At 39.8% G+C, this 69,618-nt stretch overlaps 2 protein-coding genes across 2 annotated transcripts; one reads left to right on the top strand and one right to left on the bottom strand.

Annotated features, from left to right (window-relative positions):
* Positions 1-13,541: 13,541 nt before the first annotated feature.
* On the top strand, positions 13,542-42,865 carry LOC109626171 (neuropeptide Y receptor type 1-like). Its single transcript, XM_020081879.2, has 5 exons — positions 13,542-13,837; positions 32,853-33,465; positions 33,577-33,818; positions 36,735-36,881; positions 37,055-42,865. The coding sequence occupies exons 2-5, from the start codon at positions 33,157-33,159 to the stop codon at positions 37,497-37,499; spliced, it is 1,143 nt and encodes a 380-aa protein (XP_019937438.1). The 5' UTR covers positions 13,542-13,837; positions 32,853-33,156; the 3' UTR covers positions 37,500-42,865.
* A 13,621-nt stretch (positions 42,866-56,486) lies between these two features.
* On the bottom strand, positions 56,487-64,395 carry actr1b (actin related protein 1B). The gene is made up of 11 exons (XM_020082041.2): positions 64,188-64,395; positions 63,031-63,095; positions 62,506-62,581; positions 61,785-61,910; positions 61,543-61,667; positions 60,606-60,822; positions 60,421-60,513; positions 60,143-60,317; positions 59,137-59,198; positions 58,967-59,007; positions 56,487-58,763 (listed from the first exon to the last, which is right to left on the bottom strand). The coding sequence occupies exons 1-11, from the start codon at positions 64,233-64,235 to the stop codon at positions 58,661-58,663; spliced, it is 1,131 nt and encodes a 376-aa protein (XP_019937600.1). The 5' UTR covers positions 64,236-64,395; the 3' UTR covers positions 56,487-58,660.
* Positions 64,396-69,618: the final 5,223 nt, after the last annotated feature.

Here is a 69,618-nt window from a genome sequence, read left to right as displayed (position 1 = left end):
ATGACGAGTGGTGAAAACGACACAGGGGATGACATGGTACAAAAAGCACAACGACGAACCGTCAAACACCAAGGCAAGCACAAAGACTTAAATACACACTGAACTAATGACAATCTAGAGACAGGTGAAACTGATGAGGGCAGGAAGTCCAGGGGGGGCACACTGCTGCCTTTGACCATAACAGACCACACATTATCTTATCTGGACTTCCCCTCAATAAAATAAATAATATTCATTCAACATGCTATTAAACTTGAAATGTTGTCAAACACTTGATCAAATTTTGGAGAGCTCAAGAACAATTTAACAAAGAGAGGCCCAAGCAAGCTGATCTGCAGTAAAAATGTGGGTTAATTGGAATGTTAAAATTAACCCCTTGAAACAAAGATGCCATTCAATCTAGAGAATGAATGTCATTCAAGTCAAATTAACATCTATTGAACTGAACAATTCCGATCACATGATGGGCTAAGGGTGAATCTAAGCACACAAGAAAGGAAGCTTTCAAATCAGCCTCCTCCTATTGTTGCTTAGCCCCTATTGACAATGCAGTAAGAAGAAGGTTTCAACCAGTGCAGGGAGACAGTAATACAATTACATACCTAAAATCAAATAAAAAGACATAATCAACCACATCCACAAACAAATTCAACACATTAATACATTGTATGTAAAGTATTACACTAAACTTGTGTGATCGGATGCAGCTCCGCTGCTGACTTGAGTCACTGTGACCCTGAACAGCGACAGCTGAGAACAAGCACTCAATTGCATGTGGACTGGCAGACTGAATGATCTGTGATCTGTCAGTGGCATCTGGCCTTCTAAGGTAAAGACTTGCCCTGATGAGAACTTTGTAGATTTTCAACCTGCTTTGTACGGTTACATAATTGGTAGTAAGATGAGCAATGTTTTCACCTTGTTGCCTGGACAGAGATATGAACAACAACCCTATTAAAGTGGTCCAGTTAGCTTCTAATAAGTAACATCGGAATAGCTCAAGTGTATTTAGAGCATACGTGTGCTGTTGGTTTTTAATCAATGCTGAAGTACCTTATCTGTTCTGTTTGTTGTCCTCAGGTTTGACATGGAGACAACTTTTGTTGTCAAGACTTTTCACAATAGTGTTGTCTGCATGTGAGGGCTTTTTAGCTTCCTTAGTTGTTTCCTATAGGGATCCTCTAGTAAAAACTGATGATAGCTCACTACTGCAAGACATTTCCTCTCCTGTTCCCTGCACTTGGGAACAATGCATGTAGAAAAAGAGGCATATAGGAGCTTTGTGCATCCTGGGATTTGTTGTGTTGCTACCTTTTAGGGGGAAAGGGAATATCACAGTCCCTTTTCTCTGTTCTCTTCAGTCATGTCGCACTACTGTAGATATTTTTCACATTTCTCATACATAGATATTGTCAATGTTAAGTTGAGGTTACACTAAAATTTAATGTAATAGACCTAGTAATAAAAACATGATTGTGTGTGTGTGTGTGTGTGTGTGTGTGTGTGTGTGTGTGTGTGTGTGTGTGTTCCAGAGAATGTGGGCCACGTTGCAGGGTTGAGGCTGGCTGGTTCTGGAGGACAGGTGAAGTCAGGACAGCACCTTTTGTCGTGGCAGATGGTGCCTTGCAGATGTGCTGATATTTTCAAAACAGGAGGTTGTGTGAAAGGGCAGAACCGGCACTGAGCTTCTTTAAAACCCTGTTGTTTCCCCTGGCTCAGTGCAGGTATTTGACAGAGAGCAGCTGTTGTTACTTTTAGTTTTGTCTTAGAGGATCTCTAATAAAAGCACAGCAACAAAAGACAAGAACTGAGCATCATGATTATGATTTCATCCCATATGCGCTTTTTGCCCTGTTTGCTGAGGATCATTTAAATATTTAAATATTTACATCTGTGGCAGAAGACGTTTCCGACGGGCTCTCACCACAGCAACCAGAGATGAACCAATCAGTTTTCGGCATGATTTCATTAGCTTCAACATGCATTCACAAAACCGAAACCTTTAATACCAGCACTTTCTGCTGTGTCTGGCTTTGCAGCTCAGCTTAATGTCTCTACGGTCTCAGTCTTCTATACGCTTTGCTCATGCAGTCTCATGTGTCTCTCCGCGTCACTGAGACACGCGGTGAGACAAGGACAAGCTGGCCGGACCGTCTTTCCCTTCACTGTGTGAAAAGTAATTGCAAATTAATGGAAAAACATAGAAGAAAATATATACACTTTAGAACTGACTTCAAAGCATCACTGAGCCTCACCGAGCTGAAAGCATGGCTGTAGGATTGGCTCTGTTTTAACATTCTTAAGTTCATGTCCAAATTCACTTTTGTTAGGTTAACTGCAGAAAAGGCTGAGAGAGAGACTGCTCTCTGCAGAGGAAACTGGTCTGTTTAATATTTAGCCTTTTTTATTTGCCATGGCCCTGTGTATCTAACATGCAGCAGATTGTGCATGTTCTGCACCTTCCTCAGATCAGAATTCTTTTTTTTTGACTTCCTTAATTTTGCTCTGGGTGGAATATAAATGGCAGGGAGAGCAGCCAGTTCACAGAAAAGCAGGTGGTCAAAGTGAATGTAATAATCAAATGACCCGCATGCACTACACATGGGTCTGAATGAGTCTGGAGTCAAGATCAGGGGTTAGGCTACAATTTATACAGAGATGGACATGAGATGGACTGATTCTCTGAGTCTACATGGTGGCCACAATGTGCCAGTGCAGCTCTCAATACAATTCATGGGCAAATAAAGCCAGAGGACAAAGTATGCTCACACAGAACAACAGGATTTGAATGGTCCTGGTTCAGGGGTGTTGTACCAGGCCACCAATGAGCTGCAATCTCTCTGTACTTGTACTCACAGCACCTCCAAGAAACCAAACAAGATACTTTTGCAGTATTCATGAAACATCTTTTATCAATTACACTGCCGGCCATAGTGTGTTTTTGATGACTCGTTAAATTCATCCACAACACATTCAGTCTCAATGGACTTCAGCAACTGATGTGCTCTCATTGAAAAACATTAAGTGGCAAAAAAACAGACTCATCTGCCAGCAGTCTTCGTGTGTGCAGCCTAAAAGGATTCAATTGAATGAAGCCACCAATCTAACAACATAAAAGCAGCTTGTTGCTTCAGTCACATGTATCAATCATTTGTCAAGACATCTTAGGTACCACACAGGAAGTGAGGTGGGGGTGTGGGGTGGTTAAAAAGCACAGGAACGAAAACAAATAAGAAGAAGAAGAGAAAGGCACTGCAGCTAATATTAGACACTTTAACCAGAGAGGCCTAGACTCCTGTTTCCCCAGTAGTGGTTCTCAGGAGAAAGGTTTTCTCCCACAGTGAGACCTTTGACCATTTCCACAACCTAATACTATAATATCAATATTATTATTTTGTCCTAATCAGTAGTCCAGAACCCAGAAATATTACATTTATTGTCATATAGCAGTGGTTCCTAAACTATGGGTGTTCCACAAAATGATTTTACATACAAATGGTATCTAGTGAGTTTATGCCTCTCTACTGATGATGGTAAATATATAACAATTCAGTCAGACAACTCACAATCAAACGTTTATTGTAATAGTAGAACATGTCAGTCTAAGCTCTGAGTTAATCGCCACAATTCACAAGCATCACTCCGACAAATGTATTCCATAATAGTTAGAAACCAGTTTACATTTACAAAATCTGTGCATAGATACAAAGCAGAAAACCACGTCAAACCAATGATTGTAAGAAAAGATGGACAACATGACATCATCCAAAACGTCTCGATTTCCCCTGGTGGCTGGCTGGAAGAAATCGAGACATTTCATTTATTTCTTCACAGTAATTGTGTAACGCTCAGCATTCAAAGTTCCAACAGTGTGTTTTGACAAAAAAATGTCTGATACCTTTTACAGTTGTTAGGGTATTAGATCTTTCTTGTCTGTTTGTGGGTGTTTGTGTGCATATTCTGCAGCTCGGTGTGACCGACCTACATGTGTAAGTCATCTACTCTCACCTCCACTGATTTCTCTTGTTGTGTCTGAAATGTCATGTGTTGTTTTTCTCTTTTAAGGAAGTTGATTGATGGGTCTGAAATCTATAGCCCTGATAATCTGGAGGTCCATATGTTTAGGTTTTCAGAGAAAAGCTGAATATGGGCATTAGGTCATTAGGTCAAGGCTCTAACCATCGCTCTAAATCTTGGACTGGTGCCCCCCTCTCTGTTTCTAGACAGAGGATGTGGGCTAGTGGAAAAACCAGATGTGTTTTCTTTAGGTTTACGACAACAACTCTCCTATATAAACAGGGAGTTGAAACTGTTAGGGAGAAGAGATTCACATCGGCTCCGAATCTCTCTCCAGGCAGACTGCAGTGCTTGTATTGATGCTGAACTTCTTGTAATAAACCTTTCATACAAGCAAGATGGTGTCAGCAGAGATTCCTTCATCATCTTCACATCATCGCCACTCAATATACAACACCCTCACCTCCACTGCAATTTAAAAGCCCCAACCTCCTCTCCTGTCTTCGTCACAGAGTTGATCCCTCAGTGGTAAATCAAGAGTTTGGCCGTTTGGACTTTGCCTGTGCTTTAGACCTTCCAAACTTATTTTATTTTACTTTATATTTTTAATCTTATATGCTTATATTTCTACCTTTTACTTGGAGCAATTGTAACAAACACAATTTCCCCCTGCGATCAATAAAGTATTTCTGATTCTGATGAATCAATGAATCAATAAATATATAAATCAATGAAAAAATAAATGTGTTTAGTTTGTGATAAAAAATGATGTTGTTGTGTCTATATATTAGGTAGGAAGGGGTTAACTCAGTCTAAAGCAGCATTGGTTGTAGCAGTGTGATCATCAGGTCTATTACATGTTGCCTTCACCAAAGTTGCCTAGTCTGCTTATCATACGCACCTTTGGACATCTTATAGGACATATAAGTCCATTGAAAAGAAATTTTAGTCCCTTATACACAGGCTGGCAAAACACCAGGGGTCACAGATTGTCTTACCAGGCAGGGTGTGTAACACCACATTTTCCCTTCATTATGAAATAACACCTGCATTATGCAATAATCACATTTTGTAATAAACAGCATGAACACAATATGTAATAAATGAATCCGCATTTTTGAATAAATTATTACATAACGTAGTGGTTATTACAAAATGCATGAGTTGCACTTTTTTCATAGATTTGTTTTATAACATTGTAACAATTATTTTATGCATTCTAGCATGAATCACAGTGACTCAAAATTCCTTTTAAAAACATACTATTTATTCAGAAAATTAGTATTACCTTTCATTGGTTTGTAAGTCATTGTATTCATTGTATTCACTCACACACACACACAGCCTTGATAAGTAACCTTCTTCTAAGATGCAATCTTTAGTGCGACCGATTGTATGCTCCTGACGAAATTCCCAGGGTCAGATCACAGAACATTTCATTATTGTACAGAAAAGAACCCGAGGAAGCTCATACACTCTCCAAACACAATATACAATTCTTCTGTTCTGTCCTATAATTGTGCCTATCTCCACCTGTTTACCTCTTACCAGTCTCATTTTTCTTCTTTTTCCTCCTCAATCTCTCTCTCTACAAAGTCCTTCTGTGAGAATTTGGAACTAATTATCGCACTAAATTGCTCTTAGTCGGTCACAAGCAACATGCAATGTTACAATCATCTCTTGTTCTATGTAACTGTGAACTAGTTTGTGACATAGATACTTCATCTAATTCATGAGGCTGCTTCGAGTGGGCTGAAAAGGTTTGACTTGCTTGTAAGTGGATCTCTGCATTGGAGGAGGAATTACGTAAGATAAACAAAACACAAGACTAAGGAGAGGATAAGAGAGGAGAGGAGAGGAGACAGGTAGAATAGCAAAGAGGAAATAAGGAGAGGTGACAAAGGGGGAGAAGGGAGCAAACATGAGGAGAGGTGAGCAGATAATGAAAAGGTAAAACAGACTAAATGACAGGAGGCAAAAAGAGGAGAGAAGGATGGAAGGGAATAATTATACGATGAGAGAACAAGGAACCAGTTGAGAGAAAATCAGACAAAGAAGAGGAAAGGAACCAAGTGGAGTTAAGACAAGGACAAGAGTAAAGAGGCGACGTAATGAGAGGAGAGCTGGAAATGAGAGGAGAGGAAAAAAGGGGAGAACGAAACGTAAAAAGAAACAGAGATAAAAGACAGGAGGGAAGGCAAGAAAGATAACACAATAAGAGAAGAGAGAAATTTGCAGAATAGAAACAAAAAAAAGGGGGAACAAGCAGAAAGTAGACTGACCAGAACCTGAAGTACACTGACACACAGGTGTGTCTGTTACCAGGTCACAGTGACCAGGTCACCCCCTGTGCTTTTCTGTCAGGACTAATGTTAAAGGAAAGCTCGACCCTCAGTGTCACATAACCGCTTCACACCATTTACGCATTAGGCTTCCGAAGGCTGTGAAATACCTGAGTGATCAGGATCCTTCTCATGAGCCGACAACATGATGGACGCAGTATGATATAATCACCAGAGTTGTACACAATCAAATGGAAAGTGCTCTCTAATAAATAGGAATAAGAGGGGGACAAAAGTGCAAAATGTGCTTATTGAATACAGAAGTTGATGGACCTACTTGTTGGCACATACATATTGTAACTTTTCCTTGTTGAAAAACTGAGCGATGGGAACCCACAAGCATCGGATTCCGCTTGTGTATTGACCACTACAGGTCCAGAATACAAGGGTTCCTAACTTTAATATCTGATTGATTTAATAGGCTTTTATTACGGTTTCTGTCTGTTTTATTTTAATAAAATATCAGTTAGACCTATGCATCATGGCATAGATTTTGTGGGGCTAACAAAGGCTAAACAAAGCGTTTGCTCACTCAGGAACTCGCAACACAAAACAAATGTTGGTTAACAAATTACCTATACTGCTAGAATTTTCAGTGTGAAAAAATGACTGTATTTACAGTGAGGAAGAGAGCAATAGGTGATGGATTTAGCAATGAAATTCATGTAAGAGCCAGACTTTGATCTACATTGAATAAACCACAACTACATGTGCGTTTACTTATGTTTTAGGTGAAAAAAATGATAACACTCTCTCACCCGACTAAGTCCTTGTGTGCCATGTGCCATCCCCGGAGAAGAGAAGAAGAAGAAGAAGAAGAAAGTTAGATGTTTTCAACATAAGACAGACGAGCAAACTCCAAAGAAGAGAGCAGGCAAAGAGTTCATCAGTGATCCCTCCAACAGATGATTTCCAGGCTATTCCTCATGATGCTAAAGATCCAGCAACGTAAGAAACACATTAAATCTCCTGAGTTGGAATGCCAAGCTCTGATAACTGAAAATATGTTGATAAAAGAAAAAATGAATAGATCTGGAATTAATGAGATGAGTCTGCAAAACAATGATGCAAAGGAAATCTGTACGAGCAACAATATATCTGAGTGCAAGCACACAGTTCGAGCAGAAGCAGAGCAAAGTGCAACCAGGGGCTATTTTAGTGCAAGGGCAAGGTTTTGATGAAAAGTAATACACAATCTAAACATAAATTCAACAAGTCATGCACTCAAACTGAAAGACCACGCTCTTGAATAAAGATAGGAAAAAAACCTCCATAGTTTTGGCAGATGGAGGTTTCAATGTCAGAGAGTCCTTACATTCTTACCAAGCTGAAATAATAATTCCAGCATTCACTCGTGGCAAGAAACAGATAGATCCTGTTGACTTGGAGAACACTAGATGCTTAGCATCTCTTAGTATACATATTGAAAGAGTCATTGCATTTAATACACTGTTTTGCAAAGCACTGTCCCTATAGGTTTCACTGACATTGACAGAGAAAATTATGTGGCATACCTCGACAAAACTGTATAAGTATGTTGTGCTCTTACAAATGTCTCTGCTACTGTTGTACCCTTTGAGTGATCCCACGACATATGTGGGGCAATGTATCTGACAACAGAGATTTCCATTTCTTTCTCAAAAAATGTCACATCTGGTGTCACACGTTACACAAAAGGTGTACTTTCCCTTTTAGTCCAAAGGATAAAATCACAATATGGTTTGTCGGTTACAAATAATTTTACTTGGTAGTAGTATGCATGGCCCTTCTTCAGTCAGATGGTTCGTTCCTCATCTTTTTCAAGGCAAAGGTTTGCAACAGAGTCTGCCTCCTCATTTACAGAGAGGTCCTTGGCACACAATGGACACTTTATTTCTATGACATCTGAACCACAGCAGCTGCAGGACACATATCCATAAGGTGAGGCCCCGATAAATGGGTGTGAGGGTGAAATCCTGAATCCAGAGTGAGTGTGAGAGGCGATGCTGCATTTCATAGTATCCTCATGCTTGCAACCCCATCTGGAAAACAATAAAATGAGTTAAGATATCTTTTAGACAGCACTAATGCCAAACAGCAATGTATTAACATAAACATTAACCTCACAGAACACAGGCTTTTATGTGACAGACATTGTTATAGAACAGAGTGGAGGTTTAGTGGAATTTGAAATTAGTACACAGTTAAAACATGTGTGTGAAAATACCTGGTAGCCTCAGTGGTGAAACTATAAGACTTTGGGTAGCTTTTTTTTTTTTTTTATCAGGGACACTGAGGGCTTTTTGATGTCTGTCTTTGTGGCTGCTCTGAAGGTAGATGCTGTTATCCTGCCACTTCTCTGATCAAACCATATTTTGGACTTGGACTGTGCTTGAGTCTCCTCCTCTACAATATCCCTCTGAACATATGATGTTACACATTAAGTCAGCAAATGCACCTCTAATGTTTGCACTGACAACGCACACATACAGTACATGTTTCATTTTAAATATGAGTATTATCAGCTCTTGGCTTTATTTCAAACAACAATAATCCTAAATAATGATTTACCTGTCCTTTGGTCACAGTTATGTGATCAACCAGTGTTGCTGCTCGGTCTTGTATCTCTGCAAGGCTGACATCTCTTGCCTGCTTGTCATAAAGATTTGTGAGGGGTTCTGGTAGATCTAGCTTTTTAGACAGCTTTTGGCACATAGGATGATGCATACTCTGTGACAACAGAGAGGCCCACTGCTTTATGATCTGTACCTCTTGTTTACAGCTTTTGGAGAGATTGGTGTAGAGTTGGGCTTGCTCAGTAGGGGGTCAGTGGCGGGAATGGCAGAGTGGCCTTTGGAAGATCTCTCTGTTTTGCATCGCTGTGTGTTGTTAAAAATGATGTCCTTGCCTTGCTGATATTCCACTCTTTTCAAAGACTGCTCACTTGGTATGATCCACTTGCACTTTTAGATGCCATCCCAATCTTTTCCTCTCTTCCGTGATTTTGCTGCCATACCCTGAACAACACAGTTGACACATGGGAGCAGCTCTCTCCAAGTCCAGCTGTGCGATTGCAGTGTGGTCCTAACACAACCCCATCATTCCTGACCACCGCCCATTGCTTTGGGAATGATTCACCTGGAATACAAATTTCTTGTCCTGCCATCATGGAAGTGTAAACAAAATGAGTCACATGACGCCCAGAGCTTTATTGGGAAGAAAACCACCTCAAGGTGCGCTACATGTGTTGATGTGAAAATTTTAAATAATGTATTTGTATTAGCCAACTTATAAAGACAGGAGTGTAACATGTAGCATCTCGGAAAAGGTATTTCATAAATAATATTGATTTGGTGGTTGAATGGGTCAAATACAGTACTTAAACCCAGGAGACTGAGGTTATATGCTTGTATGAATTCAAAAGTTAATGTGGATTATTAATTTAATATATATTTTAAGTCATAATTTAGTTATATATAGGCAATTAAAAGGTTCAGAAGAAAATGATGGACTGGACAGCGTTAACCAAACGTCAAAAAGCTTTTTTGCCAAAACCTATCCCATGTGACTCGTTGAAGTGGTCCAATAGATACTAAAGCCTGGGTGGAAACAGACACTTTGAACATATACCCACGGTATTGTTAGCTGTGGATACCCCAGTACCATGAGATATATTATAGATACATATTTACACACTTTATTGCAGACACAAAAGGTCCATATCTATATAAAATAAAATACAACCAAACAACATATAAATTCAATCATAGCAGCCCACAAACCCAACATTATTGGTCTCAAAACACACACAGGCATTTGTTTCAGTGTTTCCGAAAAAACAGGAATACCTTGTGTCATTCTGTTGAGGCTCAGTTGAGGCCATTTTGTTGACATCTGTCCATTCAGTTAATCAAAATAAATTTGCTCATAAAATTACTCAAGAGCCTATGGAAAGTAGGGACATGACAGGCCACAAAGATCTGACTTGCACTGGTTCTCCTTGGGAGCTTAAGATATTCTAAATGCATCATTGAATGCCACCTGAAGCTTTTCCTTTTAGCTCTAACTGCACCACAAGACACAAGTGAGTCCAGGACGCTCTAAAAGGGGATATTTTAACATCATCTTGACTCATGGGAAATGTTTCTACCAGCATGTTAGCTTGTGCATACAGTTTACAACCCTGATGGTGAACATCGTTATCAGCATCACATAAATTATCCCTGATTATGTGGCCCAGATATTTGACTTTGTCCACCACGGTGTGAGCTTGTTCCAACGTAAAACAATTTGGAAAATGAAACTTTCTATCCTCTTTGATTTGAGCAACCATAACCACCATCTTCTTAGGGTTAAACTTAAAATCAAACTCCAAACCATAATCTGAGCAGACTCAGCACTATAAGGAGACAGAATGACTAAATCTTCAGCATATAAAAGACGGTTGACAAGCCTGTCCCCCACCACACATACAGTCTTACACTCCTTTTTAGAAGGATACAGATTGAAAAGAACAGGTGACAGTAATCCACCCTGTCGGATCCCATTGGTCACTAGGAAGGGTGCAGATATACAATTACCCCATATACAGTAACTTGGTTTGATGTGAATACCAAAAGTGCAAGATCCTTATCAGGTATGGGGAACTCTTTGCTCTTGTAATTTTACAAACAGCTTATTGTGATTAATTCAGTCAAATGCTTTAGATGCTTCCAAAAAAACACCTATCCTTTAGTGCATATACTGTGTATACACAAATCTGGGGCAGGTTGGTTTTTAAAACCCAATTGATTGTCAGTGGTTATTATATATTCTCGAAGTCAAGCCAATAGAAGTTTTTCTAGTACTTTGGAAAGTATGCAAGCCAGAGGAATTGGTCTGTAATTTTCCATGCTTAAGGCTTTCCAGTTTTGTTTTTAACAATTGGCACTAATACGACAGAGAGCATAGAGTGAGGCAATATGCCATACATTAGCAGACCAGTAAAACAAACAGTAAGTAACATGGAAATCCTGTGGCTACATATCAGATGATCTGCTGTCAAGGCCATATATATGCACTGCTCAAAAATTAAAAACACTTCATGGTCACAGTATAGTACTAAGTCAGTTAAATTCCAGGAATATCAATCTGTGCATTGCATTTAGGAATCACAAGTGATTGTGAATCAATGGCGCCTGCTTTGGTGCAAATGAAAGTGACAACAGGTGTAATGGAGAGAAAAAAGCAAGACAACCCCCAAAAAGGGAATTGTGTTCAGGTGGTGGCCACAGACAGCTGCTCTCTCCTTCCATGGAGGAGATACCAGGAGCCGGGCTGGACAGGGCCGTTGAAAGGAACCAACCCAGCAGCAGGACTGCTATCTGCTCCTTTGTGTGAGCAGGAACAGGAGCAGCACTGCCAGAGTCTTACAAAATGACCTCCAGCAGACTACTGGTTTGCATGTTTCTGACCAAACTGTCAGCAACAGACTCCATGAGGGTGGCAGTATGGTTTTGAATCCAGCTTTCTATTATGGAGGACGAAAAATGACTTAAGTATAAATAAATAAATGTATAAATAAATGCATAAATAAATAAACGAATCAATAAATAAGGAGATAAATAAATAAATACAGAAATAAATACAGAAATACACAAATAAATGTCTTGCATTTATTTTTTACATTTATTTATTTATGTATTTCTGTTTGTATGCTAATGAGAAAGGCGGTCCTAACCTCTGTCTCATGCAGGATTGGTCACAGGAGTGTGATGATCCAGTTCTACTTCTTGTGCCTGTCAATGCTGACCGTTGTGCAGTATGCAGTGTTGTGCCAGTTCACAAGTTCAAAGTTCCGTTCATGCGGATGAAAATGAACTATAGCTCACATTCATAGTTCATTTTTTATTGGGATGATTTAGAAACAAACTTCATGTGTTGAGTTAATAATCGATGGTGTTGGATCATGTCTGCGTGTTGCTCTGGTCTTTTTATATATATTTTATATATATTTTCCAGGTTACAGAACAGTGAACATATGACAACAAATCAACCCTACCCACCCACCCCTCACAAGGCCAAAGAAAAACGTCAAAAAATAAAATAAAATAAAATAATAATAGAATAAAGTATACGTAAATGCACACTCACATATATAGAATCACTTATACCATGAAAGAGAGACAGACTGATAAACTGACAAACAAATTTGTATGTTGCATAGATATGTGAATGCACCTTTACCCACGTACACACTCATATTTGTACTACATAATCCACATAAACTATCAACAGAATATAAAGCTCATACAGACTGCTCCGGTCATTTTAACAGTCTTGACTGTGAGCATCTCGTCTCATGTACTGAGCACAACATGTTGACCGGTCATTTTTCATTATGTTTAAATGCAGCCTCATAAACTCTGGAGTGTTTCAAACAAACACTGAGTTACGTCATGTCCTGATCAGGTCCTGATAACTAGTGATGAGTGTTTATTAGTTAAAGTGAGAGCAGGTCAGAGTGGAGGAAACAGTGGGGCCCCGAGGCCTGTGTTTGTGTGCATTGCTGGGACCACACACACACACACAAACACACACACACACACATACATTTTCTCTCGCTCCTGGTATTTCACATGATGGCCTGATACGATGAAGATTTAAAAAATGAACGTGAGCGTGAGTCACGTTCACTGAGTTTGCTAACTACACTACAGGGAAGATTTGCTGGGAATAGATTGCTTCTGTCTGGATCGCTCAGTTGACCAGTCCTGCTTAAGACTGAGGTTAGGACCGCCTTTAATTATTTACATATGGACAGAGAAATACAGAAATAAATAAATGTGGAAATAAATTTAAGACATTTATTCATTTATTTCTGTATTTCTTTCCTTATGTATTTATTTATGTAACTATACTTAAGTCATTTCTCATCCTCCATACTCAATGGGTTGATGATTGTGGTGTCCATTAACCATCATTTTGTTCTAAACAAATTACACAATGTACATCAGTTAAGATTTTTCACTTGAATAATTCATTCATCAAGATCTGATGTGTGATTGATGTGTTTCCTTAATGGTTTTGAGCAGTATAGCCACTAACAAATTGACATGAATTGTATTCTGGGGAGGCTCCACACACTCTCCATACCCACCTCACCCTCCAGGGGCTGCTCAGGCTCATACATTCAATATTACTCAAATCCTGGTTCTAGCCACGCAACTGGCATCACCGAACGTGGAGCTTGTGTAGTCTGCAGGGCCGATCCCACGGGAACAAGCCCCTTTGTGTAACACAGGCTGAAGCCAGCTTTGAAACAGAAGCTGCTCCGCTGCCTCTGACTCCGGAGCGGAGTTGACTGCGCAGCTGCTTCGCTCACAGCCCCGGCGCTGCACCGTGGCACTGCTTTTGCGCGCAAAACACACACGCATCTCTGTACAGAGCACTAAGCACCATCAGCAGACTCAGCCGCCGTCTGCGGAGGCAGACACAACACCGACGACGGCACCGGACAGGTGAGTGAAGCTCTGTCTTTGCCAACGCTTGATTCTGCTCCTGTTTTCCGAACCGAGTCAGTCAGCTGGTTTTGCAGATGTTCCCACAGAGGCGACAGGGACCAGATGTTACAGCAGTTTACTGAGGCTCAGACACGGGGAAGGCAGAGGCAGAGGCTGGTGAAGATACTCGGAGCGTGTTTGGATCACAGCACTTAAAACAGCAGAGATAACTGCTCCACGACCATTTCACCTGCGCCCCAGACATCTACTGATGCGGAGTGCGGAGGATTCATCTGGGTGTCAGATGTTTATTGGTCGTGTTGGGATTAATAGATTGAAAATCTAAAGGCAGCATGAGAGCATGGGGTTCGCTGAATTCGTTGTTTGCGCCACAGAATATTTTTCATCTGTGTTTCATTCATGTTTAGCATCACGGACAAAATCAGAAATATGGAGAGAGATCCCTTGATTGAAAAGAGAAAAGTAAAAGTATTAGCCTGTTGATTTGCAAAGTTTTCTTTACTTAATCTCAAATGTTGTGACAGTAAAGTGCTTAATGTATAAAATATTCAAAGGATATGATGAGAATTTCAGAGGAAATTATAGGATTGAAATAGAGTAATTAGATGATGACTCAATTTTTCATCAACAGAAAAAAAAGGATTTTCCAAGCAAACATCTTTTATTTCTTAGTGAATGAGTAAATGTGATGATTTGTTGCCTTCTCTTTTTCATATCACTCTCCACAGAATAGCTTTGAGTTTTGAAATGTTGGTTGGATAAAACAAATACGGTTTCACACCTTTTCCCCCAATTTTTGATGATTCAATTATTAATCAATTAATAAGTGATGAACAGATTGATCAAAACTAGCACCACCCAAATAACTGTCACTGTACTTTACTTTAAATATGATAATTTAAGAAATGCTTCATCTACAAATAAACAATTAGACATATTAACATTGGAACCTTTATTCATATACTTATACATTTAGATTCAGTGTTTTCAAATGTGTTTGGGGTGATTGGATTATAAACAGACACAACTTGACGACAAGACAGTAAAGTGTAAATGCATCTGATATGCACTGAGGACAGATTTTGATCTGATAGATCAAACCACCTCCAGAGGTCCTCGTGGACACATTGTGACCACACAAATGAGTAAATGCAAATATGTTGTCAATCCACAAGGACAACATGAGCTGAAACAAGAATACGCAGCTGTTCCAAACCAGTGATGGAGCAGCAGCATCTAGCAGCCATTAACCCAGTAAACACATGAAGCAGTCCTCTCCTCAGTCCTGTTATTCAAGACACCTGTGGATGGAGTGAACACGGACCATGCAAATTCTGGTTATGGCACACAGGTTAAAATCAGATTGGCATCCAGTATGTATATGAAATGCATTTTAATGCTAGGTGTAAATGGCCACAATTACATTTGCATTTAGGTGCTACTGAACTGTAAGTATATTCATGTGGAAAATGTGGGAAAAACCTTTTTTTTCTTCAACACAGAAGAGTTTATAAATGTGCTGAAATGGATTAATGCTAGAAGATACCTGGTTACTACCTGGTCACTGCTTACTATTTCTTTAGGAGAAAAATCTGACATGTAGAGCTGAAACATAATCCCAAATTATTTTTTGATAATCAATTCATTGTTGGAGTTCAGATTTACAAGCAAGTCAGCCCCAGCTTCTCATGTGCGATGATTTACTTTCCTAATCTCAACTGAAAGAGAACTGCACAACCTGAGGTGGTGGCTTGATGATCAGGGGAAAGATGAGCTTCATGAAACTGCGATGGTAATTTTTGGAATATATGAATCAAGAGTTATTTATTTCAACAGATTTAACAATGAATCAAGAAACGGATATGCAGATTAATCAATAGTCAAGGTCATTTTTAGTGATGGTCATTATCATTCCAGGAGAGTGGCAGTTAAACTTTTTGTACATGAAAGATCTGGAGCTCATTAAACTCACAGTTCTGCATTAAGAGCTCCAGTTTTTGGATTAAGTTGTTTTCGAGGAATCGGATGCAAATCATTTCCTTTCATTAGTTATTTTAATACTATACAATCATTAATTAACTGATTCCGACCGGTCACTCTTTTGCAGGTTGGCACTACAGGTTATCATCATTAATCATTATTGAAGCAACATTATACAACAGTTCTACCACTTTCATTTTGCTGGTACACTGACTTGCAATAGTGGGAATAGTGGCCTAACATCCCTGAACACCTGTTCTTACTGAACAGCCTTTTCTAGACATGAAATCCAGAAAATGTCTTGACAACTGGGCCTGTACTATCCACAGAGTTTGCCTTTGACATATGAAAAGCAAAGCAGGAGATGATCTTGTTCAGATGTGTTCACAACAGCAGGAACATTCAGGTGAGGGGTGGTGGCGTCTGAGTAGAGCATATGGGAGGCAGGCCATGGTAGATAAATTCACATGTTTACAGCAGATTGACACCAGGAAGCCAAAAGCTCTTCGAATGTTGCTGTCTTTGAAGTTGATGTCTTTGTCTGCTACACGTTGGGCCCCTCTTTTTCATCCTGAGATATTTGTATTCCTTTTTGGGGGGTTTTCAGTTTTTTTCCTTCTCATGTTAGAATCTTCATCCAAGCACCAACTCACTTGTGGTCCTGCTCTATTCTCCCATGGCCTTACTCAGACATTCTGTAGAGTTATAACTAAGGGGCTTGCGAGAGAAACTCTGGAAAGAGAATATTCGGCATTCAGTGCATTAATGAAGGAAAATAAAGTAACTTTGGTGATAGCAGCTTAAAATGTATGTAATACTGAACTGTTGATCATTTAAAAATAAATTAATCTCCCATTTTCAGCAGGGATAGTTCACAGTCGAATTAAAAATTCACTCATTATCGACTCACCACTATGCCGATGGAGGGGTGGGTAAGTTTCAGGGGTAAACATTCAAATTCAACTCCAAACGGCGTCATTTCCTCCATGTTTTTAGCCTAAATGTCCTCTGATATCCTCCTCTGAGCTGCATTTATGTTTGCATGCACACACTGTACACACTGCACACAACCTCTCACAAAGGGTGCAGCATCGCTAGCTCGTTAGTGGTGAGTAGATAATGAGGGAATCTTCGTTTTTTGGGTGAACTATCCCTTTAAGACTTCTCAACATTTGGGTGTGTGACTTATCCCAACATCACTTATGTAGAGTCTGAGGCCAACAGAGTTAAATACCACTTGTGGCTGCAGACAGCGCTGCAGAGGTTATATACTTTAGTTTTAATTTCCTTTTTTCCCCTTATTTATTTGTCTTAGACAGAATAAAACAATACTAGTTATTTTTGTTAACATTTCAATTCAAACAACTGTGGTAAAAATTTACAATTTGTTTGAGGCACATGTAATTTCCCCATAGATATCCACAGCTAACAGTGCAAATCACATTCCCCATCTGCTCTTAAGGGGCGGCTGTGGATCAAAATATGTGCGGTCGTCCACTAACCAGAGAGTTGACGGTTTGATCCCAGTCTCCCCCGTGTCCTTGAGAAAGTGCTGCACATAGATGCACTAAACAAATGTGTGTGATTGGGTCACTGGCAAAAAAGTTCTTTAAATTGTTATCAAGACTAAAAGCGTTATGATTCATAGCTTCCATGAAAACTGTAGGATTTCTGGCCTCAGGCTCAACAGCAAATATGAACACCATCTTTATTCACAACTTATAGTTACTTACAAATGATAAAAGATTTACTCACTGAGAGTCAATAAGGGATTGAGATGCGTTAAGTGGATTTGAGTTCAGATTCAGGAAAATGCTAACAAACTTCTACTCTATGCAATGTCTGCATTTCATTTCATTTCATCAATTGTATTTAATTTAGGAGTAAAGACATTAGTTTTTGCTTCCACAGATAATATGTTTCATCCGCTTTACTGTTCTGTGAGACTATTTCCTTTTTTTCTTTTAAGAGATGTGGCAAGGACATACAGTATTTGGGATTTGCCTTCGGTGGTAAAATACATTTTCAGATCTTTCATTAAAAGTACTGCATGACAATTAAAGTGTTGCATTCAAAATGTTACACATTAAAACATTAAAAGTTATCAGCAAAATATTCATTAAACTCCTGGAAAAAAATGAAAAATAGATGTTTCCAGCTTAAATCCTCTGTCCTTGTGTTAACTGTTCATTTATCTCTTGTTATAAAACCAATATCATAGTATTTCTACATCTTAATCTCTCTCGAGTGGCTTAATTATTCTGCACCCAATGATAATGCTTTCTGGAAATGTTAACTCCCTCTCCATGACTAGTTATACAGTTAGTGAGCAGCGTGCAGGGGCCTACACTGTCCGATTCATCGCTTAAATCCTCGGGTGTAGACGCAGGTGCTGACGAGAGGTTCTCGACAACAGAAAGCTGTCATCATGACCTTCCATGTTGAGCTGCTAATTACTGTCAAATTTATCATGGGGGCGTGTTACAGCTGTCCGCCCTGTTGTTCTGTGTGTTTATGTAGGCTGTGTGGCCCCCCCCCCCCCCGGTGCAAGATTGGCTCCCAATAAACAATTTTCTTAAAACAGTACAATAATTTACATGCAACTCATTAACTTATCATATGAAATAGACACATGTATGACTGTGTGTGTGTGTGTTTGTGTGTTTATTTTTATTTTTAATGTGGTTCCATGAAGCTTTTGGCAGGCTGAAATGGACCTTATGTGTGTGTTACGACCCAAGCTCGTTGAGGGAACGGGAAGCACATACACCAGAGTGGAATTGGCAGTTAAATTAAAGTTATTTATTTATTGAGTTCTTACAAGATGATTTCAATCAAAAAGACCTTCCTTGACCAGTAACAAAGACTTGAGAGTGACAAATAAAGACAAATAAAGATAACAAAAGGACGACTCTAACCTGGAGCTAAGGATGCTATGTAACAAAAGCACAGATAAATAAACTCCTCAGCTAGTAAACTTTAACTCAGTTAACAAAATACAAAACAACCAACACTCACTAGAGGATATGCAAAACATACAAAGTTGTGCAATCTAACGCAATACGTTGGCATATGTGGAACTGCCCTTAGTTGGTTCAAGTCCTATGTCTCAGATAGACAAATCTCCATTTCCATCGGAAATAACACCTCATCCCTGGCCCCACTGATGTGAACAAGGTTCTATTCTTGGTCCCATCTTATTCTCGCTGTACATGCTCCCATTAGGAAAACGTCATCAGCCACTTTAATCATATCATTCCTATGCTGATGACACCCAAATATACTTGTCCTTCAAGCCAGACAACGTTAGCCGTGTGAGTGTCCTAGCAGAGTGCCTATCTGCCATTAAGGAATGGATGTCACTTAACTTTCTTCAGTAAAACTCAAATAAAACTGAAATAATTATCTTAGGTCCAGATGAGCTAGCAGGTAGACCCCTATCATTTCTCGGTCCCCTGGCAGCCAATATTAAAACAACAGCTAAAAATCTAGGCGTCACATTCGATCGCCATCTAAACTTCAAAACACATGTTAATCAAATCATTAAATCTTGCTACTTCCATCTACGAAACATTTCTCAAATCAAATCGGTTCTATCCCTCACTGATTTAGAAAAGGTAATACAATACTTTTGTTTTAAGGTCTTGACCTTTAAATGTAAAGTGCCTTGAGATAATGTAAATTATGAATTGGCGCTATATAAATAAAATTGAATTGAATTGAATTGAAGTTTTCTCCCGCCTGGATTACTGCAACATGCCTTAGCCAAAACCTGGTATCTCATTTACAGCTTGTCCAGAACACTGCTGCTCGTATTTTAACAAATACAAACCTTAGGGCTCATATCACGCCAATTCTTGCATCCCTTCATTGGTTACCAGGTAAATTCAGGCTTGATTTTAAGATACTTTTAATAACTTTTAAAGCCCAACATGGGCTGGCCCCAACCTACATTTCGCAGCTCTTGACTCCTTATAATCCGTCTTAACCTGAGATCGGCCAGCCTGTCCCTTGGTCAAGGTTGGCCACTCAAGGTGACCGGGCATCTTCTGTCAGGGCCCCGGGGCTCTGGAACTCCCTGCCAGTTGAGATAAGGCTCTCAAACTCAATACCGATCTTTTAATCACTGCTCAAAACCTTTTTTTACAGGAAAGCATTTCTAACATGCAACCGGAAATTACTTTCGCTACAATAATCAGATTCTAGAGGTCCCTCTCCCCTCCCCTGACCCCACCACCCCATCTCTCTCTCTCTATTCTACTCCCTCATTGCCACCCACCTCCTCTTTCCCCTCCACAGTCGCCAAAGGGCTTGCTCATTGTGGGAACTGTTGGGTTTAATATGACAGCTTCTGACTCTGCCACCTATGAGAGTAGGTATTTATGTTAATTTAGTTTAAAAACAAACAAACAAATAAATAAATAGAATAAAAAAGGCACAGAGGTGATGACGTCTGATCTACTGCCATACGAGCCAGTAGCCAGTCAGATTTACCTTTAGCCTCTCTCAACATTATTGTGATTAATAGGCTGAAACACTCGATGACACCAACGTACAATTTAAGTTATTATTTTCATTACAACTGCCATGGATTTTAATATTTTACTTCTGAAGCACTTTGTACTTTGTTTAGATAAGTGCTAACTTATTATTATTATTATAATCAAACCCATCTCTAACATCCAATTTCCTATTATAACAAACTTCGGAACTAGTCAAAAACATGACATGACACAAAGTATCTCTAAGGCGTGTTGCTAATCAAGCGTGCTGTGATTGAACATTCAGTGGAGGTATAGTTCAGACACTCTCTGGTGATTGGTAAGGCAGCCTGGGGATCTGCCTGGGAGGGAGGGAGGGAGGGGGAAGAGACGAAGGCAGTTGCTGCTGAGTAAAGGCTTCCACCTGTGGGAGCCAATCCTGCACCGGGGGGGCTGCACAGCCTATTTACATAAACACACAGAACTACAGGGCAGACAGCTGTGACAGGGCGTAACGCACCTTCAGTGCAAACGTCAATCAATATTCACAGCAACTTCCACCATGGCTTTGCATTTTTAGTATGATGATTTAAAACTCTGACATCTCTTTCATTGTCTTTAGAGTTTGAATGTAACCACAAAGCAAAATCCTCTCAGAGTGTACAATCATTCATAATCCAGTGTCCACTAGATAATATTACTCAATATTTGTCAGTAGCCAATTTTAGCTGATTTACACATTAGTTAATTAAAAAAAAATACTACTAATAATGATAATATATGATAAAAGATCAATGCAGTTTTATAATAGTTTTTCCTATGCAGCAAGAAAAATGTCTAACTACAAATTGTCAAATAAATGTGATTTGCAATATTTCTCTCTGAACTGGCGTGGAGTGCAAGTGAGCAGTTGCAGGGAAAGAAATTACACAAATAGAGTTGTAGCTCAAATTTGCAATTTTTTTTGTTTAGGGGCCAAAATATTTTTGTCAAAGCCGAATTTACCGGGATTTGTCCAATGTTTGAACACCACTTCTGCAGTGAGTTTAACGAGTTCTAATAATTAATGTCACAGTGTATTTTCCTGGCAGCTCCTGTGAACAGGTCAATAGCAGACGGCCTGTGTCTGAGCTTTAGGACGTGTGTGTGTGTGTGTGTGTCCGTGTATGTTGTCTATGTATTGCTCATATTGTGAGGACCTTAATTCACATTATGGGGATTTTAAATTCACTTGACAATTTTGAGATACTGAGACATTTTACTTCTTTTCTTTTGGACTGGTGGAAAGACAATTATGAAAAACACATGTACTTTCTTTATTTTATATCTTTTGTTTTGCCTCAATAGATTTCAATCACAATACAAACCTGTAAAGAAAGTTTCTCTCTGTCTCATACAATGAGCTAGAAATTATTCCTGTCTATATTCTGACTGTTTTTTACAGGGGGGTTTGGTCATCACCTATTAGCCTGATTTATAGAATATTTCATTCAATGGCTGTTTACAGTATTTTCTGATTTATGAGTGAGAAAAGGAGATGTCCAAAGTCTTCTAAGTAGAAATATTAGATTTTTAAGTATAATGTCTAATGTTGAGATTTTTCATTTGGAGCTTTATGCTAATTAACTGATATTTAAAGTATTGGTTGGTAATCCTGGGAAAGCTAGCTAATTAGGCTACAGTGAAAATGTACCATTGATACATCCCAGCCTTTCTGGCTATCTTCTCTGCTTCAGCAGTTTGAGAAGTAACCCTTTCTGGCTTGTGAAGACTCAAGTCATGTGCGGTGAGAGCAAAGAGCCGGAGGCATAAAGGTTTGTCCGTGACAAACAGCTCCGCCAGCGAATTATTTCATCCAGTCATTTTTATTAAAGGCCCTCTGAGGGCCACAGGATTTTTTTTTTCAGATTACTCATTGAGTGGTAACTGTCAGAACATTGAGGATTTCAACAAATACGATTAAAAAGTGTTTCAGAAACAAATAACCAACCCTACCTGTAATTACTTTATATCTAATATTTGATGTGATAGTAATAACCACTCTGTGAAAGAAGATACACCTCAGATAAACTATAACAGTATTTCCATCTCTTGGAGTAAAATACTTCTTTTCAGCCATTCATAGATCCCTGCACACATTTGCAGATTTGTCTGTACAAATCTCAATACACTTAGAGATTTAATTGCACATTTACACATTTTTACACATTCACAAATTATAAGGCAGATTCTGAACGCACATTTGCAGATTCCTGTATAAATTCATAAATTCACAGCAGGCATTTTGTGGATTATTCAAACCCTAACCCCACAAAAGTGGCCATATAAAAAGAGCAGTCTATATTAGACATACATTTATCAGTTTATACAGGATATATACTGGTCATGCCTTTTATTAGGGCTATTAATATTTTGACAGCTCCTGGAATAAAAGCATACTTCCCTCTGTTTGTTTTTCATGAGGCTCAAAGTTGTCAGAGAGGCTATCATGAGTGGTTGTTGTTAATTTCATCTGCCTTTTAAAAGCCTTGCCAACTTTGTTTGACTGCACTAGAGTTTGTCTGTGGAGATTTTCAGTCATCCAGGTAATGGTATGTCCAAGAGCTCAAAACTTTTGTAGACACTTACTTAATACTGAACCCGAACTAGCACTTGTTGTGTGTTGGAAAACCAAATCAGGGACCTGAAAGACATTAGAAGGCTTCATAGCCCCCACAGAGTTGGTGATAATTCTCTACAAAAACACATTTCACATTAAACATCGTCATTTGATCTATTTTAATATAAAAGTATTGGTTTGTACTGCTTAAAAATATAATGTAAAATCTGTGATTCACTGAATTTAAACATGTAGTGCTAGTGAACATGCTGTCCTCATTTTTGTGGTCACAGAATATTGACTGGATCTGTTGCAGATGGAGAATATGAGATTATGAATGTAGCGTTAAAGGTTCAGTGTGTAGAATTTTGTGATATCTAGTGTTAAAGATGCATGTTGCAGCTGAACACCCCTCACCTCACTCTCTCCTTCCAAACATGAAAAAGAAAGTGTGGTAGCCTTTAATTGTCAGAAAAACTCAAAACGTGTTTAGTTTGTCCAGTATGGAAAAACATGGCGCCCTCCGTAGAGAGGACCCCCTTGATGTAAATATAAAGTATTTAAATATAAAGGGCTTTTTCTGGGGTAAAGAAAACTATAATTCATACAATTTAGATGAAACAAACTAGTGAAAACATCATGAGGATTATTCTACATTAAATTTCTGTCAATAGATCCCTTTCACCTAAATCTTACACACTGGAGCTTTAAGATGAATTTGCACTTGGAAAAAGGGGGCAGCCGCTCCTACTTGTGAACAGATGAACTTAATGTTTGTATCCACTGCATTGATGTGTTCTGAGAAGGGCTGAACGTCCTGTGTTTTGATTTTGCCCCAGGTGTTGTCAACATATCTGTACCAATGGCTGGGAGCAGTTCCTGAGAAGGAGCTCAGGGCTCTTCTTTCCACTTCTTCCATGTAGAGGTTAGCCACAATGGGAGACACTGGTCAGCCCATGACACCTCCGTGTTTTTGCCTGTAGAAACCTTTGTTGTACTGAAAGTAGGTGGTAGTCAGGCAATGTTCAAGCAGAGAGAATATGTGGTCTAAAGTAAGGTTGGTGCTGCAAAAACTGTACTATCTTTGCCACCCCATTGCTTCTGATGTGGAGATGCATGTTACAAGCAAACTAACTTCATGGTTTCACTGTCATCCATTCTAATTGCTCTGGTTCTGCTGGCAAGACCTTGAGAGTTTTTCATATGGTGTGGGATGTTTCCCAACAGGGTGGTTGAGATGGTGGCCAGGTGTCTGGCTAACTTTTAAGTTGCAGAATAAACGCTGCTGATCATTAGCTTGAGTGGGGCTCCTTCTTTGTGTAACTTGGGAAGTCCATAGATGCAGGGGATGGATTCACCGGATTAAAGGTGGTAGTAAAGCTGCCTTTACCCTGGCTTTGTGTTATATCCAAACTGAAACTGTAATCGGACATCCATTTTAGAGGAAAGGACTGAAGAATGACTTGAACACTCATGTATATGAGTAAGCCTCTTTCTGCATTTGTTTTGTGCTTTAGAAATGCTTTATTCTAAATTAGATTTTGAGTAAAAAACTAATTTAATATTGATGTTCAGGTAAATGGTGTTGAATTAACTGGTACATCAAGCTCTTGCTCATCTGAAATTGCTACACTGAATGCAACAGTGTCCTGTAATGATAGGCTTTATATAGACTTATCTCGTGATAACAAGCTATTTATCCAGTTACCCAGGGAAAACAAAGATTTGTTATCTCACGATAATAACTTAATTATCTCATTATCATGAGATAACAACTAAAAGTTAATCTGGGAAAACAAAAATGTATAATCCCATTTTAAGAACATTGTTAGTGTGTGACCAAAGAGTAAGAGAACAGCAATGCAGTACATTAATGACAATATAACTTGGCAATGTTTGATCAACCTACATGTATATATTTTATTGAATTAGTTATTATTGTTCTTCCTCAGATGACAAAAGAAACTTTTCATGGTTGTGTATTTTACAGAGTTATGTTTGTTTTCAACTCCAGTTGCTGAAGTGTCAAGACTTCCATGGCTGATTTTCAAAATAATAGCATTGTTCCTTTCAGGCTCAACAACACATTTCACCAAAAAAGAAACTGTTTGTAACTTTATGCAAACATTTTTTTAAAAAGTGGCAAAAATATTTGCTTTTACTCTTCTCTCATTAAGCTGATGCTTTGAGCGCATGGTGATCATTATTGAGAGTCCAACATATTTCTGTCAACTCCTCTTATCTATATTTGTCTGGACAGTAAGAGCGTATGATTTAGTGAGATAATCAGTCATCAATTAAAAGAACTATAAAAGTGAGGGGCACATGTTTCCTAACCAGATTCTGTGAGCCTTTATATTCTAACATTTTTAAAGATTAACAAGTTACAATAACATTCACTGAATGTATTCGTAACAAAACCAACGTGTATGCTTGTTTTGCATAATTGATTTATTGGTCCACTAGTGATGGTCAACAACCAAAATAGCCTTTCACTGGGTTTGTGTCAAGGATTTGCCAATTTGATGCAGGCTGACAAGTGGGAGGTTATACATTTAATTATGCCTAAAGGGAAGGACATGAAAATTTGTATTTTGCTCACCGTGTCATTGGCAGAGCAAATCCAAGGAAAGCAGCAGGCCCAGACAACATCCTGGGGCATACACTCAGGGTTTGCTGTTCAGAGCTCACTGATGTATTTGCTGACAAAACAATCTGTCCCTTGCTCAAGCTTACTTGCCCACCTGCTTCAAGTCCACCACCATTGTGCCCACCCCTAACAAAAGCATTGTGACCTGCTGTAATGACTACCAGCCCGATGCACTCACTTCAATCGCAATGAAGTGTTGCAATGTTGCTGCAGTTTGGGTAACGTCACTGATCTCCTGATGATGTTGTCATTAAAGCCATCCAACTGTCACACACCTAGAGGGCACCACCTCTGTCAGATTGCTGTTTATTGACTACAGCACAGCATTCAAAACTGTCATTCCAAACTCTATACAAAGTTCCTTACCCTCTCTCTGTAACTGGGTGTTGAATTTCCTATCAGACAGACACTAGTCAGTCAGAGTCAGAGACTGCAAATCCAGCACAAGAATTGTGTGTGCAGGGACCCCACAAGAGTTTTTGTTGAGCCCCCTACTCTTTACCTATGACTATATAGCCTCCTGGAACAACAGCAACAGCCTCAAGTTTGTGGGTTGATGGCGGCTGTGGCTGCGGGGTAGAGTGTGCGCCAGAAGGTCAGGAGTTCAACAGTCAAGTTGTACAGTCAACATCTGTCCTTACCAGCTCCATCATAAAGTGTGGTATGGAAACAGCACTGTCCAGGACAAGAAGGCCCTCAAGGGTGTAAACAGAATTACACAGCTAAAAAGGGCACAAAACACTTTCAGGGACAGCACACATCCCCAACACAGCCTCTTCCTAATCCTGCCATCAGGCTTGTGAATACACACTGCTCCTCACCACCAGTATGACAATAGAACTTCAGACAAGACAAACACACACAATAATGCACAATGCACTCTATGACCTGTTGCAATAATGTTCACTGCTGTTGCTGCTCTTTGCACAAAATACACGTATATCCACACAAGTATATGTATGTATGTATGTATCTGCAGATACAGCTTTGTATAGCTAAGTAAGAGTTTCCTTGTATGGTTGAATCCCTGTTTTTATTGTGCATATGACAATAAAGGATTTTGTATCTCGATTTTTATCAGAGTTATAAACTCTTCACACACACAGAAATTCTTGAGAAAATCGTGCAAGAATGAAACATAGAAAAACATCTATTGTGTGGTGAGATCTGCATCAGGTAGTAATCTGCAGTCGGTATCAAAACTGAATACACAGTCACTGAGGCATAGTGTTTCTTAGAGAGAATGATGCCAGTGTATGCCTGTCTGCTAACAATATGTTCTGCTCAGACTTACTCTCGCTTGTCTCTATTAGATTCTAATCATGTGTTTGTGGTATGAGTGGCCTATGGCTGGTGCATCATTGGCACAAAAGAAATCAAGCATGTATTTTGCTATGGCCAAGGATTTGCTTGGGGCTAAACCCTTTATATACAGTCTATGGGCTAAACGGACTCATTCCTGCTCAGCATCTGATTCCAGGTGTGGTCCTTACTTGGGTTTACATGGTCTCCTTCCACATTTCCACACACTCCAGCTGAACTGGAAAGGTTTAAGGTTAATGTGTCCGTCTTCCTGTGTTTTATTTCTGTTGTAGTTGTTCCGTCGGTTTTCCTTCCACCTTTTTGCATAGTGCATGCTGGACACTAAAAGTTGCAAAGTTGCACTGATCAATTTTTAGCCAGCTACTGAAATATTGTATTTTCAGTGGAACATCTTTGTGTATGTTTGCAGTGGATACATCCTATCAACTTTGGTGATCCTCTGACTCTTAATGTTGGATCACTTTTAGGTTAAACTTACAAGTAAAATAAGTACACACCTTGGATGGTGAATCAGATATACCATACATGTATTTGTTATGTAACAGGGAGAAACCTCTAGCAGAACCAGGCTCAATGTGGGCGGTCATCTGCCTTGACTGGTTGGGGTGAGCAGAGAAAAATGGGGAGGAGAGGAGAGATGGGTGGAAAAGAGGGGAGAGAAGAGAGAGAGAAAGTGGGGAGGGGGAGAGAGAGAGGCGAGAGAGACCGGGAACACTTGAGCAGCATCAGGTATCAGATCTGACTAGTTCAAATGTAAACAATAACAGTGTAAAGAGTTATTGATATTATTGATAACAGCAACAATTTATATAATAATTAATAGTTAATTAATTAACTAACTAGTTTTTCAGCATCCTTCTGAGACTGGATGTTTCTAATGTTCTTAATATATCGCAGGTGGAAGAAAGCTGTCCTAGAGACTTGTTTTATATGTTGGTCAAATGACATGTCCTGGTCAAACATAACTCCAAGGTTCCTCACAGTGGAGCTGGAGGCCAAGCTGACACCATCCAAGGTAACTATCTGGTCAGACAGTGATTCTCTGAGATGTTTAGGGCCGATTACAACAACCTCAGTTTTGTCTGAATTTTTAGAAGTAAGAAGTTTTGGCTCATCCAGGCCTTGATGTTCTTGAAACATTCCTGAAGTTGAACTAAGTGATTAGATTCATCAGGCTTCATAGATATGTACAGCTGGGTGTCCTCTGTGTAACAAGGGAAGTGTACATGGTGCTTTCTGATGATGTTGCCTTAGGGGAGCATATTTCAATTTCAATTCAATTCAATTTTATTTGTATAGCGCCAAATCATAATATACATTATCTCAAGGCACTTTACATAGAAGGTCAGGACTTTAAAATCAAAATATAAAGAAACCCAACAGTTCCCACAATGAGCAGCACTTTGGCGACTGTGGAGGAAAAACTCCCTCATTAACAGAGAGAAACCTCTAGAACCAGACTCAATGTGGGCGGTTATCTGCCTCGACCGGTTTGGGTGAGCAAAGAAAACGGGGGAAGGAGATGAGAGAGGGGTCGGAAAAGAGGTGAAGAGTGTCAGTCCAAGGACAGAACCTAGTGGAACCCCATGACTAACTTGCATGTGCATCCAGTGTATGTAAATCCGGGGGATAGTGGGGTGAGCCAAGAGAAGGGTAACGCTTAACTCAAAATGTCAGAGTACCTGGATGCAACCTGTGATCACACATGAAACATAAGTGAGTTCATTCTTGCAGCATGTTCTTATTTGGCTCACTAATCACAGACTGAAAGTTACTGTCACAAATGTTATATGTATGAACGGCTTTTTAATATTTGGCAGCATCTGTCTACTTATTTATCTACTTATTGCCACTCTCTTCATGAGGAAGGGAAAGACTCATGCAAGAGTAAAAGATAGGGGGAAAGGTGCCAAGGCCAAGCATGAGTACTAACACACTGCTCTATGCAACAACAGAGTAAATAAATGGAGCCTCACATCCTCTCTCATGCTGTCTCTCCCTGGTCTTTGGGGCCTATTAGGAACATTGCTCATAAATAAACATTTGTGTTATGAATATGAAACGACTACAGTTGCATCAGATCTGTGTGTTGATAACTCTCCCTCTCTTTTACATGTAATCAGCCACTTTAATTGACAATTTACCTAAAGCTGCGCCTTAATGCTCTGTAAATTAACCATGGAGATGAGGACCACAGACAATATCAAAGTATTAAAGAGGATTCATTTATACTTCTCCTCTTATCCTCCTCTCTTTCTAACACCCTACATTTGTCCTCCTTTATATATTTGAATATAGTTTTTGTTATTATAGGATTATAACAGGGAGCAAAGGGCACATAATGGACTGTTAGCCCCCTGGCAGGACTGGGCAGAGGTTACCTGGCTTTAGTCCGTGATGTCTGGATGAACGGCTGAGCAGATTCCCCTACATCAGCACTGCTGGCATTAACACACTCCCTTGTTGGGCTCTGGAAGATCTATTAAAGATTCTGGAGGGCTTAAGCTGATGTTGGGATAAATCTATTACCTCACTGTGATGTCTCTGTGTGTGAGCTGCTAACATGACACATGTTGGTGGCACATGATGTAGCATTGGAAGGATCCATCATTAATCATCACACCCTCCTCCCTTCATAATCAGAGGGATTGTGGTCTTCGTTTATCACGGCGTCATGGCAACTTACTCGGAGCGAGGCGCTGAGATGATGATGATTAGAAACTGATCTGATTCATGAGACTTTAAGGAGATGAACACAGGGTTCCACATGAAAGGTGTGTTCTCAGAGGGAAAAGAGAGATTCCTTTTCTCCCTAAAAAATAATAAAAATCCCTGTACATCCCACATCCATTTGCATGCTAATTATGTTTATCTCTTAGCCGTTGGTGGAACTGAGCACAGATTAGCACCTTGCCTTTAGAAATGTAACAATCTCCCTGATTCTATCAATTTCATATGAGTATCAAAGCAGCATTATTTTATCTTTTGACAAATTCCAGACTTGTCAGGGAGCAAGAGATTGGAGTGAGAGGCTTTGGCATTTGTAATAATACCAGATGTAAATCTTGCAGCTGCATATGAAATGTAGCCGTGAGATCAAGATCAGCTCGATACAAGTGCTTCTTTTTGTGGGATTATCATTACAGTCTGATTTTTAAAAACCAGATCAGGCTGCCGGCAGACCATATTTAGATAAGACTGTGACTGGGGAAACTTTGAAGTAGCATCAGATGAGGTGGGGATTGTTGTAAGTAGAGAGGGTGAGGCTTTGACGAGTATCTTGTTTGATCTCCAGCAGCCTGTCTTCTGCTGTGTGGGATTGCATAAGGCAGAAAAAAAGAGATGTGTGTGTGTGTGTGTGTGTGTCTAGTATTGCTGCTGTTCTGCTTGTTAAAGAAATTAGGTTGTGTATACTCTCACGGTTTTTGCATGGTATCCAAACTGCTGTCACCAGTGATTGATGGAGATGTAAAAGGACTATGAAATTAGTATATTACACCTGTTCCAATTGAAATCCATATTTTAAAAGACGTTCTTCCATCTTGCTCTCAGGACTGAATCTTTCAACAATTTTCAGCAAATCTCGACACAGTACTTGTCAAAATGTGGTTCATTAATTCATGAAAAGGTGCAGCTCTGTTCTCATTCTGTGTTTCAGGCAAATAACTGTCTGTCTTGTGTGTTGGAAGGTGACAGTCATATTCAATCAGGGAAAGAAGTGTGAATGGGCCATCTGCATCAATGTGACAAGCACACGAGCAGAGATTTCCCTGCTCTTTGTGCCATGTCGTCCTTGACTTTGCCCTTTTTTTTTTGCCAGAGTCGCTGTCTCACCCGTCGAAGCTCTACATTCATTGTGTGAAAGTATTCCCCTGAGAGCTGCTAAGACACTTTAAATCCTAACCGACATATAACCTCAAGGATCATTTCACCCATGGACTGGTCCCTCTCTGCTATGCTGTACTTCATGGGTCCACGACAAATATCTAAAATCAGTATTAAAACTACATAACCAACTGAAGCCCTCTGATAATAGAAATTATTAGGCCTCTGCCAAAGCTTCATTCCCAGCATTAAAATGTAACTTCAGTGATGCCTCTGTGACTGCGCACTTACTCTATTTTTTCAGCATAAATTAAACCATGATGAAGTTTAATCCAAATGGGATTAAATAGCAATACGTTCTGAATGCCAGCTTCACAGTCAGAAAACACTGAAGTTATTTATATCTCTGCAGCCAGAACACTCACACTAACCAGAAACATTTTTTTTGCAGCACCCTCATCTTACTCTCTTCATTGCTTAAAAATGCAGAAGGTGATGACAACAATTTACCACAACAATCATTTTGACTTACACACATGCCGAAAGACAAAACATGCAATACCTTCAAATCTCACACAGATTCCACTTGAGCAAGTCAATTGTCAGAGTTGGTATTTCGCCACATGTTGGAGCTGTTCTCATAGTGATACATGGAGGGTGGTCTGTTGTTAGTCTTTCAAATACACAGCAGCACAAGTGTCAAACATTGTGTTTTTCTGCTCTAATTGAAAATGTTGACCTACAAACCTATTATAATATAATAGAAATGTGAATTTTAAAGTCGAAGGAGTTAGTTTGGTTACAGATGGCATTAGAAATAGTCATGGAACACAGGGAAAGACATGAAACACTTACTGACGCATGACGAGGGCAGGAAGTCTAATGGGGAAAACACACCAGGAGCAGGGAGTACAAAATAAAACAGGAAACAGAGGAACACTGAGATGAACACAGGAGGGCACACAGGAGAAACACAGGGTGGAATGCAGAGGAACGCAGAAGGGAACATGAGAGGAACACAGAGAGCAACATAGCGAGGGTCAAAGAGGGGAACACAGGGGAGGGACACAGAGAGGGACGCAGAGAGTAATACACAGAAAGGAGCAGAGTGGGACACCAGCGAGGGACACAGAGGGGAATACAGGACAAACTTAAAACATGAATTCAAAACGTAATAACAAAAAACACTGTTTAAACATGAAGTGAAAACACTGACACCTTCCAGGATGCGTTATTATTAAGTTCAGTACCCTTGAAGTGAAGGCTAAGATGGATATTGATAGAACTGAGTGTAACTAACACTTCCTGAGGATAGAATAAACAGGCGTTGTTGAGATAGTGCACTCTTAGGAATGGGACAGATGGACAGACAACCAAAAAACATAATCTATCTTGCCCCTGGCTGTCGTCAGTGCCGAGGCATAAACACTTCAAATGATGTCAGACTGTTTCTGCTGCCAAAGCAGGGAGGATGGAAGAGACCTAATTAATGTGCAATTAGCTCAGTCTGACTGAAAAGTTTGTTTATAATTGTGGGAAACATTAAACAGTGTGATCATTTTTCTAATAAAACACATTAGAGGCTATGGCTGTTTCTGGAACAGTACACATTCCACTGTTCACTCAAAATATCTGCTGTTGTGTCCCTGTCATGATCAGATGACGCTGGCTTACAGTGATCTGATTGGTCAGTAGTAGTGTCAGTTACCAAGGTGAGTCAGCCCAAAGCTAAACCTAAAGTTACTGATGCTCACAGATCCTGCTTTGTGTACAGGCCCCTGAACGTTGGATCTCTACATCACCCTTACCAGCCACACCTGTATACAAAATTGTCTCTTCACAAGTGCTCTGGAGCACTTTAAGTCACAAGAAAGCTAAAGAGAGACTCTGCATATGTCTGTAATATCATGAACCTACCTCTGCGTAATTGTTTTTATATGAGAAATGCTCTGCATGATTGCATGATTGTATTCTTAATGTCTGTGTGAGTTTCGTTTTAGGCATATATATGAATATATATATATATATATATCAATATTCCACCTAAGCGAAGGTGGAATATTGAGAGGTCTGCTACTTGACAAGAGCCACCTCAGTTGTCCAATGAGAGATACTCACCTCTTTCGTTATTCTCATGTTTTCTGTGTTTTACAGAGAAATCTTGATGCTGAGCTGTTCCACTGAGATGCTGACAGTGGAGTAAAAAGGGGACAGCATCTATATTTGAATCACTCCTTTCCTCAGTCACAATCTCCCAACTCCAGCAACAGAACACTGAATACAATAGATCACCTGCAGTGTCCCCCCTGTCCTCTGCCTCCATCATCCTGTCTGGCTCTAAACTGTGTTTGAACAGACATAAGAGCAGCCTCTGCATTTCTTCTCCAGTTGAACCCTGACCACCGACACACTGTACCCCTCTCACATCACCCCCTCCCTTCCCTCTCCTCTCTCCGCCATGTTCAATGACAGCAGCCTCCCTGGGGTCTGGGAGGCCTCGGATTGGGCAGACACCTCTCAGTGCCAACCCTCGGTGGGCGGGGCAACTTTTTTGATCGTGGCGTACAGCGCTGTCATAGCAATCGGATTGTTAGGTAACGCAGGCCTGGTGTTTATAATTGCTCGGCAACAGGAGTTGCGCAACGTTACCAATATCCTGATCGCCAACCTGTCATGCTCCGACATCCTGATGTGTGTGGTGTGTCTGCCTGTTACCGTCATATACACATTGATGGACCGCTGGGTACTGGGAGAGGCCCTGTGTAAGGTCAGTGTACCACACACATACATATACACATCGTTAATATAGTGATTAAGCATTTTCATATTTTAAAAACTTGCAAATCTGGTAAAATCGTGTCTGCTTTTATCTGTCTAGGTGACTCCCTTTGTTCAGTGCATGTCAGTGACAGTTTCTATCTTCTCCTTGGTGCTGATTGCTCTGGAGCGTCACCAGCTGATACTCCATCCCACCGGCTGGTCCCCCGCCGCTGGCCACTCCTACCTGGCTGTGGGGCTTACATGGCTGGTTGCCTGCTTCATCTCTCTGCCCTTCCTCTCCTTCAACATTCTCACTAATAACCCCTTCCAGAACATCAGCCTGCCTGCCAATCCCTTCAGGTGAGATGGAATATTTGGTGTACAGGTGTGAGCATTGTGATTCTACATATTACAGTGTCCTCAAGCTCGAAACACAAACATACGGTGCTACATTAATGGGGCAAAGTATATCCATGACTTTTTCATCAAGGTCAACTTTGAGCCTTGCAGATTTGCATCAATGACAGTGCTGACCATAACTTTTGTTGCACCATCCACTTTTACTTATTGACTGACTTCACTGGCTTGTTTCAAAGCTTATTAGTCCAGTAAGGTCTAAAATGAAATGGTGAACAATCCTGAGATCCAAATGGGAGGAAAGAGTAAACAGGTCAACACAGAGAAGATAGAAAGAACCTCGGAGAGCTGTTGTGATAGTAGCACAAGTTCGTCAGCTGCATTGCTTTGCCAACTATTTTCTTTTAGTACCATCGCCAAGCCCCTTCAAGAAAATATTTAATATCAACAAATTTCACAGTGATACTTTCTGTTGTGACTGCGCTTTATAAGATGAATTATTGAGGTCAGTCAACGGAAAGACGGCGAACCTCCAGGGGGGCCGACCAGCAGGACTAATGCACTAATTTCCTAATTTTATTCTTTTTGCACAATGACGCATTTATGACAGTTAGGGAGCACAGTGCAACTTTAGTGCTTGTTTTGCATCAAATTCCATTTCTGCCTGCTCAGATTGCCACTATAAGCAAATGAAAGGCCTTTTGTGGAGCTATAGTTTCTTGGAGCCACATGCATACAGACTTGAGATCTTAAACAATACAAGAAGTTGTACTGAATCTCAAAATATATACATCCCTTATTTTCTCAAAAGGGTGGCCATGGGTGTGTTAGTAGCCAAATGATGAGGATGAATACCATATAACCGTAATATTCACAGTTTGATTCCAGCCAAGAACTCGTGTTGTTTGTCCTGTCCCTAATTCTAAAAAAAAACACTCAAACTGAAAGGCATTGTTAATTTTAATGGATCTGATGATAAAAATTTAGCTTTTAAACAGACTTAAATATATAAGGTAAATGATGTCTGCACACCCATAAAACATTAAACTGGAAATGTTGCATTGTTCTGCAAAGTGAAATGTTACAGCTATTGAAAATAAATAATAATAAAGGCAGTGACATAATATTCCATAAGCATCAACTGGGCAACCATAATGCTAAATAAGAAAAGCAACAGCATTAATGAAAAGAAAGTGAAATCAGGAGTGGCATACAAAGCTATAAAATCCTTTTCATACTCTGAAAAATACACTGACATAAGTGTATGTCCATGGTATTTACATGTTTAATGCTGCTAAAGCTTCTGAGCACTCGGATAAAGAGAATTAAATCGTCGTCGCACCGCTGAGTATTTTTCACATCACAGCAACCGATAGGAAATGAGTCTGTGACTGCAGAGTTGTTTGTCAGGCAGTGGGAACCTTGACTTGAGATTCGGCTGCTCAACAATATCTGATTACAGCAGATTCTTTAATCCCGCTAAAGCCATTTTTAGACATGGGGTACGAAGCACGACTGTCTTCACCTTAAAATATTCAGACATATTCCATATATAAAGCTTCCGTTTGGCTTCATTTCAGATGCGTCTGTGTAATCATTGATCAATGTAAAAACTCATTCTGCCATTTATACCTTAAATATGTCATACCATGACTACACCATGAACTCAATTTAGAATTGATTCTTGATTTTAAACTTTATCTAAAAATTGAACATGGGCACTAGTTTTAGTCTTGCTGTTAACAAACTGGTCTCATGTGAATCACTATATGCCACTATCGTCTGTAACAGTCCTCATTTGCTCAGCAGATCATGGTTGACTGAAAGTGTTCATATTGTTTGCTGGCTTGTTTTCTAGTGCTAGAGCATAGGTCAACAATAGGTGGACCACAGTCTGGATCTGGGACCTGTTCTATACGGACCCAGACCTATTATTTCTATTTTTGCTTTCCGTCTTTACAGTAGTAAATCCTGGCAGCATATGGAAGAGCTTACTTCTGTCACGGAACAAGAGAAAGTGGGGTGGGGAAAGTGGGGGGAAAAGAGTAAAAGGAGGTGTTAAAGCTGTTTAGTTGTTAATAATTGATGATATTGCTTATATGTGAAATGTAGTTAAGAAAGCACTTTATTTATTTATAAGCATATATATTCAAAAGCTCTTAAATGCAAAACTTATTTTGCTTGAAACAAGAAAAGAACATTAGTATTTTTATATTATTATTATTATTTTATTATTAGAGTACCCTCCAGTTCAATGGGAAAATTTGTAATAAACATTGTTGAAATACTATGGATTGTACTTCTGTTATTATAGGGTCAGTTTTGACTGCATACAGATGTTAATACATCTACTAGGCTATTTCAAAATGGCACTGAATGATAACACATGTTAGACATTATGATTTTTAGGACCTTTGCTTAAGGAAATTCTCTCTAACTGGACCTCTGTGCTAGAGTTTGCTGCATTAGTGCAGGGTGTTAGCTTATAAATTCACATAATAGTCAATACTTTAGTTTTGTCTTGGAAAGCAAATTATTTTGTCCTTTTTTAAAGTTATTAAATCTGTCTGACTAAGGCAGCAGGATATACAGCACTAGACAGTGTAGATAATGTTCAGATAGCACAGATTACAGTTGGAAAAGTTACTGTAGATAAGAATAAGGACATTAAGATGGCATGGAGGAAATTTATTACAATGTAGGTGTGTGCAATCTGACAAGCTCATAAACATTGTATTAAAGGCTGTAGCTTTTGACTTGTTAATACATTTAAATTCAAATAAATCAACTTTTGTAATATGGATGAGAAATATTTTTTCAGAACGAGTGACCAAAGAAGTTATCAATAAGAGGTTGTAAGAGCTTATTCTCTTTTTATTGTCTTGACTCTTTCCATATGCAAATTCCTCCGTGTCTAAGGGACCATCTGATCTGTATGGAGCTCTGGCCGTCAGATAAGCATCGTCTTGCCTACACAACCTCGCTGCTGCTCTTCCAATACTGCCTGCCACTTCTGCTGGTGCTCCTCTGCTACCTCAGGATCTTCCTACGCCTGAAACGACGCAGGTCAAGCAGCTTTACTTTCTCTCATAGTGTGAGAGCATCTTTGTGTCATTCTATCAAGATAACATTTTTTGGGTGCTATGTTTATGTATTACATTGTCATAATTCTGCCTTAGGTGAGATATGATATTTCACAGTGGATTGTATGAAAATAGGCATCATGCTGTTTTGTGCAGGGACATGCTGGAGCGCAGTAGGAGGACACGGGGAGCCCAGAGGATAAACGTTATGCTCTTAGCCATCGTCATAGCCTTCGCTTTGTGCTGGCTGCCTCTGAATGTCTTCAACACAGTGTTTGACTGGCACCACCAGGCCCTACCCGACTGCCAGCATGATGCTGTTTTCTCTGCTTGCCACCTAACAGCGATGACCTCCACTTGCATTAACCCTGTGGTGTACGGCTTCCTCAACAGCAACTTCCAGAGGGAGCTGAAGTCAACACTGCAGCGCTGCCAGTGTGGCAGCCAGGCAGCAGAAAGCTACGAGAGCTTCCCTCTCTCCACTGTGGGCAGTGAGGGCTTGACGAAAGCTACCTCCCTCAACAGGATGGGATCAGAGTCTTCCCCGAGACCTGAGATCAGCTCAGCAATTCCAGCCAAAACAATACCAGCTAACACCTAATAATAATGAGAACTGTCAAGCTCTGAGTAGCTGGGAAGAAAATGGCTTGAGAGTAACTGAAACCTGAACAGTGGATAACAATCATTTCCCAAGCAGCTTTCTGAGATCTATCAAATACAACTTCACTTCATATTCATAACTTTCCTGAGAGAGCTGCACAGCTTATTTACTCAGGCTGACTGTTTGTAGACAGGAAAGGACAAAGTCATTAGTTGACGGAGCTTTATATTCCAGACTATGAGACAGAAATGTTGTGAATGGATTCAAAGAAATGGAGAATGTTGAGAAAACAGCAGAGTTGTTACAATTGACCACTTGCTATGTCTGCTCACTTAGTTAATGTTGCAGTGGCAGCTGGTAACAAAATTTAACGGGGGGATGAAGTGTTGGGGGGGGGCAAACAAACTGAAACCAGACTCAATAAAAACAACACAACACACAATATGCCAATGTTGTAGCCGTCATCCAGCTGCTGAGCAATGCTAAGCCTGCTGCAAAAATCTAGCCTCCTTGTGTCTAAGTGACTGTGGGAACTTTCATGTTTCTCATAGCAAGAGCTGGAGAAGCCCCGGGTGGAAGCTCGTCCTCGATCACTTGACAGCTGCTGAATCTGTTAATCGAGTCGGTCCGGCCCGAGCTCCCTTTTTTTCTTTGAGCGAACACCTTGTGAAAGGGTGTGTTTATAAAGAAATTATTGAATTTGCAGCAGTTCCACCTGAAGCCGTATCTTTGCCAGTCAAGTTGCAGCGGAAGTAACTCGGTGGCGGTGGATGTACCTGAGATGGTGTCGAGTCGATCACATTTGATTAAAAAAACTCAAATCAATACCTACTGGCTGTAAATAAAAGCGGGAGAGTCTTTGAGTGTCACAACAAACCAGATAGAATTGTTGGTTCATTTATTTATCTCTTTTTAATTTTCATCAATGGAGGTGGGGTCAGCTCAAACTGTGGTCCAGCTGGTGCAGACTAGGCACAAGGAAACAAGATGGTTAATTGACTTTCAGTGCATTTGCCTCTAATGGTTTGTCTTAAAGAGGGAAAATGGAACCCACCGAGACAAGTTCAGGTGTATAGCAGCATTTTCCTCCTTTAGTAAAAATCAGTTATGTAAAAAAAAAAAAAACAGGCAAGACCCAGTGTTTTTAAAACAAAGAGGTTTACTTTCCTAATCCACCAGAATGCTCCAGGTCCACAGTTATCTGCGTCCGCTCTCTTCTCAGTCCATGCAGGGATCAGTGTCAGGAAGACAAAGAAACAAGAGGCAGAGGTGTCTCTGCTCTATCTCTGCCAACAGCCCAGTTTGCTTTGATTGCAGATTGGGAAATACTTGACATCGTTGCTAGAGAGGAGTCTTGAGCTCTGCCTTCCCCTGTGGCAATGTCCTGACGCATGTACTGAACACTGAACCTGATTCAACTCAAACAAAAGAATGAAACCAGGCAAATTTAAATGTGGCACTGCAAACAAGTCAGATTAAATAGTGCACATGCGGATCATTCTCACTGACGGTCCCATAACTAGCAGCCATTGTTGCCATGAATTGTGGTATGGTAGATGTAAGGTCCAATGGCTTGTGAGTAGTGATGTCTCATGACCACCCAGCCAGTTTGTATATTTCTCACAGTTGCCATCTCCTTTGTACTTTCCCTGTTCTTGTGGTCACTATAGTATACTTTGCTTGCTCTGTTAATATGATTTTCCTGATATTACATAGCTGTCACTGTCTGTGGGATCCGACATTCTTATACAAACCAGCTACATCTGACACTATTCAATTCAATTTTATTTGTATAGCACCAAATCATAATATACATTATCTCAAGGCACATAGACGTTTTCTAGGTGAGGACTGCATGATTTCTTTTCCACTGTGACATCTGCACACCAACCTTCGTTAATGTAGAAGCAGATTCTGACTCCCTTCATTTTTTTCCTGATAGCGCCGTTACGCGGTCCGCTCAGGGGAGTTGGAAGCCCAGCAGATGCAGTGTGCTGTCTCAACTTATTGTTCTTCTTTCTATTTGACTCTACCTGTTTATCTATATTGGCTACCTGTTTGTATGAATTTTAGAGCGATATAAATATTAGACAAATGAAATGTATTTACATTATGTACTACAGTACAACAGTTGTGTATACAAAGGACTGATGATCCATACTAGGTCATCACAATAGATGGTGTATGTAAAAGTTTGACTTGTTTAATTACTTATTGCTCAGTAACAAAGGAAATTGGCAAATGACAAAATCAAGAATCCAATAAGATCATAATGTTGTTATAAGTATTCATATTTATATGAATTCATGTGAAATTGTCTTGAAATAAATCTCCAATATAATTCATCACTAGTAACATTATGAAAATTACAATATAGCTAAACATCGTCGCTGTCTCTGCCATGATGTGCTTTGCGTGCAGTAAGGGATTTGGGCTCTGGTTGGCCATGTCATGTGACATGACATCACTATTCCCGATCTATGGGAACATACCGCTATAATATTGTAGAGTTGCAACCCTCGCAAATGCAAGGTTGCCATCATTTGAGAATGAAATGCATAGCTGTTCTGGAGGCAGTGGTTCCATGATGTCAGCCAGAAGTAGAAGAATCAATTTTGTAGGCTGAAATGGCAGATTGTGGGAGATTACAGATTCGAGCTGTTTATGTTATTCTAAACTCTGGTGTAAGGGCTTACACAGTATTTGTGATCTGTAACCACACATAATAATGTAGCTAGCCAATGAAATGTTAACTTAACCTTGGAGCTAATACTAAGTAGGTGAGTAGGTATGCTAACATTTTCACTGTAAACATAAGCAGATATAAAGAGAATAATTCATCATATACCTTTTTGCTCCTCCTTTTGAAAAGGGGATGATAATGTACAACCTTCCAAACTCTTCACATACAGACCTGATATAAGTCGTGGTATAACAGTCGTGCATTGTTTCAAACAGAAACTAAACTTTTTTTGGACATTTGGACATTTCGTTGTTTGTGAGTTGGGATTATCAAAAGGTCAATTGTATAAAAATATAGAAAAGGTGGATGAAAGAGGTGAGACAGAAATAAAGAAGAAAACTCACTTAAAGGTCCAGTGTGTAATATTTAGGTAAAAGGGATCCATTGGCAGATATTTAATGTAAAATAATCCTCATGATGTTTTCACTAGTTCATTTCATCTAAATTGTATTAATTGTAATTTTCTTTACCCTAAAAAAGACCCTTTATATTTAAATACTTTATATTTACATGGAGGGGACCCTCTCTATGGAGGCCACCATGTTTTTTACATTAGTCCAGACTGGACAAACTAAACACCTTTTGAGTTTTTATGACAACTGAAGCTACCACAGGTTCTTGTTCATGTTTGGAAGGGGAGGGTGAGGTGAGGGGTGTTCAGCTTCAACATGCAATTTCAACAGTAGATATCACAAAATTCTACACACTGAACCTTTAATGAACTCAAACCTGACAAGTTGAAAGAATCTGAAGAATGTTTTAAACTGTGGAATTCAAAACAACTTGCTGAGATACATGTGTTTTATATGTAACTTTCAGATTTTATCCCTATGATTGTAAACAATGTTGATAAGCATGTCATAGTGAGTGCAGTGGTTTTAATCAGTAGTTGACTTAAATACAGTTGAAGTGAACACTGTATTATATAACTCAAGTGTTCTTTCTAAAGAGAGTTTAGACTTGAATTGACTCTCTCCTGTTTTCAGTGGCTGAGTTATGAAAATGATAAAGTGTACGAGTGATGTAGCTATTACTGATGCCAGTCAGCCTTAATTGTTTTCTGAATGAGATGTATATTTGTAGAAATGTTTAAAAAATCCACTTAGGAGGTTCATATTTATTATATTTGCAATTTCTGTTAAAGGCTGAATGTACGAGCATAAATATACACTAAGAGAGGCAGTTATGCAACTTTATCTATTCAATGCACAATATTCACATTAATATCTATTTATATTTACAGCATCTGTTCAATGCACAATATTTAGCTTCTCAGTTCAACAATATGCTACTGCAGCACAATGTGTTTAAATAGGCTTTGCCTTAATACAGCTATAAGTACGACTATTTCCTTGTGTAAAAGTAGTCCTGTATACTCAAATAAAAACCAGTACTATACAGGATGAAGCTGTGCATCTTCTGCTCCTATATTATAATATTTCAAAATAAAATGCATTTTTTAAACAAATGATTGGATTCAATCAACAGAAAGGCTGGTCTGCCTTTATTTTAAAACATATACAGAAAGCGTTGCAACCCTTATGTTTGTGACATGAATTCATCAGATAAACATTAAAACTCGGTTTAAAGATCATTTTCTCTGTTTATTCTGCTGTGAAATACAAAGTTTATCTGTCTGTCACAAACATATGTATTTTCAACACTTCCTGAACCCGTTTCAAAGTAAAACCACTCCAAAGTTTCACTTTCTGAATCCATTCATTTGTTCTAACAGGGCTTTGATTTTTTTCACAAGACCAGAAGATGTAAGTCTTCATACCGTAGAGTCCTGACATTTAGTTTAGTCCATTACATGACTAGTATTAAGGGAAATGCAGTAGATGAACCAGCAGCTTCCACTGCCTGTGTGAACAACAGACAACTGACACACAGCTGATCTGCAGCAAATGAGTCAGTGAGTCCAGAAAGTTTGGGGATCAACAGTGAAGACAGTGAGATTGCAGAGATTGACTAGAAGATCGCAATCGATGGGTGGGTGACCACTGGTCTAAATGAACATTGGTGCAAAAGTTTAAAGGATTTCCTTCAGGTGTTCACAGGGCAATGCCTATTTCGTGAGGTCACAGTGGCCGTAAATCTTTGAATCCAAGTGAATGTTTGTACCAATTGAATTGGAATACATTCTCTGAAGCTGATTTTAATCGTGTTCGAGAAAAATAGAAACATATTTTGTGAGGTTATTTTGTGAGGCATAAATACAGAGAAACCTGCATGTGACAACATTCGGGACACTCGTGTCTCTAAAGGGGCCTGATTCTCTTTTATAGATTCATTAATTATTCCCTGGGGAAACAACGACAATGTTGAGAAACACCATCTCGTAATCTGAAAGTCAAAAAAATCCTGGATTTGCCTGATCCGGATCTGAATCGGTTCACAGGTTCTTCCAGCATCGGTCCACCAAGTTTCATGGAAATCCGTTTTGTTGTTTTTGTGTAATTTTTTTTTTTTTTTTTTACAAATAAACAGTACCAAGCATATGTCTGACAATCATATCACTTATTCTAAATGTTTTGATAAAATCTACTGAGCCTACAGACAAATACTACCCTCATTTATATAAAGTTTTATTTATCAATCCAGGGAAAATTATTAAGGGTGAAATTTGTTTCCCAGTCTTTACAGGCAAACAACCATGATTATACAGTAAGACTCACATCCATTCTGTAAACACTAAAGAAAACAGAATCAGAATCAGATCAGAATCAGAATTCTTTTATTTGCCAGGTATGTTTGCACATACAGGAAATTGCCTTGGTGTAATTGGTGCACTACTTATGTACATAAAACAACAATGTAGAAAAACAACAATATATAAGAAATTGTATAAAATAAAATAGAATAAAATAAAATAAAATAAAGTAAAGTATATACATATATGCAGTAACAGAGTAGAATAGTCAGGTTTACAATCAGACGTAAAACACATTTTAGAAACATGTTTTAACAGAATCATCAGTAGATCTGCTACAGTAAGTAAATCGGACTTATCTATCAACCCTTGAGCAAAACTCCTTTGAAAATCTTATAATCAGCCTCATCCATCCAAGCTTGAAATCATATAAACCAATACATCTAGTTATCATATATCGTCCGCCTGCCCCTTACACTGAATTTCTATCTGAATTCTCTGAATTTCTATCAGAGCTAGTTCTTAGGACAGATAATCAATTATAGTAGGTGACTTCAACATTCATATAGATATTTCCAACGACAGCCCTAGTTCAGCTTTCAACTCAATAATAGACTCAATTGGTTACACTCAATAAACCCACCCACTGTCTGAAACACACTCTTGATCTTGTTCTGACATGGGCTTAGACATTGAAAATGTAATAATATTTCCCCAAAACCCTCTTCTGTCTGACCATTTTTTAATTACATTTGAATTTAGAATTATTGGCTACACTGATTCTGGACAGAAATTCTATTATAGTCTGTGTTTATCTGATAAAACTGTGAATAAATTTAAAGAACTGCTTCCTTCTACACTTACCTCTCAGCCATGTGTCAGTACAATACAGGAACGTTATCAAAACTTTATCCCCACACTAGTTGATAACTTAGTTAATAGTACAGCAACCTCCTCCCCATGAATAGCACAGATACATTGTCTTGTCCAGAAACCACAGAACCACCTGTAGCACCAGATTTATGTTTGAACCAATTTTCTTCCATTGATCTTCCTGAACTGACCTTATTAGTTTCATCATGTAAACCAACAACTTGTCAATTAGACTCTGTCCTAACTGGACTTTTTAAGGAAGTTTTCCCCCTAACTGACAGTTCCATATTAAATCAGATTAACATAACGTCTGTTAACCAGCTACATACCACAAGCTTTTAGGGTAGCTGTTACTAAACCTCTGCTTAAAAAGCCCACTCTTGATCCAGAGGTTTCAGCTAATTATAGACCCATATCAAACCTGCCCTTCATTTCCAAAATCCTAGAAAAAGCTGTTTCTAACCAGCTGTGTGATTACTCAGATAGTAGCGGTTTGTTGGAAAACTTTCAGTCAAGATTTAGAATCCATCACAGCACAGAAACAGCACTGTTAAAAGTCACTAATGACCTTTTCATGGCATCAGATGATGGACTTGTCTCTGTACTAGTCCTGTTGGATCATAGTGCAGCATTTGACACCATAGATAATGTTAACGTCAACAATGACCCCTCCATGCACAAGCAAGTTAGTCATGGAGTTCCACAAGGTTCTGTCCTTGGACGATACTCTTCACCTTATAATTTATATGCTCCCCTTAGGCAACATCATGAGAAAGCAACATGTACACTTCCCTTGTTACGCAGAGGACACCCAGCTGTACATTTCTATGAAGCCTGATGAATCTAATCACTTAGTTCAACTTCCAGAATGTCTCAAGAACATCAAGGCCTGGATGAGCCAAAACTTCTTACTTCTAAAAATTCAGACAAAACTGAGGTTGTTGTAATCGGCCCTAAACATCTCAGAGAATCCCTGTCTGACCAGATAGTTACCTTGGATGGTATTAGTTTGGCCTCCAGCTCCACTGTGAGGAACCTTGGGACATGTCATTTGACCCACATATAAAACAAGTCTCTAGGACAGCTTTCTTCCATTTATTAAGGAAATTTGAAACATCCTGTCTCAGAAGGATGCTGAAAAACTAGTCCACGCATTCGTTACCTCTAGACGAGATTACTGTAATTCTTTATTATCAGGATGCCCCAGGAAGACTGTAAAAAGTCTCCAGTTGGTCCAAAATGCTGCAGCACGAGTGCTGACAGGAACTAGAAGGAGAGATCATATTACTCCTGTCTTAGCTTCTCTACATTGGCTCCCTGTAAATGAATGAATAGAATTCAAGATCCCGCTCCTCACATTTAAAGCCCTTAATAATCAAGCCCCTTCATATGTCAAAGAGTTGATAACACCGTACTATCCAAATAGTTCACTTCGTTCCCAAAACACAGGCTCTCTTGTGGTTCCAAGAGTCTGTAAGAGTAGAACAGGACTGCTGGGGGAACTCCCATCAAGCACTGAGCACTTCTCACCCACCCCCACCCACATTCATTTATTTATTTGAATACATGTCAATAACTATGTTCATTTTTATAGTAGTCCATAGTCCCTCTCTCTCATTTCAGAAGAGCTGCAATCAAAGCTCAGACAATGGAAAAGATGACAGAAATGTGAAAGTTCTATTTGAGACGTGAGAAAGTTTCTAAACGCTAGTTCGGTCATAGGTTTATGTTCGCCAGCAACATTTACACCTCAGAGAAAAATGTCATGTTCTGCGTTTCCACTCAGATTTCAATGCATATGAAAACACTGATAAATGTAAATGATCCTCACTTCTAAATATTGGGCTTCATGTGGGCCCTGTCCATGCTCTCATGACTGTAGAAGCTCACTGAAGCAGGTACACAGTAATGTGGGGTATGTGGGTAACAAACTAATATGCCAGGTGTTTGTTAAAATCGGTCATCCACCTTTCATTTCAGCCTGGTGAGATGCTCCCTCAATCAGTGTGTGTGACTTTCACAAAGAGCAAGTGTGTGTGTGTGCGTGTGTGTGTGTGTGTGTGTGTGTGTGTGTGCTATCACAGGTAACCAAGGAAACAAGTTGACGGGAGGAGACGGCGGTGCTTCCCATTTTAGCGTTCAGCCACAAGCAGAGACAAAAAAAGAAGAAAAATCTAACATCCCTGCTTCCTCTCTCCTCAGGCATCATCACTTTCCAAGTCCAGTCGAGCTCCTTGTCTCATTCTTCTGAAATGAAATCCTTCAGCTTCCCCTGTTAAAATTCTGTCTCTCTATTTATTCTTTTTATAAATTAAACTAATGCAAATGTATGCAAAGTGAGTCACTCATGTGAAAGCAGAGCAAATCCATCTGCAGTTCAGGGCTGCTGTGTTTTGCAGGCAAGTTGTGTTGTGCAGTTGTGTACATTGTCAAACTGCTGCTGCATTGTGTTACACACTCGCCCCCCCCCCCACATCCAGCAGTCCTGTTGTCAGGGACTTGGACAGCTGCTGGGAAAAATCTTATCTTGTCTCTGTGTACATGTCAAGTCAAATCACAGGGATTTCTGCTGTGTCGTCGTCACTGCAGCTAAGTAAGACAAAGCCTTGCTCAAAGTGGCTGTCGTCATCGGACACAGTCATTCTCTCTGGGATTTCCTGCTATGGTTGCTGAGCAGCGTGATGCAAAATTGTCTCCGAAAAGAATCCGCTGGCACAGTAAGCCTCTCTAATTGAGGTTTAAGATTTAAGATGAGCTGGTTATGTTCAAGAAGTGTTTGGACCACACAATGCAACGTTCAATGGAGTTTATTGTCCGATCAACAAAGGTGACATGAGGATGAGAAACTGGAGAGCGAATGATTCGCTCACAGAATCCAGTCTGCGAGGAGGGTTGGCAGGAGAACCGAAAGATTGATACCTGGAGGACAACGAGGAGAAGCACAGTCAGTATTGGGTATATTACACAGGAACAAAAACTCTGATTCTACTAAACAGAGCGGCCGAGAATAAATAACTACTGGTTCACTGCTGGACAGGACAGTCCCACCATCTGATATCAGTCACAGGCCTTGATCCCAATGTAGTTAGTTCTTTTATCTCACAGCTACTTTCCCCTTGGATTTCATAATTGTGTTACTGTATCACCATCAGCTGAGATAAAGATACTGCATGTATGATTATAATATGAGACCGAATCCATGTCAATATGTAAAATACAGCAGACACAGTATTAATGATGTTTTGGATTGAAGTCAGCTATGTCGTCATCAGATCATATTTAACACAACCACCGTTCACTGTTAAACTTACAGCAAGTTGTTATGGAGAAGCTAAAATGAAAGGCTGTCGTCTCACTGATTATGTTTTGTCATGAGTCATGTCATGAACCCATCTCTCAGAGGTACAACAACAGAAGGGACAGAGGCCAGAAAGATAGAAACCATCAATATAAATGGCTTGTATTTATATAAATTGTTTTTATTCATATAGCACTTTTCTAGTCATGATGACCACTCAAAGCGCTTTACAGTACAGTTTGCCATTATCCCATTCACACACATTCATACAGTGCATCTATTAGCAGCACTTTTTTTTTTCCTGTGAGGGGCAATTTGGGGTTCACCATCTTACCCAAGGACACTTTGACAGATGGGGAAGACTGGGGATTGAGCTGCCGACCTTCTGGTTTACAGAGGACTGCTCCACCCCTCAGCCACAGCCTCCCTCATGGCTGACAATAGAAGCAATGATGACTGGAGAGTAAAAAAACTCCCTCTTAAGAGAACGAAACCTCTAGAACCAGACAAAGATCAATGTCAGCGGCCATTTGCCTCGACCGGTTGGGGTGAGTGGAGAAAAATATGGAAGAGAGGTGGGTGGAAAAGAGGGAAGAGACTTAAACAAGAGAAAGACAGACAAAGAACAGTTGTGTAAACATTTTTAAGCTCTGTCAGACTGGTTGTTATATTGAAAATAATAAGGTTGATATTTATGGATGTAATGATAGGAGCACATCAGGTTAAGACTTGGTTTCAGGGTTAGGGTCTCATGTTGTGGTTTGCAGGTGGACCCGAATGCAGGAGCAAAGCAGGAGGCACGTCCAATTCAAAACCAGACTTTGTTAAACACAAAATAAGAGGGCAGGCCGAGCAGGAAACAAACTCAAACTGCTCAGGGAAAACATGGCTGGATAATGAATCAGAAGCGGACAGAGAATAACAGGCAGAGACTAAACAGCTAAACAGACGACTCAAAGACAGAAGTGCGGACTTCACTTGAATACAAATTGATCTGATGACACTCTAGAGACACGACAAACAGGTGAAACAAACCAAAGCAAGCAACAATCAAAACTGGAGGGAAACACACAAAGGCAGGAAGTGTGTGTGTGTGTGTGTGTACGTGCACAGTCACACTGAGAGTCATCATGTATGGTCCCTACAGTCACACTAAACTAAATTTAATGAGTGTTTAAATTAAGGAGAAAAGTGTAAACCATATACATATATTCTTTCCTGATAATATAGTAGGTGTAATAAAGGTCTATGCTGGGACTGAGCTGCTGACAGCCTCAGCCAGTTACATCTCTGCTATGGAATGTGGGGACAGTCGGGCACCAGCCTCATCTGTATACTGCACGAGCCCTGGAAAAGTTTTCCTTTTGGTTTTGTCGGCTGTTGAGCAGGGTGTGTGGTGTGGCAACACAAGTAAACCAAACCAAGGTTCTGGTAAAAGGAACAATAATTTATTATACAAAAATAATCACCACAGGGAACTATGAGCGGTGCCCAAGCAAAGAAAACATAAATCAAAACGTGCAGCAACACTATGCTATCACAGAAACCGAATTCTAAGCTACTCTACATGGTGTGGCACCTACTCCTTACCTAGTGATTTTAAAAGGTGGAAGGCTACTTGGTGGAAATGTTAATGAGTGTCTTACCTGTTCACCTTTCCCCTGTGCGTGAGGCAAAATTGAACAAAAGCACTGCACCGAGTACAGACCAGCAAACAAGAAATACAGAAACAACACAACTCTGACCAAACACACCACCATCTAGGAAACGACACAGATAACCAACAAGCCAACTCAAAAACAGTACCTCTGCCTCCCTCTCTGGCTCTCTCGCTCAGAAAAAGGGCTTCACACACAAACACAGCGCACATAAATGGGTGGCGGTGGCGTCCTCTGATTGGCAGACAGGGCCAGTGGGATGATTGGACACAGATGGGCTTGAGTGACTGATCACCTGGGGAGAAAACAGAGGAACAGAACAGAACACACATACACCACACTGACACAAGAGGGGGACGTAACAGTGACATGAGAAAGGCTTTCTGTCTATTGGTGTGTGAAACAAAGAATGTAACGATGGAGTGTGACACACCTCATTCTCCACAATCATCTATTACACACACCCACCTTAGTAGGGAGCCTATTTAAGCAGAGAGAAATTTCCCATCACCCCCTCTGCTAGCACTGCTGCTGCAGTATTGCTCCCAACTGCTTCAGCCCCTCCACCACCCCAGCATCCACCTGTAAGCTCCGACGGGGGGTTACAAGTATTTGATCGGGGAGTGATTAAGTCAGAGCCCTTTATTTATTTATTTATTTTCTACTTTGACAGCTCCATTCCCCCCAAAGCACCTTCCACCTTGCTGTTTGTTTCCTCCTCCATTTCTCAAATTGACTACATTTGAACTCATACAATGACGTTGAAAACATGATGATAAATCCTTGTGTGTCTGTAACAGAGCTCCCCTGCCTGCAGGCCAGGTGTGCTTTCTCCCAAACGCTGCAATTTATTCATTTGATAATTGGGAATTAAATGTATTTTGCTGTACACTGGCTGTACACAGTAAGACGTAACCCTGTTAACATCATTTTTCCTCTAACATTAGTCTTTTACAAGCTTGAGTACTTACAGTAGGTGCCCAGTGTTTACAAAAATCGATTTTATTACTCCTTTATTTCTAAAATGCACTTGTGTTCCTTCAACATACCATTCCGAATACCTGATACATATAATACAATTACAATGTAAAAGTGGATGTTGCTGATCTGCTAGCACATTCTGTCCCGATGCTGGTTTTCAAGGGTATATTTCAAGAGAAAGGGTACAACAGCATAGCTAATGTGTGTCTTTGTGCCAAAAACATTTCCAGTATCACGCCAGCAGACTGGTAAAAATCTGTGTTTGCTCAATATTTCACGGTCAGGGAGCAGATACTGACAGAGGAGCCTGATGTAATGACTTCCTCAGTTTTGTATCTACCCACCTGCTGACTTCCTTCCCTTAGATCCTCACTTCATCAGTTCTCCTCTGGAGTTTGTTGCCCAGAGTTAGCATTTCTGAAAAATGCTTATATTAATCCATAATTCATGGGGTTATTTTCCATGAAATAAACATGGGCTGGTGTTTCCAACTTCATCTCATGAAAGGAACTTTCTGCATCAAATATCCCTACCAAATTGTATGTGCAGGCATGATTGGATGAAGTCCTCTAAAGATAGGCAGCTTCAACACATGGTGGTCAAAGAAATGATATGAAAAAGTAAAACATGAACATCTTATAGTTGGGTCATATGAACAGGGTTAGGTCTTAATATGTTTTTGTTTGTATTTATTCAACCAAGAAGGTCCCCTTGAGATTACAAATCTCTTTGTCAAAGGAGACCTGTCCAAAACACAAAGTTACAGACAATATACATATATATATTAAAAGTAAGAATAATATATAAATAGGTACAATAAGAGTGGATTGTCTGTATTATTTATTTTCACAAATGTCTGAGCTAACAGTTCTGCTTTGTTCTTATCGAATAGCAATACTCTTTTCTATACTATCTATCTATCTATCCAGACATTTTTTTGATCATCCTCCAAACTCATTCTCGTGGTGTAGTTTGACCTAATGAGTCGCAGTATCTTCACCTATACTCCCTTTTTGTCTTCTTTATTACATTTCTCACTATCGCCTGTTTTCTTTTAAAATCAATCAAAGACCTTGAAAGCCTTATTTCTATTCTGTATTGGTTTGGCACATTTTTTATTCTACCATTGAACTATTGTTGTTTTGCCACTGCTTTTGGGTATAGACTCGTTTGCTGCATCTATTATGATTTTACTGAATTCAGTATTTATTTCCCCAACTCATATATCGAGATCAACATCTTTCAGTTTTCCTTCACTTAGCGTTTTGAATCTGCCTCCTCAAATTTCCATTTCCTTTTTATCTTGTTTAATTTGGTTGTCTATTCCTATGTTAACTTATATTGGGTAATGGACGCTTCTTATAGTGTCTTCTTTTAAAGCCTTCTGTTCACTTACCCTTCCCAAAGGTTGTGAGACCGATTCTGCACCTTCACCAAACTCACCCTTGTCCCTGACCCATCATTTAAACAAACCAACCCCTTCTCATCCATTATTTCCTCTATGATTTCTCTGTTTGAGTCATCCTGAATACCCCACAGTGTACTATGTGCATTGAAGTCTCCAGACCAGATTACTTTCCCCCGCCAGTGTTCCACTAGTGCCTCTAAATGTTTGCAGCATTTTGTTTTGCTGTTTGCGCCACACTTTCCATAAGCATGCTCTCCCCCACACCTTCCACATCTCTGTTTTCTCTTGCATACACTCGCAATGTGACCGTATCTCTAACATTTAAAGCAGCTCAAAGGTGGAGGAATACATGCACGTATTTTAAAGCTCATATATCCCACCATGACTTTTCCAGCATTCCCTTCAATGCCTCCAAATCTTCTCCAATGGGTATTCCTGATATCACCCCTTTAACCCCACTTCTCTCTTCTGTTGTTTTCTTTCTAGAATTTCTTTGTTACATGTTGTTTGCAATCTTCTCAACATTAATGTGTGAAAACCTCTTACTTTTCAACATTGCTGTTCCTCGTTCAGTATTCAGAGTATTTTCTGTTACCAAGCAACCAAATGCAGATTAGATCTTCTTCTTGTTTACGCTGGCCCAGTGTACATAACTGGTCACATGATTAACATTTAACGGGGCACATTTAATCTCAAAAGGTTTTTGTAAAATTTTGCAGCTGTTTCTGTAAAAGTATTTGTTTAACTGATTATGATATTATGTTATTGAGCTCTATGACACTATTAGATCATAAATAGTGAAGTAGCAGTGTAAGCAGCAGATGGAGCTAGAGCAAAATACATTATTAACAGTTATATGCAAAGACATTAGATTTATTGTGAGAGCTTGTTCCTCTCTTTGATTTGTGGTGAGATTTAAAAAACTGTATACTGCTTATTCAGAAGAAGCAAGGAAAAGTATTTCTAAACCGCTTTAACATTGTGTTTTAACAGCGTGTTATCTTGTCTTTTGTTTAAATTTTCTTTTGAAAGGAACTGTCAAATAAATGTAATGGAGAATAAAATACAATAACTTCCTCAAAATTCCAGTGGAAAGTATGAAGTAGCACAAAGTGTAAATACTAAAGTACAAGTACTTACACATTGTTAGATAAATAGAATCATTTGAGATTTATAGTATTTGTCGCATTGTGTAGTGTAAACTGTCCAGCCTAAAGTGAAGTAATCATATACTGTATCTCGTGTGCAGCTTGTTGCATTGCTTCAACTTCATTTATTCATTCCAAATGTTCCTAATTCTAGAGTTTATGCACAAGTTAAAGTTGTGCCAATTATATATTAAAATCCTGTGGGGATCTAAATGAGGCTCTGAGGATAGTTGGTCAAGCCATGCTTTATTCATGAGGCTTAATATCACATATCACAAATCCTGGGGATTATTGTTATGTGCAGCATTATAACACTGTCTGTCCTTAGAATCTGGATTAGGACAAGAAACATCAGAAAGAGCAAACAGAGGAGGAATCCTTGCTTTACCCATTATTACATTACTATTTTATGACTCAGCTACTCTGTCAACCTCACTACCTTATCACATGACTACTCTAGTTGTTACTATATTATTACATAAGGATTCTGTAGACCTCAATATATTATTACATGACAACTGAATTATTATTATACAAGTACTTGTCATGGTCTGCACCCTGGCTGCCCCAAGCCCATGGCAGGTCTGGACGTGGTTTGTCCCTGCAAGTTTGTGGCACATCTCTCTATTAATCTGCTGCTAGAAATATTTGTTGTATTGTAGAGGAAGTATATACGATATATATATATGTGTGTGTGTGTGTGTGTGTATGTGTGTGTAGCTCCTATCCAAAGTGTTAATTACACTATTGAGTCAGATGAATGTGTTTTTTGTTATACAGATACGTCAGTTAATAAAAGAGGAAGAGGAAGGGATGGATTAATAATGCCATTTGCAACAGAGGTAAGTAGGTACAAGCAAGTGAATGGATGGAGGTTAAAGGCTGGATTTGACGCAGATGTACGGCATGGCTCAAGTTTAGTGGTAAGCAAGTTTCGCTAAACAATCCAGCTGGAATGAAAGCCACATCTACACCCACATTAATGCACACATTCCCACACAGAGACAGATAGACACAAAAGAAGCCCTGACATTGCAAAATACACAGAAGAAGAAAAAACAAATACAGACGCTTAAAATCCCTGAGTTTCCCTAAATTCAGAGCAGATTCATGCCTGATTCATTCATTCTGCAGTTGAGGTTGAAGGTCAATGATGGGATTTGCTGTCAACCGCCTTCCCAATCATGAATCAAAGTTAACAATTAAAGCCCGCTCTTACCACCTGATAAGGGTGCATGCTTACACACACTCATAAAAACAAATAAGAGCCAGTAGGAGCTCATAATGCTTTTTAACACTTTTTATGAAGGCCACAGCAGGTTCTCCTGTACAGTCGGAAGGGGAGGGGTGATGGGAGGGGTACTAACTTGGTTGCAATCTACAATTTCATCATTTGCTGCCTATAAATCCTGCACTCTGAACATTTATTTGGGATTTTAAGGGCTCAACAGTGTCAAACAGTCAAAGTGTCCAAAATACTATAGGAAATAAGCAGGAGAAGAAATAAATAATAAAACCTCGGCAAATTAAACAGGTTATTGGAAGGCCAGTGGAAGAGATGCCTCTGACCAATATTGTGCAGGAGGTGAGAGCTGTGTCCTCTTTGGCATGAGCGCTCAGGCACGACATTTGGTGTGATGATGACCATCGGTGCCCTGGATTATTTTTGCTTCTGTCAATCCAAACATGCCAACACCAGCAAAAAAAAAACCATTCTCTCCATCTTCTTCTTATGTATGTTACTGCCACTGGATGCTTGAATTTCCTTCGGTATCAATAAAGTATCTATCTATCTATCTTCCTTCATGCTGTCTCCTCCTCACCAAAATAACTGCAGCCATCTGTGCACAACGCTGTGCCGATTGGCACCTATACCTTTCAAACGTACTAAATATAGACGCAGTCTCAAACACCACAATTTGCACACGTTTTTACACGCGCATACCTTTAGTAGATCAGGCCCCGTGTGTTCCTGAGTCGCTTCATTGAAATTCATGCTAATAGTCTGACATCTGGTGGCTACCAAACGCACTGCATGACTGCCATGTGTGCATAGCTGTTGCCATAAAATCTCTGGAGTCTGGTCCTACCGGATGTAACTAATTCCTGAACACCCTCCAGCACAAAGTGATTTCAACAAGCTGAAATGTGAACTATATATTCAGATGAACAGAAGCTGCAGAAACAGTAAATATTATTCCAAATAATAGTGGTTTAATTGTTGACTGAAAATTTTTTGACAGAAGGTCTGTTTCAAAACTGCAGTAGAAACATGTGAAGTCTGGCCACTAAAAAACAATTCAACTGATCCATAATTATATCTATTGCTCTGTATTCTTTATCGTCCTCTGTTTTTACTGTTGCTACTTTTCCACTACTGCCTTATTCTCTGCACTGCATGTAAGGGTTCCTGAACATTAGAGTGTTTAAGGCCTTTTCACTTTTTTGCACACTTTACTTGAACCTTTTACTTTCAGAAGTCAATTCTAGTAGAATTAATCAATAGCCATTTGTGTTATTTGTCAGTGTCAGTCAATCAAATCTCAAATCCTTAAATTTGTGACTCTCATCTCCCACCTCTGAATTCCACACAATCAACGTTTTTTATAAAAACAAATCTCATATCAAATAGAGGATGTGTCAAAACTATCTGCAGAATAACGACGACAAAGCATCATTTAAATTGACAAGGCCAAGAAACACTTTTGTGAACACATTGGCTCAGCTGCAGTGGGTTTAGTCCTTTCACATATGTGACACAGATCACATTCATCTTTAAAAGGAGCAGTAAGCGAGACAGATATTTAATACAACCTGACAATGATCAAAGCCAATTGTCGTTGACAATCATTTGACACTCCTTAAGAATGAAGGAAATTAGATTAAATGTCGGTCATCCTAGTGGACAGCAGGATTATGTGCACGAAAAAAACCTGTTTGGGAACCTTTAACAGCATTTGGCAGCCATACCTGGCCTGACTTGTCTTAGTGCCAAATGAAGTGGTCAAGGATCACAAATGAAATACAACAAATGAGATTGTGATTGACTTCAGGATATGGCACTGAATAATGAGCATGCTCCTGAGGAGGTTCAGAGAAATCCAGTGAATGGAAAGGCATTTATAATCTATAATCTATAATAATAAACAAACCAGTTATAGCTAATGGCAGGTCTCAGCACCCCAGTCCCTACCACCTCAATGTATGGTATCACTTCCTGCTTCAAGGACTGCAAAGCGAGGTACATCAGTTAATAAGATAGTGAAGGCAGCTGGCGAGATCACTGGTGCACTGTGTTCACGGAGTCTATCATCAATGACCCGTCACCCGTTGGTTTTCTCATCTCTCTTCAGAGAAGTGGTACAGAAACACCTCAGCCCTGTCACACCACTGCACTCAATGGTCTGATGGTCTGTGTGTATATGCTGTATATATAGTTTACATATGTTCCTGTATATCCAAAACAGAATGAATCATCCTGAGAAAAAAATGTTTTTCAGTTCATATAAAGAAACAATGAAATTAAAACAAACAAGACGGAAATGTTGAAATAATATAACATTATATAAGTGGAGGAAATTCTGTTATATGGGTATTCCACAATGAAATAACATTTATATTTAGTTCTGATGCTGATATTGTGAAATAGAAGTGCGTTGGTCGACTGTGACTATTGACTGGACAGATGTGACAGAGAAGACATCAGGAGCTCAGACAATCATGTGAGGATTCAAATCAGTTTCGGTTACAAGAATTAAACATTTGTTTTTTTATATTTACATATTTAATATGATGTTGCATCACTTTAATTGTGGGATGGAGTTTACCCTGCTCAAGGAGATACGTTAGGAAGCATCGACGCTCATTGTCTCATGATTTAGAGAATTTGAACAGCTCTTATTGTGACGGCTGCTGAAATACTTTCAGATTATTTCACTCAGGTAGGAACCCTCCTAAGCAAAATGGACTATTCAAACACACCCCTGGTCCAAGTCGCAGCTCGGCCCCATGGCAAAGTAAGCAGCAGCAGCCCATACTGAAGAAGACACATTTTATTCTTTTCATTTTTGCTGTATTTGCTATATTTTATTGGTCATTGTATTGTGTTGAAACTGCCCAAAAAGTATATGTAGTGTGTATGTTTGTACTGGATATACACTTTCATATCTACTAACCAAAAAATAAGACTAAGAGCAGCTGATAAACCAATGAAGGGACATCAAGGCAGCAGCCATTAACTTATTTATTATATTGAATTTACGAAAAGTAAAAGCAAACACTTGAATAAACAGTTTTGTACATTTGAAGTCTGTTATCCTATGTTTTTTGTGGTGGTTGTTTTTGAAAAGCATTCCACTGTACACAAGGCTGATGACACTTTACAACCTGTTTCTCTCGTTCTCTTTTTTTAAAAACATCCAAAAGCAGACGTAATGAGCGCTGCGGCATTGACACAGTTGGTGTAAGGCGGACAGGTGAGGTGTGGACACAACCCCTTCACTGCCACTGAGATGCAGGGAAATCATAAGACCCAGTTTTTAGTACATAGAGGGAGAGCGAGGAAGGGAACTCCAGAGACTCCAGAGCCTGGCCTTATGTCTCAGTGGACATGTCTCTGAAACAGGATTCACTGATATGCAACAGAGTTTGTGAAGCAATGCGCTTCACATAGACATGTTGGGGAAATTGGAAAGAAACTTTATTAACATGTCAGCTGAATGTCACACTGAAAAACATTCAAAGGTAATGATCTAGTATTTTTCCACCTGGTTCTTTTTCACCTTATTGACTTGATTCTGAGAGCAGCATGAGCCTCCTGAATCTTCTGAAGCACATGTTTTACAAAAGTCTTCCACGACACTAGCTTCTGCGTCTTAACATTCGTTTTTTATATTTTCAAGCAAAAGCGACAAACAACTGACCTTATCTTCTCAGGTGAAAAGAATATACATTGATGACAGTGAACTGAACACATTTATGGTTTGAACCGTTGGTCAGGGTAATTCATAAAAAGAATATCACCATTTCCCTACATTTTACAGTAAAAGGACAAAATATGGGAAGGAATCACCAGTTTAATCAATGATGGAAATTGGTCTGTAATCATCAGTTATGACTGAGCAATCATCAGATTTTTAAACAATAAATTAACTAATCATTTCAGCTTCAGTTGAAATTACCCTCTGATGGTCGACATAGTTACTCGAACCAGAATCTGAGACGAAGATTAAGGCTGACGGTTATCAAGAGAATTGGATTCTGCCTTTGCAAAGATACACAAGAACAACAGCAGCACTGCCAGTCACCTCCCAACCGTTCTCTATACAACTAACACCACTCACTCAAATCAATCCGAGCCTCATTTTGTAAAATGTCTTTGCCTCAGTTGAAGTGAAATCATGTTATACATAAAGTTTTAAGAGGCTCACTGTACTTTGCACAAGTTGCACTAACCAAAATCTCTACAACAGATGGCAGTCCCATAGGCACCACAGCCACAACTATGACAATAAGAACCAGGTTGAAGAATAAAAGATTTCTCTTCAGGTGTTAAATTAATCTCAGCCACTGTAATTAAGTAAACAAATTTAAAAAAGAATAGACATTTCCTAACTTTGATTTGATCTGTCAGCTGAGAAAAAAAGCTGACAAAACAACTGCACCAATAATTGTCTTCGTCAAACAAACATGTTTGTGCGGAACAACAGAGAAGATAGATAATAAGAGCCGGCTTCAGGTCAGTCAGTTGGGATTATACGTTAACTGCATCACTTTAAGATAGTAACAATTTAGTCAGTGCAATTTTGGCCAAATATATAATACAGTGGTTATCTTTACCTTACTAGCACTGTATGCTGCTGTAGATCATCAAGCCTTGTTTTTCTGTACGAGCTAATCCGTGTCTGAAAGTTTAAAAAAACCTACAAAGAGGACATGAAATAAAAATCTATGTCTTCGGTTTGGAATGGAGACTTCAACAGTAGCAAAAAAAAAACAAAAAACATTCACGTTTATTGACATTTCATTATATTCTACACCTTGCAGGGCTTTGAAGACGAGAGAGCAAGAGCAATACTTCAATGTGGACTAAATGATAGAATGGCATGGCCTGTAGCGATAGTCCACAGTGCTAATCATTGCCCTCTCAGATACCCTGGCAGCCCTCTCTCTGTATGTGAATGTTTGGGATGCTTGGGAGTGATGTGATGGGTGCTGTCACCTTCAGCCAACAGCAAGAGGAACAGAGAACAGGAGGGAAATGAAAGGGGGGGGGGGGGGTAAAGCAGTAGGCTGACAGTGGTTTAGAAGAAAATGGCAGGTGCAGGAGTATGGGAGTCTCCGACAGTATGGTGGAGGGGGGGTTTGAGGGCAGTTCTGGGGGCATTAACAGAGCCCAGACTAGAATGTCTTCCTGTGGATGGCACGTGCTCTGTCTTCTTCATATTCCCGCTTCGACACCCACATCTTTTTAAAGGTGTCCAGTGATGCCAGAATAGAGCCACTGTTGGGAAAGAAGAAAGGAAGCACAACTTAAGTGCAAAACTACAACCGTAGAGTACAGTGAGATCTGTGATTTGCCCTGGCGGAGCATTTACCACCACTAACCCAATATAAAAAAACAGTTCTGCACAAATCATGCAGGAGCCATGTTTCATTTAGTGAGGAAGGTTTGAAGCAGTGGTAGAATAAAAACAGAATGCTTACCCAATCCATGTGGAATAGAGCCTCTCTTGAGGAGCAGAGATCTGGACAGAGAAAAAGCAGGTCACAAAAACACGTTTCCAAAGCTCAATAGGCAATGATGACCATCACTATGAAGACAGTCAGTAAACCTCAGGGGAGCACCCTTTAGTCCAACCACATAAAGAACCCACCTTGATCTTTACGTCTTTGGGTGCAAGCTTCTTGACTTCAGTGAGTAGTCTTTCCCCAAAACCTAAAAGATACACGATGATTCATTGATTATTATGATTAACAAAGTCGTCCCAAAACTGTAACTATAATTACAACATGACCACAAAAACACAGCCCCGTGCAGTGTTTGACACTGCACTATTTTAGTCTTATCAGTGCCTCTTGATCGATGGTAAACCCTAGAGGTGTGGACATTTCTCGATTCTAAGATGCATCGTGATGCGGACTTGGATGACTCTGCATCGATGCAATGACTGAACATAATCGATTCACGTTCACTTCTACATTCTTTGTTTTAGCGATGTCCCGCCGCTGCATAATTATAACACTGCTACTCCAGGATCAGGACAGACGCTCATTAAAGCTCGACCTGTGTCAGAGTCTCTGTCTGAGTCTGCTTCCTCCTCACTCTTCTGACCTGCGCTCACTTGACACTTTAACAATAAACACCATCACTGATCACAAGTTATTAGGACCCGTACAGGACTGACGTTTACTTTGTGTTTGTTACTCACTCTAGAGTTTATGACACACCGCGCGCAGGCATTCCCGCTTCACACAACAAGATGTAATGTGACGCGCAGTTAGGACATCAGAGTTGAAGTGAGCAGAATGATCCGGAGGCATGATATGACATCATGGATTAAAAAATAAATACGATTATCAGTTCATGTGAATATGAATGAATATAAATTCTTCAGGTGTGACTGATTAGAGAGTCTGTTGTTGACCAGCAGAGTAATGTGCTTCAGTGCACTGGCCCTGCTAAGGGGGGGCAAGGCGGGGCAACCGAAGATGGTTGGACATATATCCAAGATACTGTATTTTACCTTAATTTTTGTACAGTGGGAGAGAAGTGGAGACATGTTTTTATTTACAGTTGATGGTCTGCACAAACATCTCGAATACCACACGTGGAACTCCTACTGTGTTTGCAGTGGATGACCATGATGATAGAACACCAACCTTTGATCAGTGTTGATCCTCCACACAATACTATGGTGGAGAATAATGTGCGTCTGAGATCCATGTCAGACTTCTGGATAGCATAGGCCAGGACCTCGTGGATCCCTGAGCTTTCATCTCCGATCAGGTCGGGTCTGAAGAGCAGCTCTGGAGCACGGAACCTGGCTGGACCAATCTGAAAAAAAGAGTTCAAGGTTTGTGATAAGGATGGGGCTAGATTTTCAGATATGAAAATATTTAACATCTTTGCAAAACACTTCTTAGAATGTTTGACTCACATTTAAAGTGCTTCCATCAGGAAGAACGTACTGAGCCTTCTCCGTTTCTAAAGTCTCGTCCTTTTGTGGGTTGAGAGACAGATAACAGGCTCTCTGTAGAGATAGACACAAATCTAATTAGACAAAGTACAATTTATGTATGTATAGTTTATTTTTCAAATCTTTTCACATGTAATCCCTCTTACCTCTTTAACGGTGCGAACAACCTCAAACTCTGCAGAGGTGTTGAAGTTGTAGCCTTCCTTGCGCAACAGCAGGCGAAGGTACCGAGAGACGTCTCTTCCAGCAATGTCTACACGCATGATGGAGTGTGGAATGGCAAAGCCCTCGTAGATGGGAACAACGTGGGTCACACCATCCCCTGAATCCAACACAACGCCGGTGGTACGGCCTGTGGCATACCTGCACAAAACAGACAGTTGCACCCGATTTACTATGGACTACATTGGCATTATTAACACCTCATTTTTAGAGTCGTATGGGCTATAAACAGCATAGTATGGCTATGTTAATTATACTAGCCATGCTTATTAGCTGCCAGCCATAGTGCCGCCTGCTGAGTGTGCTGTACTTTAAAATAAATAAATAAATAAAATAAACATGTACTGATTGAAGTGTCCAGGCACTGATGATAGAACCCATTCAGAATTACTTTTTGTTGGCTCTCATGTAAACAGGGCAACTTTATAAATGTGTGCCTCTAGTACTGCATGTAGGCCCCACTTCCACTGCACTTAACAATGTCCACAGACTGTATAGGCAACACCTTGCTGAGAAAATGAGGGAGTGGGAAGGGCCAGCCAATGGTGCATTTGTTTTGGTCCCAGATGCTGTTGTTAGTGCGACATCTAGTGGCAATGATGATATTTTAAATATAATCTTAAAGACTCCAGTGCAGGTTAAGAATTATGCAGTGAAACAGGCCTTGACAGCACCAACACATTCCTCACAACAAGTAGCCTCAGCCTCACTTGGGTGGTAAGTAAGCAGTAGTGTAACTGTCTTTTGTAGTCACATTACTATAAAGTTAACTGAGGAAATGTGCTTCAGTGGATAATGGGTGGCAATGAAGTCTTTTGTGAATCAAACTTGTGACTACACAGACAAGCAGGGAGTTCTTACAAGCTAAGCACAGCCTGCATCGAGATGAAGAGAGCAGGAACGTTGAAGGTTTCAAAGAAAACCTCCGCAGCTTTCTCCCTGTTCTTGCTGGGGTTGAGAGGAGCCTCAGTCAGGAGTACAGGATGCTGGGAAAGATAATAAGGAACACAAAGAGCACGAAGATGAACGATCAGAATTAATGATATTGGAATATCAAACAGAAGATGTCCTTATTATCATGTGGCAGGAAGGGAGGATCTCACCTCCTCAGAGAAAGTCTGCAGCTGCTCCTTGGAATAGACGTACTGCCAGATCCTCTCCATGTCGTTCCAGTCCTTCACAATCCCGTGCTCCATCGGATACCGCACCGACAACAGGCCCCTGTGTTCCTGAGCAGTATAGAGTAGCAGGGACAAAGACACAATATATCAGTAAGCTGGAAATCAACACTGTCAGTTAAAGTGTACAAACTAAGCTTTTTTTATTATTATGCATTTGTGAATTCTCAGTTCTTGTGTCTCAAAATGTCTCATAAATGTTCAGTGGACAAAATTATTCAGTCACATGCTTCAAATCCTGGAGAAGCATTGAAAGGAATTTAAAGAAACAGCTGTTGCATGAGCAAATCAACAGTTTCATGGCAGAGTGGCAAAGGAGGCTATGGACAGAAGGTTCATGGGAGACAACTTGGAACAAAGATCTGATAAAGACTATCTGATAAAAAACTGAGCTTTTAGAATACCAGACTAAAACACTACATGTCAAAGTCATGGCTGCAGGCCTAAACTGTACTGCTAGGCAACTCGTGACCCTGACCAACCATCTGTACAATGTGCATGCACCTCCCTTCCAATATTTAGTTTAAGACTACAGGTCCAATGAAACCAGTCGATCCACAATGGAATAATGAGTACTTTTACTTTTTTTTAAGAACTCTGTGCGTGTGCGTGTGCGTGTGTGTGTGTGTGTGTGTGTGTGTATTACCTCTGCCTTGGGTCCGATGAAGAGGTCTCCCTCCAGGGCTCCTGCCATCACGCGCACATGCTTGGGACGCCCCACACTGAGACAAACAGAAATAGAGTCATTAAGTACTCATAACACCAGCATAAAATATCTGATGGTACATTACAGCTGAGACAGGAAGTAAGCACAGTAAATCGGCAGAGGATTGATTCATAATAAAGTTAGATTGGAATAAGTTGATTTATTTAAAAATGTTTTAGTCTCTCATCCCAAACACATGGCATATATTTTCAGTAACACCATCTCTGACTGTTACTATATAGCTGGATTAGTTGGACTTGTGGCTAATCAACACATAATACATCATATCATCTTGGTCTCTAGGACAGTCCTATTTTGTTTGACCATTTTCATTGTCTAGACAAAAAGAAACTCGATAACCCATGAGCTAATGAGAAGATGGATCAATACTGAAAATAACTGCTTTACATTAAATATGGCCCTTGTAATGTGAGTGTTGTCGAAAAGAGGTCAAGGAACACTTACTAGTTAGGAAAACAGTATTTGGGGATCTGGTCACCTGCAAAACCAGCCTTGATAACCCCCGAACCCTGAAGAAAAGACAGATGTACCATTTGAATCCGACATCACAGGGTTATGACTGAACTAGGAGCTCTGTGCAGTGTGTGAGAAAGAGGGAGGTCATAAGACACAGCCAGAGGCCAATAGCAGTCACACTCTTAGCTTAGACACCAGCTCGCAACGAGCAGAAACACTGGGCCCTAGATCCCCTGTCTCTAAAGCTCCCTAATCTAGTGAGGCTGGCACAAAACTGAAAGTCAATGCTGTGCACATTAAAGACTTACATTTATGAAAGCGTCTGTCTATCTAAATGAAGCAGCGACTCCCTAAACAAACTAACGCCACATCATTTTCATTATAGCCTAGCATGAGACAAATGAGAAGGTATAGCGAAAAATAACTGATGCAGCTGGAATGTGGTGAACTATTGAACAGTAAACACGTCCACTATGTGAAATGTCTACTGTACACGGCTGCTTAGCTAACATTCTTGTGGTTGGCAAGGAATTCTACAGGATCTCACTAAATGATATGCAATTCAATGCTTTATATATGTTAAGCGACCTTCTTAATATCGCTATGAAAGCCATTTATCTATTTATCTTCAGGATCAACCATGACAGGGGGATAACTCTGACGACTGCTCAATCCTGCTAACACCTCTCATGGCGCACCGGCGCTAAGAGCAAAGGAGCTAGTTAGCTGTGGGTACGAGATGGACGGTCTATGTGCTGTGGTGCTAAAGGCTCCGGGTGGCTGTCACACCCTTGGTGACAGCTCAGCACGCTTTGCTAAGTGTTAGGCATGAGCACAATAAAGATCTGTGATGATCCAGCTGCGGCTCCGCGGGCGGCGGCTAAAGCTCAGGACAACACACACCCAACACTAGCTAGCCGGGGTTAGCGACAGCCTGCTTGGGTTGGACAGGTCAAGAGACGCCGCCACAAGTCTGGTGGTAGGATGGTCGCCGAGACACCAGCAAACTATTTTGGTAAATGCGACATGTTTAACAAGGGTCACCGATGTGTTAGCCCCAGCACAATAGTAACCGAAGCTAACAGCTAGCCGACGGTCCCGACAGCGGCCTCAGTTTGGGTGTGGATGAATGACATCATACTTACATTATCAATCACAACCGGCTGGTTAGCTAAAATGTCATAGGACTCCATGACGGACTGGGTGTTCAAGTTACGTTTCTGTGGATCCGTGCGTATGTTCGTCCACGCTAAGTGTTTTAATCATGTAAAGGATAACGCTCCGTCACTCCGCAGTTCCTCTGTGCACTGCTGCTGCTGCCGAGGGCCAGTCCCCCTCCTGCAACAACAGCCAATCATGTTCAAGGAAACATTGACTGACAGAAGAGACACCCAATCGCGTCGTGCAGTGGAAGAGTCATGCGCCCTCTGCTGTCAGCGGGAGGAGCACCGTCTCTGACAAACAGAGACAACGATGGGACTTACGGCGGTTTGTCGGGAGCCGGATCTTATGGCTCCACATAACTAAATAACCACAAGGACTGTGATGATATCACAGATACTTCAGATTCAAACTTGATATCCCACCACTATAATGACTCATGGATGGTTTAGCAGCACGACATTACTGGTATTGCCAATAGTCTGCATTTTAAACGTTTAGAATGGTGAAACCATGTCTCTCTGCTTTGTATGAAATGTGTTTTGCAAATAAAGTTCCCCTGTCTTGACTGCAATTCACTCAACACATTAGAAAACCTTTTATTGGCACAATCAATATAATAATAACAACACATAATAAACAAGTATAGCAATGAACAAACAAGGCTCACTTACATAATAACACAAAACAAAAATCCTCCAACGACAGCCCTGAAACATTGGTCCCAGACGCAAGGCCAGACTAGGGAGGCCTGATGGGTTGCGTTTAATGCAACTAGAGCCTGGGAAGAAGTTATACAGGATTACAACTTGACAACCATTAACTAGGATGTAAGTGATCTGCGAGTCAGCCAAGAAGGACTTATAGTTGGATTACTGATTCTACAGCACCGGGAAGAAAAGACCTTACAGTGCAACTGGATATAGCCTGAAGAAGAGGAGCCTCAGTGGTACTGCACCTGGGGATGTACGCTGTTACCAGGACGTGAGAAACATGGGTATTGGGAAGCCATCGTAACCATACTTCCAAAATGGGGACAGTTCTGGGGAATATTAATTTCAGCTTCAGGACGGAAAAGGAATAGGTTCCTAGGAGAAGGAAACACCTTATAGCAAGACTGGTAACAACAAGCTACAACAACACCACGTGACCAATCTGCAGCAGCACCACAGGACCAACATCTGGGATACAAGCGCTGCCCACGCCTCAGCCTGATGAATCGACACTGAGAAAAGTGGACCCAGACTTCTTGCCAATGATCAACAAAGGTAAAGAATGGGGGACAGCGATTTTTCTGACTTGTAAACAGCAAAAATTGCCTAAGCTAAAGCAGACTCACAACAACTGTATCGTCTGCGTATTAAGCATATGTGGGCGATATGGAAAAAATCTGATCACAAAATTGAAAATGAAAAATGATTTTTTTCATATCGATATATACTGCCATGGGGCGTATTACTCTGTGCAGGTCAAGTGACTCTGCTCCTCTCATGTATTCTAATCACTGACACTTATAACTGATCTTGACAGGAGAATCCAACACAGGACGACTGGACATTTAATGTCTGTCCTGTTCCTGAAGCAGCAGTGGTTATAATCATTCAGTGGTGGAATCAATCGATAATGTTCAGTCCAGTCAATTCCAAAGAAGTACCCCTGCGTCCCCTCCATGGGGACATATTTGAGTGTCTGCTTTTGAATTGATTTGACTTAAGGATCAATCTCACCTGGTCCAACAACGCCTTCTGCTTGACGGGAGAGCGTGACTCTGCTTTCCATCTGAAAATAACGGGGGCCTCGCTGTGTGTCAAAAAAGTCTCTGTTTTCCCCTCCGTCCGGCTAGGTCACTCGGCGGCCTCGTTGAAGGCTAACCTGCTCTACACTTTGTCACGCATCAACGCAGGGATGTGCCAGACATTGTGTTGGGCAGGGGCTCAAAGGGGCTGAGCAAAAGGGCACTTTTACTCATAGTTATTTATTTAAAAAAACATGTTTAACCAAAAGTTAAATATAGTAGCACATCTCTGATTTACTTAACAACTTATTTTAATACCCTCACACTCACATGATTGTTCAAAACTCAACAGTTCACACAGAGGCAATGATCTTATTTAATATTCACTAGGTTTATCACAAGAGCAGACAACAACTAAGGAAAGTATGCCACAATGTGCATGTTTTCTGTGATGCTAGTTTCTAGTATATATTTAGAATAACACACACACAATAACTGATTGTGACAAGGACTTTGTTTCAGTGTACCTACAACTCCATCCTTTCACATTTCAAAACTATGCAGTTACTGTTTGAGGCACTACAGGTAAATCTACTGGTCAATTTTGACATTTTGGTCTATTTTGTTGTGTCTTCTTTCACTCTCATGGAAAGATTTATTAGATGGTGTTTGTTTTAACATCTGTCTGTCTGCATCTGTAGATTTCTCCTTAATTCACCAAACAAACTAATCTGCATATTTAAATATAACATTTCTTGATGTAAGTTATTAACTGGAGAAGTTCTGCAGTGAAATGTTTATGTTGATTTTTTTATCCTATTGACCTGCAGTGCCAATTGCCAAAGGTATGCAGTGTGGCAAATTTTAATTAGTCAAAGCCAAATTTTGCATATCAAGGTGACAACTGTGATGACATCATTACATTTAAATTAGACTGTAGTGTCCCCCCTTTACATACAGTACATTAGCCTGTATGCTCTAACTTATTACATTAGCAAGTAGCTAAGAAAAGAAGAAAAACCATCACAACTGGGACAAGATCTGGGAGGTGTGAGGTGCTATACCTGCCTGCCTGTCTGACGTGACTGTGATGACGTTGTGCTCGCTGGAGTTGGGCACCTCACCATTTACGATTCAGTAGTCAATGATTCGAATGCACAACAATGCAACTTGATGCATTTCAATGTATCACATTCACAATTTCCTATATTACTGCACATGGTTGTTTTTTCATCAGTTAATATCAGTTAATAAATTCAGTCAGACAAATATGAACTCCCTTTTTATTTAGAAAGTGCTTTAAAAGTATTTTTTGAAGGCTTATGATAACAGTGTTTTTCTGTTCGTGGATTATTGGACTTTGTTTTTTGAACTTTCTTTTTTGTGAGTACCCCTTGCCTCTTATTAAAAGACACTTTGTGTTAACTTTTTTCGCTCCTGCATTTTTGGGTCCACCTGCTCCCATAAAACACTAAACATGCAAGAGGACTCTTGAAACCTGGCCAAAACATCGGAAATGATAAAAATGTACTTCCAATGTGCATGAGTTAAGCATATGGTTGCGGCCAAATGGCTCGATATGGTATGAATATCTTGGTTTTTGCTATTTGCAGGCATTCTACTTTACTGAACTCCTCCTACATAATTAATTAAATCAACTTCAAATTCGGTCAGTGCAAACAAACAACCTCGACTATGAAAAGTTGTGCTATTTGTACATTTTCCTTCAACAGCACGCCATGGCCATATCTATATTTTTAAAATAAGTCTCTCCCAAAGTAGGTATACATGGAGACACAACCTAACCTTCCAAAATGAGGAAATATCCCTCAAGATGCAGGGGCATGCACCCAGGTCTGATCAATCTGTGGTGGGCCTGCCTTAGAAGAGTGTCTTGTGATTAAAAGGCAGAAACACCTGACATCCCTAACATCCACCGGTGGTCACTAACATCCGATTACATCAACTGGCAGTAGGCATTAATTAGTGTGGCAGAATGTATATTGTGTATTCTCCATCTAGTCCTATGTTTAAAAAAAGGAAAGTGTTTAGTTTAAAAGGCACAGAGGTAATGATGTCTGATCAAGTGGGCAGGCCACATGGCTTTCATAGGACTGCCATACAAGCCAGCAGCCAGTCAGTCATTTACCTCTAGCCTGAGCGTACTCAAATTTGGCCTGTATCATTTATTACAAGCCCAAAACACTTGATGGCGCTAGGGTGCACAACTGAAGTTATATCTCTAACATTCACTGGTGGCCACTAACTCCTGCTAACATCTAAATGGTAGTTGGTAACTTAAATTTTGCAGAAGACCTTGAAACATACAGTACAAAGGATGTTCCTAATCTTTGCCTATATCCTACAATAAAAAAAGTCCAATTTGAAAAATGTCCTTTTAATATAATATCTTACAGAAAATACAACTTAACCTTCTAAATTTTATTTCACAAGTTTCAATCTGGATTATGCTCTCAACACAGCACTGAAAGAGTTGTAAATTAAACACTGGTTTTCATACAATATTGAAGACGTCCTCATCTTGCATTACAGACTTGTTGGTCTGTCCACCATTGTCTTGGACTGTCTGAAGACCTAACTGACTATTTGGTGTCCCACAACTCAACTAAGACTATACCTTAACATAATGGGTCCCTCAAGGCACCATTGTGGGCCCTGTGCAATTAATTGTCTATTCTGCCATATATGAAATATAATGCTGTATTACATATCATCTGAAACCATCAGACAGCAGACCTTCGGTGCAAGGGACCGCTCCGGCCATCAGTGCTTGAGCCTAAATAAACAGCAATGGAATATTAGGAACTCCCCCTGTAAACTCAGCTCAGGCGGTTGATAATGTGCTAAGATTATTTAGCTGTTAATGGACATAAATAGATAAGTAAATAGCCTATAAAGCTGTTTGCAAATATGATCAATTCTGCTGTGGCAGATTGATTTGTCCACTATGTAGGCCTAAAGTCAAAGCTTACCAAGAAGAAAAATGGCCATTAAAACTTAGAATTAGCCAGTTATGTTAATGGCCTTATTTCTGCATTTATCTATTTAGACTTTATCCATCTAACGTTACCGTTTTATTGTCTTTATTTTGAAATATTTATTCACTTCTGGGTCATATATCTGTTTTTCTTTTTCAACCATTTTTACAAAAAGATATTGCATTAAAACAGAAACAGAAAAAAAAGATTATAATTATCAATATTATTATTCCTTGCTTTTATATATATAAGTAGATGCATTTTAAAAAGGTGATCAAGAGGTGGAGCCATAATATTGAGGTCCTACAGATACACACGCTCAAACAAGTCTCAGCCATCAGTCATGCTTTCACCCTGTTTTGTAACATCAAATAACTATAATTAAAACCAACAAATTAAAACTTTGTGGAAAACACTCATTTAACAAAATTTTAACTTTTCCAATCCCGTTTTGGAAATGTTGGTTCAATTAGGATGTCAACTGTTAAGGGATAAAAACAATAATGAATTCAAATTACAGCAGAGCAGTTGTATGTCTTCACCAACCACTACAGTTTCCTTGCACATATTTCCGTACATAATTTTTTCTTCCGCAGATGATTCAGTGACCTTTGACCACTGAAATGTAATCAGTTAATCTTGGAGTCCAAGTGAAAGTTACCAAATTTGAAGACATTCCCT

Source organism: Paralichthys olivaceus, chromosome 18, assembly GCF_024713975.1.
Source record: "Paralichthys olivaceus isolate ysfri-2021 chromosome 18, ASM2471397v2, whole genome shotgun sequence".
In the NCBI taxonomy this organism is placed as follows: Eukaryota; Metazoa; Chordata; class Actinopteri; order Pleuronectiformes; family Paralichthyidae; genus Paralichthys; species Paralichthys olivaceus.
This window is presented reverse-complemented; position numbering and strand designations above follow the sequence as displayed.

Bases quoted from the DNA above. Each gene is read 5' to 3' on its own strand.
- LOC109626171 (XM_020081879.2), top strand. From the start codon at position 33,157: ATGTTCAATGACAGCAGCCTCCCTGGGGTCTGGGAGGCCTCGGATTGG. The intron at 33,819-36,734 runs GTGAGATGGAAT...TCCGTGTCTAAG, and splicing joins CTGCCTGCCAATCCCTTCAG to GGACCATCTGATCTGTATGG. The intron at 36,882-37,054 runs GTCAAGCAGCTT...TGTTTTGTGCAG, and splicing joins CTACGCCTGAAACGACGCAG to GGACATGCTGGAGCGCAGTA.
- actr1b (XM_020082041.2), bottom strand. From the start codon at position 64,235: ATGGAGTCCTATGACATTTTAGCTAACCAGCCGGTTGTGATTGATAAT. The intron at 61,668-61,784 runs GTGAGATCCTCC...TATCTTTCCCAG, and splicing joins TGCAGACTTTCTCTGAGGAG to CATCCTGTACTCCTGACTGA. The intron at 60,318-60,420 runs GTGAGTCAAACA...TCTTTTTTTCAG, and splicing joins CTGATGGAAGCACTTTAAAT to ATTGGTCCAGCCAGGTTCCG.